The sequence below is a fragment of the Lolium perenne genome, chromosome 2, assembly GCF_019359855.2.
Source record: "Lolium perenne isolate Kyuss_39 chromosome 2, Kyuss_2.0, whole genome shotgun sequence".
Taxonomy (NCBI): Eukaryota; Viridiplantae; Streptophyta; class Magnoliopsida; order Poales; family Poaceae; genus Lolium; species Lolium perenne.
Genome location: NC_067245.2, coordinates 156944564 through 157016652, shown reverse-complemented (window position 1 = coordinate 157016652; position 72089 = coordinate 156944564). Strand labels below are relative to the sequence as shown.

The window sequence follows — 72089 nt, the reverse complement described above, 5'->3', positions numbered from 1 at the left end:
TTAGCCTTGTTATTAAAACCAAGGTCCTCCTTCCCATTGTTTGACCTTTGCTTACTCAAAAGATCATCCAAAGAAAGTTTGCTTTGGGGAGAGGAGGCCTTAGAAAGTTCATCCTTCAACCTAGCATTTTCCTCAATTAAATTTGCATGATCACATGAAGGAGTAGAGGTACTAGGTATGTCATATGAAGCAAGCATAATTTGAAGTTGCTCATTAGACTTGGAGAGGAGAGAGTATTCACTCTTCAAGGCTTTATGAGCCTTGTCTAGTTCATCTAGATCCTTCACAAATTTCTCATGATCATCACCAAATTTGGCCTTTTCTTTTATAAGCACTTTAGTCTTAGCTCTAGCAAGGTCTCTAGCTTTAGTGAGCTTGTTAATTTTATCTTGAGGTTCTTCAAGACTTTCTAGCCTCTCTTCAAGGGAAGCTATGGTTTCTTGACTTTCCTCAAGAGCATTTTAAGAGCATGAATTTCAAGAGAGTCTTATCTCTCTATTTGACATTTTTTCTCAAGAGTATCATTTAGTTGAGCCATACGAACCATGAGATTTTAAACATGCTTTTTAGTGTTACCTTGTAAGTTAAGAATGAACTCATAAAACTCTAGCAATTCTTGTTTCACTTTTAGACTAGCAAGATCAACCCCGAGATCATTTGATATGTTAGGCATAGAGGGGTTAGGAGATGATACCTCGGAAGATTTAGCCATGAGGAAACTTTCTTCCTCCACATGAATGACCTCATTGGGGGATTCACTTGGTGATGAAGAGTTAGTGGAGAGGGAGGCAAGAGCAACCAATCCATTTGAGGTTGCATCTTCTTCATCATCAACATCATCATCTCCGGAGGTATATTCTTCTTGAGTTGATAGCACAATAGATGTGTCCAAGGTGGACCTTGCCATGAAGCAATGTGCATTCTTGATATGAGGATTCTCATTGGGGGATTCAAAGAGAGATGAAGAGGGAATGTTGGTAGTGATAATGGCGGCCACTTCCTTTGAGCTTTCTTCTTCTTCATCATCACTACAACTTTCAACTTCATCGGAAGAATATTCTTCCTTAGTCACTAGCACAATCCTTGAGGGCCTCTTGCCCTTCTTACTCTTGTTGTAGAATTTCTTGTTGGGGGCCTTTGAAAACTTGCCCTTTGAGTCTTTGCTCTTGTCCTTGGGAATGAGCCTTCCACCATGAGTCTTCCTATTCTCATAGGGGCATTCGGCGATGAAATGGCGCTTGTCATCACAGTTGTAGCATGATCTTGTTCTTGGACCCATGCTAGTGAACCCACTTTTGTTGTTTCTCTTGATGTTGTCTTCCTTGGCCTTGGAAGGATCAACCCAAAAAGATTTTGCATGGAAGGCCATGTGATCGTTGTAGTGGAGTTCCAAGTCTTCCGGATAGGACATACTCCAAGATGCCCTATATGATTCTTGAGGGTTCGCTTCTTCCACGGAGTTGACCGCCAAGGCAAGGTTGGACCCTTTTGACATCCCAAGAGCACGATTGCGAGAATCATGAGAGTTTTGCTCAAGCACCTTGAGAGCTTGCATCTCGTGCACGGCTTGTTGAGAAGTGAGAGAGGAAAAGCATTCTCTCCCAACAAGAGTCTTGACATCAATGGCTTCAAACGGCATCATGGAATCAATGTACTTATCCTTGATCCAAGAGTCATTGATGTGGGTGGCACCCACATTCCGGAAAGCATCGGCAACGGTGAGAAGTCTTCCATACATGGCTTCATGATCTTCATCCGGTAGCCTCAAGAAACCTTCGGCTTGATTCCGAAGAGAATTATACTTGTTCCTTATCATGCTATCACTTCCAATGCAACTAGCGGCCAAACCATCCCAAGCTTCCTTGGCGGTGGTGAAATTCCGAACACGAGACAATTCCTTTGTCCCCATGCTAGATTGAATCATGTGCAAGGCAGTGTTATTGAGTTGACTATCAACCGCTTCTCTTCTAGTCAACTTGTCGGGGTTGTAGGGCTTGAAGCCTTCCACGATGATTCTCCAAAGTTCATTGGAGGCACTGCGAACATGAGAGCGAAACTCAAATTGCCAAGTATCGAAATCTTTAACGGAAAACTTAGGTGGGTCGCCCCGAATGTTTATATGAGGATGGAGAACCGGTATATCGGAAGGTAGGAAAGGCGGAGCCACTCGATTGTAGCTCTCACCTCCACTAGTTCCCCTAGGAGATGCAATGGGAGATTTGATAGTGTTTAAGTTATCACCATCCACGGGTTTGGTAGAGGAGGGTAATGCCGCAGAATCTCCCTCTTCTAACCCACCCGAGTCCTTTACCTCTACGGTGGGAGCCATGGGGGGGCACCGGAGTCAAAAGCTCGAAAATCATTTTTCTCATGCTTTCCATTTGAGCTTCCATGGAGGACCTCAACGAATTGAAATCATCCATGGAGACCATCTTAGCGGCCCCTTCCGCAGGCTCCTCGTCCGGCATACTCTTAGACGGTTAAGCCCGAAATAAGAGCCGAGGCTCTGATACCAATTGAAAGGATCGTATGCCGCACCTAGAGGGGGGGTGAATAGGTGCTAATCAATTTTTAGTTCTTTTTCAATTTAGACTTGACACAAAGGTAAATTCTCTAGATATGCAACTAAGTGAATTTACCTATATGACAAGACTAACAACTAAGCACGATATAGCCACGCAATATATAAGAGATAGAATAGGATAGAGGTAACCGAGAGTGGAGCACGCGATGACACGGAGATGATTCCCGTAGTTCCCATCCTTTGCAAGAAGGTACGTCTACGTTTGGAGGAGTGTGGTTGCTACGAAAGCCAAACTGATACGTCGCAAACGTATCTATAATTTTTGATGTTATATGCTTGTTTTACACCAATTACTATATGTTTTAAGGGACTAACCTATTAATAGTTCCAAAAGTAAACAAGTTGTTGGTTTCAACTTTGTTGTGCAGGAAATAGGCAAATATGGAAGGAAATAGCTCATTATGGTGAAATCTGGAATTTCCCGGAATCTGTCCCTGCTGAACACTTTTCAAAGATCGCTTCAAAACTCCATCAAAACGACGTCCAATGGAAAAGTCTTAAACTATAAAGTTGTAGAGAATTTCAAACCGAACAATTTGGACATCTTATTTGTCCAGAACGAACAACTGATGCATCCGGCAGAGCAGAATTACTGCAGAGATTTGTGCAGTCTCGGGACTCCGAAAGTTGGTGACGTATTTGACACAAACTCTTTCCATACCTGGATATTTCGGCCCAGCCACGAGTTGTGAGGCTCATGAAGGATAGAGGGGAGTCCTAGGAAGGTTCTAGAGGTGCCCAAGAGCCCTTGGATCAAAGGGCATCCATCCTATGGCCTAGATTGCATCTGCAACACTATATATTGATGGGAAACCCTATTTTTGGAGGCCCCCAAGCATTGTCACGAAAATCCTCCTCCTTGGCAGCAACCAAGAAGGGGGAAACACTCATCTACACCAGGACCAACTCTAGGAAGAAGAAGGCTAATGGGCGGCGCTCCCCCATGATGCCGGCGGCGGGGAAGGAGTCCCCCGTGCCGGCGCCGGCGCCGCCCACGCCTCTGCCTCCCGGCGCTCCTCGCTGAGCCCCTCTCCGACGTCTTCACCGCCATCTCCATCACCAACTCCTCATTGTATTCAAGGGTCCATCCTCTCACAAACCTCTGTACCGCCCTATGTAAACATGGTGTTTGATGCTATAAGTTATAATCCTATGATCTATGTCATGTTGCCATAGTTTATTTGTTCATTGATTGATTGGTTGTTTCTCTTTGGTTCATTAGAGTTGTATGTTGATATGTTACCGTTCTTGGTGCCCATTATATTTGTGCGCGCATGGATCAAGCACCATAGGGTTGGTAGTACTTGTATACTAGAAGGGGGAAGTTCTGCCGGAGTGACAGAAACCTGAGGACGCGAACCGGATAGTTGCATGTATGGGAGTAAGAGGACCATTTACTTCAGGCTATGGTTGGGGAAACCTTAATGCTTGCTAGTATTTACGGATGTTTGCTAGCAAGCCAATCATATAGTACTTGTAATCCCGGAGGGAGAGCATGTATATTTAGCCTCTCCTACATAGAAAGCTGCATCGAAGACATTGAACCCAAGATCCTCACTAATTGATCTTGGACAAAGCCACCACTATTACCACTGCCTTTCCACACTCATAGTACTGTTAGTTTAGTTTGTTTTATTGCTGCAGCACTAACATTTATTCCGTATATTTTATTGTTCTGCAAAGTCACCTCTCATACCCGTTATCGCTCTAGTTTTATTTCCTAGATATTGCAAACGCTTAGTGTGCGTAGAGTTGTATCAGTGGTTGATACAACTTAAGAGAATGTTTATCCTACCTTTAGCTCCTCGTTGGGTTTGACACTCTTACTTATCGAAAAGGCTACACGCGATCCCCTATACTTGTGGGTTATCAAGACCTTTTCTGGCGCCGTTGCTGGGGAGCCATAGCGTAGGTCAATATTTTCGTGTGCACTTATTTGTTTTATCTCTAAGTAGTTTTACTTCCTGTACCTAGTTGTTCTCTATCTCTTGTATGGATAGGGAATGCGAAGTATAGAAAAAATAGTTGTACTTCTTATATAAAAAAATAAAAAAATGTTTTCAGAAAAGAAAAGTGATTGGAAAGATGAGGAATGGTGAAGTCGGGGTCGACCTTGAACACTTGTGTTCATGCCTGCGAAACCAAAATAATTCTTTCCATGGAAGCTTTTCATTAAAAACTTGTAAATAGTGTATATAGTGTACATATCCCGCTGTAAATAGAATGTATAGATAACCCCTAGTTTGTTATGCAAGTTTGTCACTATGCTGCCTAGAAAACAGATTTCCTGTGCTCCACTGTAGAAAATTTTAAAAATCACCAGAACGTGACCTTGATCTGAAATTTCTTGAGTGCATAGTAGTGCTTGCTATCTAACTTTCGTTATTTCTGACTTTTCTGACTTGAGGTACGTAGACAGATCTAATAATTCAATCTTTACGGACTGATTCTGTTGAGACAGATTTCCTGTGCTGTGCTACAAAAATTCGTGAAAAATCTCAGTACGGCATTTTGATCTGAAATTTTTTGTGCATAGACCTGAGGTTATGATCTGTCTTTCATTAATCATGAGTTTTTTGATTTGAACTACGTAACTATCTCATTGAGTGACATCTTTACAGAGTGTTCAGTTTTGACAGATTTCTATTCTCTTTGTTTAAATATTGTACTTAGGATTCAAAAGTTTCCTTCGTTTTCGACGTACGATTGAAATAATAAGAAACCTCAGTATTACAGTGGCTAAATATTTGATAGATTTTATAGAAATTAGGGATACTTTAACACTTGTGGATTTTATTTAATGAGTACTAACCTACTAATGAGTTTTGTGAAGCTTTATGTGGATGCAGTTTTTAAGTTCCAATCAATATGGTGATATGAGATGAGCAAGAGGATGCAAGAGCTCAAGCTTGGGGATGTGTAGATGGATCCCAAGAATATTCAAGAAGATGCAAATATCTAAGCTTGGGGATGCCCAAGGCATCCCCCTATTCCTCAACCAACATGAGGTTGTCTCCTTCAAACTCAATATTACCCATCCACATGTAAGCATTGTATATAGTTGCTTTTGTTATCTTTGATTTTATCCTATTTAGTTTTATTAGGTTCTTTATTTGGTACTTGTTTCTTTGTCAGTTTCACTTATAATTGGAAAACAACAACAAAAAAAGGGGGTTTGAGAGCTCCATCAAATAATCATGCCCATCTTAAATGGCTATAAAGAAAGAGCTTTATGGGAGACAACCCAATATATTTATATTTCTGTTATTTACTGCTTTGTTGAGTCTTGGAAGTCATTACTACTATAATGACCTCTCCTTATCATGTTTGTTTTGTTTTTGTGCCAAGAATTGCCTCTAATGGTAACATGTGGTATTTGGGGGATTTGCAATCTTGTTTACTGTTTCTGGTTCGTCACGAGAAAAATCGCCAACAATCACCAGAACGTAAGTTTGAGCTGATAATTTACCAGCATCTTCCCCAGGTATTTATCTAACTTTCATTAGTTCAGAGTTTTACAAGTTACGCAGCGTAACTATTTTTCAAAAATCAATTTTTACGAACTGTTCTGTTTTGACAGATTCTTGCACTGTTTTGCATTTGCATCTTTTTGCCCACCTTTTTGAGTTCTCTTGATCAAAGAACCTTATTGAAGTTGTGCTACAGTAGCTAATGCTTATTAAAATGCTTTTCATATGTCATACTGAACTTTATAGATTTTATTAATATTATCATTGCACTAACGTTGCTAATGAGATTTGTGATGAGTTTTGTATGAAGGAAGTTTTCAAGTGTAGGAAAGAAGAATGATGAGATGAGATGAAGAATGAATAAAAGCTCAAGCTTGGGGATGCCCATGTCACCCCAAGATATATTCAAGAAGTACAAGCGTCAAAGCTTGGGGATGCCCAAGGCATCCCCTTCTTCATCAATAAAAATATCAGGTCCTGTTTCTGTTCACTATATTTTTATTGCTTCATATACTATGTGTTATTCTTGGAGCGTCTTTATTTTCTGTTGTGTATTTTATTTTTCAATAAAGTGGGCACCATCATACCATGTTTGTTTGGGAGAGAGACACGCTCCGTTTTAATTGTATGAACGCGCTAGTTTTCACTCTTATTGTTCAACGAGCATTTTATTTTTGCTAGTACTGCGTTTAGCTCTGGTTTTTCACTCCTATTTTGTTCAGAGCTTGTTAGTATGCTTCAGTTATATATGATTAGCTCTCTGATCTTTAATGAATATTATAAATGAGAGTTGTTTCAAATAAGTTGATTGGTGTTGGGTACAAGTAAAAAGGTTTCATATTAATAGTGATGCAAATGGAAGATCTCCTCTGATGTTTCAATTGGGTTGAATTGATCATTTAGTTTAGACTTTTAATATCACCATATGCCTTAATTAATAAGTTTTGTCGCTATGCATGATTATGACCATTATTGCTCTCTTAGTTGGTCGCTATCTTTCTTTTTGCTAGCCTTCATTCTGTACAAAGTATGATCTCTACTCGTGCATCCAACCACCAAAAACCAAAATATGCCAAAAGTGTCCACCATACCTACCTATATGTGGTATTTCACCGCCACTCCAAGTAAATTTACATGTGCTACCTTTGAAATCTTCAAAATAATTCCTTGTTTTTGCAATACATAGCTCATGGGAAAGTAGCCTAAAAAATATTGTTGTGAGGAATATGTCACTTATGTATCTTAGTTCTTATAAGCTGTTTGTTGTGTGGCAACCATGCTGACATGGGGACACCATCATCATATTTTTGATAAATATCATGTGAGTTACTATGCATGTCCGTCTTGTTGGAAGTAAAGTAGATAACCATGATAAAAGGTTAGAGTATGCATATTGTTAGAGAAGAACATTGGGCCGCTAACCAAAGCCATGTTTACATGGTGGAAGTTTCGGCATGGACATTAAAACCTCAAAAATCTCTTATGAGAAATTTATGTTGCCAAAAGCTTTAAGCTTAAAGAGGAGTCCATTTGTGTGTTGTCCATGTTGTCCCGATATGGATGTCTAAGTTGAGAATAATCAAAAGCGAGAAATCCAGTGCAAACTTTCTCCTTAGACCTTTGTACAGGTGGCATGGAGGTACCCCTTTGTGAAACTTGGTTGAAACATATGTAATGCGATGATAATCCATGGAAATCCGAGCTAATTAGGACAAGGTGCGGGCACTATTAGTATTCGATGCATGAGGCTTGCAACTTATAGGAAGTTTTATACATAACCTATATTACTTATTGCTACCGTTGACACAATTGCCTCTCTTAAAATTTTATATCTCTATGTTTTCAAAATAAAAAGCTCTAGCACATGTTTAATCTCTGCTTCCCTTTGCGAAGGACCATTCTTTTACTTTTATGTTGAGTCTTCATCTTCTAAGTTATATGCACCGTCTTATGAGAGCATAGTTGTCATTCTTAGTTCTATGTGCATGGTCCCAAAATTATTATTGATTGAATCATGAATGTGTTATTAATTGTTCTTAAATTATTTGTATCTAGTCATCCTTTAAACTTTGAAGGTGCATGTCACCTCAAAAATTATTCTTTTTATCACTTACCAACTCGAGAACGAACAGGAGTTAAGCTTGGGGATGTTGATACGTCGCAAACGTATCTATAACTTTTGATGTTCTATGCTTGTTTTACACCAATTACTATATGTTTTAAGGGACTAACCTATTAATAGTTTCAAAAGTACACAAGTTGTTGGTTTCAACTTTGTTGTACAGTAAATAGGCAAATATGGAAGGAAATAATTCATTATGGTGAAATCTGGAATTTCCCAGAATCTGTCTCTGCTGAACACTTTTCAAAGATCGCTTCGAAACTCCATCAAAACGACGTCCAATGGAAAAGTCGTAAACTACAAAGTTGTAGAGAATTTCAAACCGAACAATTTGGACTTTTTATTCGTCCAGAACGGACAACTGATGCATCCGGCAGAGCAGAATTACTGCGGAGGTTTGTGCAGTCTCGGGACTCCGAAAGTTGGTGACGTATTTGACACAAACTCTTTCCTTACCATGATATTTCGGCACAGCCACGAGTTGCGAGGCGCATGAAGGACAGAGGGGAGTCCTAGGAAGGTTCTAGAGGTGCCCAAGAGCCCTTGGATCAAAGGGCATCCATCCCATGGCCTAGATTGCATCTCCAACACTATATATTGATGGGAAACCCTATTTTTGGAGGCCCCCAAGCATTGTCACGAAAATCCTAGCCAAGGAGGGGGAAACACTCATCTACACCAGCACCAACTCAAGGAAGAAGAAGGCTAAGGAGCGGTGATACGTCTCCGATGTATCGATAATTTCTTATGTTCCATGCTTGTTTTATGACAATACCTACATGTTTTGTTCACACTTTATGTCATATTTATGCGTTTTCCGGAACAAACCTATTGACAAGATGCCGAAGTGCCAGTTCCTGTTTTCTGCTGTTTTTGGTTTCAGAAATCCAAGTAAGGAAATATTCTCGGAATTGGACGAAATCAACGCCCAGCATCTTAGAATCCCACAAAGCTTCCAGAACACCCGAGAGCCACCAGAGGAGGGCCCTGTGGGCCCCAGATGATAGGCCAGCGCGGCCAGGGGGTGGGCCGCGCCCCCCTACTGTGTCGCCGCCTCGTCGACCTTCCGACTCCGCCTCTTCGCCTATTTAAAGGTCCCTGACCTAAAACATCGATACGGAAAAGCCACGGTACGAGAAACCTTCCAGAGCTGCCGCCATCGCGAAGCCAAGATCTGGGGGACAGGAGTCTCTGTTCCGGCACGCCGCCGGGACGTGGAAGTGCCCCCGGAAGGCTTCTCCATCGACACCGCTGCCATCTCCACCGCCATCTTCATCACCGCTGCTATCTCCCATGAGGAGGGAGTAGTTCTCCATCGAGGCTAAGGGCTATAACGCTAGCTATGTGGTTAATCTCTCTCCTATGTACTTCAATACAATGATCTCATGAGCTGCCTTACATGATTGAGATTCATATGAGTTTTGTATCACTATTCATCTATGTGTTACTCTAGTGATGTTATTAAAGTAGTCTATTCCTCCTGCACGGTGTAAAGGTGACAGTGTGTGCGTCGTGTAGCACTTGGCGTAGGTTATGATTGTAATCTCTTGTAGATTATGAAGTTAACTATTGCTATGATAGTATTGATGTGATCTATTCCTCCTTCATAGTGTGATGGTGACAGTGTGCATGCTATGTTAGTACTTGGTTTAGTCGTGTTGATCTATCGTGCACTCTAAGGTTATTTAAACATGAATATCGAATATTGTGGAGCTTGTTAACTCCGGCATTGAGGGTTCGTGTAATCCTACACAATTAGTGGTGTTCATCATCCAACAAGAGAGTGTAGAGTATAGCATTTATCTATTTATTCTGTTATGTGATCAATGTTGAGAGTGTCCACTAGTGAAAGTATGATCCCTAGGCCTTGTTTCCAAATACTGCTATCACTGCTTGTTTACTGTTCTACTGCATCTGTACTTCCTGCAATATTACCACCATCAACCACACGCCAGTTGTAGCATCAAGTATTTTCTGGCGCTGTTACTGCTGCTCATATATTCATACCACTTGTATTTCACTATCTCTTCGCCGAACTAGTGCACCTATACATCTGACAAGTGTATTAGGTGTGTTGGGGACACAAGAGACTTCTTGCTTTGTGGTTGCAGGGTTGCATGAGAGGGATATCTTTGACCTCTTCCTCCCTGAGTTCGATAAACCTTGGGTGATCCACTTAAGGGAAAACTTGCTGCTGTTCTACAAACCTCTGCTCTTGGAGGCCCAACACTGTCTACAGGAAAATAAGCGTGAGTAGACATCAAGCTATTTTCTGGCGCCATTGCCGGGGAACGAAGGAAAGCTACACCATTTCCTCCCTCGTCAACTACGCGCCAGTCCTGGGCAGTCAAGTATTTTCTGGCGCCATTGTCGGGGAGGAAAGGTAAAAGGTACTCACACTCCGGATCTCGGCTACCAAGCTATTTTCCGGCACCGTTGTAAGTACTCTAAGCTATTTTGTTTAGATCCTGCAATTGCATCTTGTTGTTTCTTGTTTTACACTAGTTTGGCATAATGGAAAGCAACAGTGAGCTTTTAAAACTATTTCCTGAGTTAAGACATGGATGGTTTGATGCGAAAATTAAAAAACCCATGGAACATATTAGTATGAACACTTTGAACACCATTGTTGCTAATGATATGGAAAATTCTAAGCTTGGGGAAGCTAGTTTTGATGAGCATGATCTTTTTAGTCCCCCAAGCATTGAGGAGAAAATTTACTTTGATGATACTTTGCCTCCTATTTATGATGATTATAATGATAGTAGTCTTTTGGTGCCGCCTATTATGGAGGATAAATTTGATTATGATTACAATATGCCTCCTATATTTGATGATAGCTACTTTGTTGAATTCGCTCCCACTACAACTAATAAAATTGATTATGCCCATGTGGAGAGTAATTATTTTATGCATGAGACTCATGATAAGAATGCTTTATGTGATAGTTATATTGTTGAGTTTGCTCATGATATTACTGAAAGTTATTATGAGAGAGGAAAATATGGTTGTAGAAATTTTCATATTACTAAAATGCCTCTCTATATGCTGAAATTTTTGAAGCTACACTTGTTCTATCTTCCTATGCTTGTTACTTTGCTCTTCATGAACTTGTTTATTTACAAGATTCCTTTTCATAGGAAGCATGTTAGGCTTAAATTTGTTTCATACTTGCCTCTTGATGCTCTCTTTTGCTTCAAATACTATTTCTTGCGAGTGCATCATTGAAATTGCTGAGCCCATCTTAATGGCTATAAAGAAAGAACTTCTTGGGAGATAACCCATGTGTTTATTTTACTACAGCAATTTTGTTTTATATTTGTGTCTTGGAAGTTGTTACTACTGTAGCAACCTCTCCTTATCTTATTTTATTGCATTTGTTGTGCCAAGTGAAGTCTTTGACAGCAAGGTTGATATAGATTTGGATTACTGCGCAGAAACAGATTTCTGTCTGTCACGAATTTGGGCAGAGTTCTCTGTAGGTAACTCAGAAAAATCTGCCAATTTTTGTGAGTGATCCTCAGATATGTACGCAACTTTCATTCAATTTGAGCATTTTCATTTGAGAAAGTCTGGTGCCTCTTTAAAATTCGTCTTTACGGACTGTTCTGTTTTGACAGATTCTGCCTTTTCTTTCGCATTGCTTCTTTTGCTATGTTGGACGGATTTCTTTGTTCCATTAACTTCCAGTAGCTTTGGGCAATGTCCAGAAGTGTTAAGAATGATTGTGTCACCTCTGAACATGTGAGTTTTTGATTATGCACTAACCCTCTAATGAGTTTGTTTTGAGTTTGGTGTGGAGGAAGTTTTCAAGGGTCAAGAGAGGAGGATGATACAATATGATCAAGAAGAGTGAAATCTCTAAGCTTGGGGATGCCCCGGTGGTTCATCCCTGCATATTTCAAGAAGACTCAAGCATCTAAGCTTGGGGATGCCCAAGGCATCCCCTTCTTCATCGACAAATTATCAGGTTCCTTCTCTTGAAACTATATTTTTGTTCGGTCACATCTTATGTACTTTACTTGGAGCGTCTGTATGTTTTTGTTTTTGTTTTTGTTTGAATAAATGCTTGTGTGGGAGAGAGACACGCTCCGCTGGTTCGTATGAACACATGTGTTCTTAGCTTTTAATTTTCATGGCAAAGGTTGAAACTGCTTCGTTAATTGTTATATGGTTGGAAACAGAAAATGCTACATGTAGTAATTGGTATGATGTCTTGAATAACTTGATACTTGGCAATTGTTGTGCTCATGATTAAGCTCTTGCATCATATGCTTTGCACCTATTAGTGAAGAAATACATAGAGCTTGCTAAAATTTGGTTTGCATGATTGGTCTCTCTAAGGTCTAGATATTTTCTAGTGAAGTGTTTGAACAACAAGACAATGTATAGTCTTATAATGCTTGCAATATGTTTTTATGTAAGTTTTGCTGTACTAGTTCATACTTGTGTTTGCTTCAAACAACCTTGCTAGCCTAAGCCTTGTATTGAGAGGGATTACTTCTCATGCATCCAAAATCCTTGAGCCAAACACTATGCCATTTGTGTCCACCATACCTACCTACTACATGGTATTTCTCCGCCATTCCAAAGTAAATTGCTTGAGTGCTATCTTTAAACACTACAAAAGCTATTACCTCTTATTTGTGTCAATGTTTTATAGCTCATGAGGAAGTATGTGGTGTTTATCTTTCAATCTTGTTGGGCAACTTTCACCAATGGACTAGTGGCTTCATCCGCTTATCCAATAATTTTGCAAAAAGAGCTGGCAATGGGATTCCCAGTCCCAAATTAATTAACTCTCATAATTTCACAAATAGACACTCCTCCATGGTATGTGATTGTTGGACGACACCCGAGGATTCGGTTAGCCATGGCTTGAGAAAGCAAAGGTGGGGAGGAGTGTCATCTAAATAAAACTAAAATAAAAAGGCACTCCTTCATAGTATGAGATTGTTGGCAGGCACCCGAGGATTCGGTTAGCCATGGTTTGTGAAAGTAAAGGTTGGAAGGAGTGCCACCCAAAAATAAAAATGTTTCATGGGAGCCGCTCTTTGAAGGTTTGTCTAGCAAGGGGGTTAGAGTGCCCATTACCATTCGTTGACAACAACAAACACCTCTCAAAATTTTAATTTTATGCTCTCTTTATGTTTTCAAAATAAAAGCTCTAGCACAAACATAGCAATCAATGCTTCCCTCTGCGAAGGGCCATTCTTTTACTTTCATGTTGAGTCAATTCACCTATTTCCTCCCATCTCAAGAAGCAAACACTTGTGTGAACTGTGCATTGATTCTTACATACTTTCTTATTGCACTTATTATATTACTTTATGTTGACAATATCCATTAGATATACATGTTACAAGTTGAAAGCAACCGCTGAAACTTAATCTTCCTTTGTGTTGCTTCAATGCCTTTACTATGAATTTATTGCTTTATGAGTTAACTCTTATGCAAGACTTATTGATGCTTGTCTTGAAAGTACTATTCATGAAAAGTCTTTGCTATATGATTCAATTGTTTACTCATTATATTTACCATTGCTTCGAATCGCTGCATTCATTACATGTGCTTACAATAGTATGATCAAGATTATGATAGCATGTCATTTCAGAAATTATCTTTGTTATCGTTTACCTACTCGGGACGAGTAGGAACTAAGCTTGGGGATGCTGATACATCTCCAACGTATCGATAATTTCTTATGTTCCATGCTTGTTTTATGATGATACACACATGTTTTATACATACTTTATGTCATATTTATGCATTTTCCGGCACTTATTTCTTATTGCACTTATTATATTACTTTATGTTGACAATATCCATTAGATATACATGTTACAAGTTGAAAGCAACCGCTGAAACTTAATCTTCCTTTGTGTTGCTTCAATGCCTTTATTTAGAATCTATTGCTTATTGCTTCATGAGTTAACTCTTATGCAAGACTTATTGATGCTTGTCTTGAAAGTTCTATTCATGAAAAGTCTTTGCTATATGATTCAGTTGTTTAATCATTGTCTTTATTATTGCTTTGAATCACTTCATTCATCTCATATGCTTTACAATACTATGATTAAGATCATGTTGGTAGCATGTCACTTCAGAAATTATCTTTGTTATCGTTTACCTACTCGAGGACGAGTAGGAACTAAGCTTGGGGATGCTGATACGTCTCCGACGTATCGATAATTTCTTATGTTCCATGTTTGTTTTATGACAATACCTACATGTTTTGTTCACACTTTATGTCATATTTATGCGTTTTCCGGAACTAACCTATTGACAAGATGCCGAAGTGCCAGTTCCTGTTTTCTGCTGTTTTTGGTTTCAGAAATCCTAGTAAGGAAATATTCTCGGAATTGGACGAAATCAACGCCCAGCATCTTAGAATCCCACAAAGCTTCCAGAACACCCGAGAGCCACCAGAGGAGGGCCCTGTGGGCCCCAGATGATAGGCCGGCGCGGCCAGGGGGTGGGCCGCGCCCCCCTACTGTGTCGCCGCCTCGTCGACCTTCCGACTCCTCCTCTTCGCCTATTTAAAGGTCCCTGACCTAAAACATCGATACAGAAAAGCCACGGTACGAGAAACCTTCCAGAGCTGCCGCCATCGCGAAGCCAAGATCTGGGGGACAGGAGTCTCTGTTCCGGCACGCCGCCGGGACGGGGAAGTGCCCCCCGGAAGGCTTCTCCATCGACACCGCTGCCATCTCCACCGCCATCTTCATCACCGCTGCTGTCTCCCATGAGGAGGGAGTAGTTCTCCATCGAGGCTAAGGGCTGTACTGGTAGCTATGTGGTTAATCTCTCTCCTATGTACTTCAATACAATGATCTCAGGAGCTGCCTTACATGATTGAGATTCATATGAGTTTTGTATCACTATTCATCTATGTGTTACTCTAGTGATGTTATTAAAGTAGTCTATTCCTCCTGCAAGGTATAAAGGTGACAGTGTGTGCATCGTGTAGTACTTGGCGTAGGTTATGATTGTAATCTCTTGTAGATTATGAAGTTAACTATTGCTATGATAGTATTGATGTGATCTATTCCTCCTTCATAGTGTGATGGTGACAGTGTGCATGCTATGTTAGTACTTGGTTTAGTCGTGTTGATCTATCATGCACTCTAAGGTTATTTAAACATGAATATCGAATATTGTGGAGCTTGTTAACTCCGGCATTGAGGGTTCGTGTAATCCTACACAATTAGTGGTGTTCATCATCCAACAAGAGAGTGTAGAGTATAGCATTTATCTATTTAGTCTGTTATGTGATCAATGTTGAGAGTGTCCACTAGTGAAAGTATGATCCCTAGGCCTTGTTTCCAAATACTGCTATCACTGCTTGTTTACTGTTCTACTGCATCTGTACTTCCTGCAATATTACCACCATCAACCACACGCCAGTTGTAGCATCAAGTATTTTCTGGCGCTGTTACTGCTGCTCATATATTCATACCACCTGTATTTCACTATCTCTTCGCCGAACTAGTGCACCTATACATCTGACAAGTGTATTAGGTGTGTTGGGGACACAAGAGACTTCTTGCTTTGTGGTTGCAGGGTTGCATGAGAGGGATATCTTTGACCTCTTCCTCCCTGAGTTCGATAAACCTTGGGTGATCCACTTAAGGGAAAACTTGCTGTTGTTCTACAAACCTCTGCTCTTGGAGGCCCAACACTGTCTACAGGAAAAGAAGCGTGAGTAGACATCAAGCGGCGCTCCCCCATGATGCCGGCGGCGGGGAAGGAGTCCCCCGCGCCGCCGCCGGCGCCGCCCACGCCTTTGCCTCCCGGCGCTCCTCGCTGAGCCCCTCTCCGACGTCTTCACCGCCATCTCCATCACCAACTCCTCATTGTATTCAGTGGTCCATCCTCTCACAAACCTCTGTACCGCCCTATGTAAACATGGTGTTTGGTGCTATAAGTTATAATCCTATGATCTATGTCATGTTGCCATAGTTTATTTGTTCATTGATTGATTGGTTGTTTCTCTTTGGTTTATTAGAGTTGTATGTTGATATGTTACCGTCCTTGGTGCCCATTATATTTGTGCGCGCACGGATCAAGCACCATAGGGTTGGTAGTACTTGTATACTAGAAGGGGGAAGTTCTGCCGGAGTGACAGAAACCTGAGGACGCAAACCGGATAGTTGCATGTATGGGAGTAAGAGGACCATTTACTTAAGGCTATGGTTGGGGAAACCTTAATGCTTGCTAGTATTTACGGATGTTTGCTAGCAAGCCAATCATATATTACTTGTAATCCCGGAGGGAGAGCATGTATATTTAGCCTCTCCTACATAGAAAGCTGCATCGAAGACATTGAACCCAAGATCCTCACTAATTGATCTTGGACAAAGCCACCACTATTACCACTGCCTTTCCACACTCATGGTACTGTTAGTTTCGTTTGTTTTATTGTTGCAGCACTAACATTTATTCTGTGTATTTTATTGTTCTGCAAAGTCACCTCTCATACCCGTTATCGCTCTAGTTTTATTTCCTCGATGTTGCAAACGCTTAGTGTGCGTAGAGTTGTATCAGTGGTTGATAGAACTTGAGAGAATGTTTATCCTACCTTTAGCTCCTCGTTGGGTTCGACACTCTTACTTATCGAAAAGGCTACACGCGATCCCCTATACTTGTGGGTTATCACAAACCAACAGCCACGAAGGCTTCACTCAGATCTCCTATGAGCAACACCACGAAGGCCTAGCCCACTTCCACTAAGGGATTTCCTCGAGGCGGAAACTGGGCCTTTACAAGGTTCTTGGGGCACACATCCACAACCGAATTGGAGGCTCCCAAATCTGTAACAACACAACAATCAACAACAATACATCAACACAAATCAACTAGGGATCCAAAGAGGAACACTAGCAAGAGGGCCCTCAAACAACTGAGGGGGAAATGTAAATCGCTTCGGTGAGGATGTAGATCGGTGTCTTCTCCTTCGAATCTCCAAAGATCAAGAGCTTTGGTTGGGGGAGGAAGGAGATCTTGCAAATCTTGAGTTCTTGAGGTGGCTCTAATGGTGGTGAAGCTTGGCAGATTTTTGTGCAATGATTTAGGAGCTTGTCCCATTGGAGAAGAGAGCTATTTATATGATTGGAGCTCTCAGATCTGACCGTTATGGACGTTTTTCAGTAACACCGGAAGTTTTGGCCAGGAGGGCCGGAAGTTCCGGCTGGGACCGAAAGTTCCGGCCAAGAGGACCGGAAGTTCCGGCAGGATGATTCCGAGTCAGACAAGCTGGCAAACTGAGTTTGGGGCGGAACTAGGGCGGAACTTCCGGTGACCGGAAGTTCCGGCCAAGTTCCGACCAAGTTCCGGAATTGCGAAAAAGCCTTACAGAACATACTGAGCCATGATCTTCATGATTCCGGAACTTGCCCGGAAGTTGGGCGGAAGTTCCGCTGACCGGAACTTCCGGCCAGCAGCACCGGAACTTCCGGTCAGCCTTCGAAAACTCCAACTGAGAGGGGCGCTGATGGTCTGCGGAGAGGAGAAACAGGGCGGAAGTTCCGCCGGCAGGGGCCGGAACTTCCGCCTGAAATGAAAAACCTGCAGAATCTTCAGGACAGACATACCATACCACCAGTCAAGTATATATCTTGAAATCTTGTACATGTCTACATCAACACACATAAATATATACCTAGTGTTGACATCAAACACACAAAACCCAAAAGGACGGGAAATGTTCTTTCAACAGGCTTGATGCCCTACCGCCGACACAAAACCCCGATACACCGGCAGTAATAGGTTATCACTGGCGCGCCAATGGTACGTTGTTTACCGACCGCTAGGGTACTAGGGTTGTGCGCCCGCGGTAGCCCGATACCACCGTCATGGTAGCGCGCGCTGGTGCTCTGGTGGTACTCAAATTTTGTCTAACATTAGTAGGGTTTTCCCTGCTAGTGTGTAGTCTACTCGAGAAACAAAAATATTGCGTCTGAAGAACTAGCTCGTTTATTTCGGGATAGAAATATTGTGTCAGAGTAATAAAATCTCATTTACATACGTAACAAGAATATTATGTATAGTAAACAAATATCTATTCACGAGCGAAAATAATGTTTCCCCGTATTAAAGAAAAATGACTTAAATGAACAAAAAAAATGCCTAGGAAACAAAAGAAATGTTGGAGAAGGAAAATAAAAATAAAAAATAGTAAAAAAATACATGAAAGGAAAAAATGAGAAACAAAAAAATACCGAACTAAATCCTATCTAGAAGAAACCCCATACCCACAAATGAGAATGGAACACCTGGGTAAAAAAAATGCAACGCTCAACGTAATAACCACCGAAACCACATCGAACGAAATACGTGAATAGAAACCGACACAACATGGAACAACATCACAGCATCGGTTGGCATGCACCACTCAATCTAGCTCAACTCTTCCTAGGATCGAATCACTAACTCCTCATTTATTCCCTTTTTAGCTTATCTATTTCACAATGGGCCAACGAGCAAACAGATAAGACGGCGAGCTAAACAGTGAGCTCAACGAATACGGCCCAGTAAACAAAAGCCCACGCGATGAAGGATAACCAGGCCGAATACAAAAGAACCCACACAACCACGAATCTAAAAGCAGGCGGAAAATCAGAAGGCTTAGACGTTTACTGAGCTCTAAGCTAAGTCTCAGTTTACTGAAAAATTAGCAAATCCGTTTTCTCAATTAGTTTTTATTTTGGTCCCAGCGATTTTGCTCATGTCTCGCTGGTTATCTTTTTTTTAGGGGAGGCTCGCCCGTTATCTGTTTCGGAGGAAGTAGTAGTATAAATGTGGATAAGTAGTAGATGTTTCTGTTAAAAAAGAGTGCACCAAATTTTTTTGCGAATAAGAGTAGGCCAACTTCTTTGAGATTTTACCGCACAGAAAAAAGTTCGCAAATGTATTGGACCGAATCAGTTTTCAAGTACTAGGAAACAAATTTTAATAAGCGAAAATGGTTGTAAACCTATCAGTGAACAGTGTTTCGGTATAAGCGAAAAGTCGGGATGTTCTTATGGTCATTCACACGTTCCAAAGATCTCTCTTGCAACGAAAACAAATTTTCGATTTAATCAGTGATACTGTATAAAATTAAATGCGATATGACAAATCAAACTGCAACAAAAAGAATTATTTTTGCTGATTCCGCACATGAGCCGTTGTGCCAAATTGACTAGGCAGGGAAAGGAGCAGGTAAATAATGAGGGATCGTTGTCGCCACCATGTCTGAAGTGGAGACACAATTTTTGTTGCACATGTCCACAGACAGGTAGCAAAGATTATTTACAAGACAACAATCGCAATAATGTTTGTCCTTGCACTCGTGAACATAATGTCTGCACAACCCACCTGGGAGATTGATCTTCTCGTCATCCTTGTTACTAGCTATGATGATACGGCCTATAGATAATAAACGAATCATCATCATTGCTGAGTTATTTACAAACGAGACATGAAACAAAAGAAAAATCATTGTCATGTTTCTAGGAGAAAATAAATCACGTGTGAATAACCAGCAAACTATATAACTTCGATGTTGAAGGATGAGTACTGTAGAAATAAAACAGTCAGACAAATAACTAGCCACATGGGCTAGTACTTACCTTGCGCAACAGTAGCAAAGCATACGAGATGCATAGACATCATCATCAGAGCTAGTAGTACAAGGATGCGACTAGTATAATTGTCCATCCTCTATAGGCACTAACTTTGATGCTTTGTCGATGTGATAAATCGGTGAGACAACACAAACAAATGACTGAGCTCCTACATATATATAGAGAGATTGAGAGAGGAAAAGAGATCCCGTGATATAACTTTCCCCACTCCTCTCAATCACGCAATTATTAATTTGGTCCTTGATTGATTTACTACTGCACTCAAGTACGCTGATCGGGGGGAGCGGAGGCGAGATTTAAGTTGAAAAATTGGAGCCCAACAAAAAAAACCAAACGGTGCACTCAATTAACGCGCTAAATAACTCAAAAATCGGGCTTTTCATGCCTTTGGGGAGGCGAAATAACTTACCGCTTCTAATCTCCCGCGAGAAACGGGCTACACTGGAACGTTGTGTGGCCGGATCGTAAACTTTTTTATTTCGAGCGCTGAGCGCCCCCGGACGATAATATCGCCCGATCCTCCACCTCTGCATGCCGACACGTGTCCTTCTCTCTCTAAAAAATAAACCCTAAAAAAGCAACTAAAAACTTTCTGCTCATTCCGCACATCGCGGGGCCACACAACCGCTCTTTCCCCACCCCTTGCGACCGATGGCCGTCGACGGAGAACCCGTCACCCGTGAACACAGTCGAGGGCATCGCCGGAGAACACAGTCGAGGGCGTCGCAGATGCAGATGCAGAATCCCCCCCCCCCCCCCACACACACGCACATCCCCTGCATGCATGCCCGCGTCGTTCCTCCGTCGTTGGAGAATCCCGACACGATGGCTAGTGCAGCAGCACCGCACCGCCTGATCCTGCTTTAGCTCCAAGCTCCACTTTTGTAGCAACACCGACGGCCTTATGTAGCATAACCACATGCCTCCAGTAGTAGTGCCACCCCCTCGTTTGCAGCATCCCGCCGCTAGCACCATTGACGGACGATGGAAGAATCACGGGCGACCAGTTGGAGAAGGTGCGTCCGCCTGTGGGAGTACGACCGACGAACGATTGGAGCAGCGCCGGTGGCCCGTCAGAGCATGTCCAGTGATACGTCTCCGACGTATCGATAATTTCTTATGTTCCATGCCACATTATTGATGATATCTACATGTTTTATGCACACTTTATGTCATATTCGTGCATTTTCTGGAACTAACCTATTAACAAGATGCCGAAGTGCCAGTTGTTGTTTTCTGCTGTTTTTGGTTTCAGAAATCCTAGTAAAGAAATATTCTCGGAATCGGACGAAATCAACGCCCAGGTTCCTATTTTGCCCGGAAGCATCCAGAACACACGAGAACCGCCAGAGAGGGGGCACAGGCCCACCAAACCCTAGGCCGGCGGGGCCAAGGGGGGGCCCGCGCCCCCCTATAGTGTCGTCACCCTGTTGACCTTCTGACGCCGCCTCTTCGCCTACATAAAGCCCCTCGACCTAAAACCTCGACACGGAAAAGCCACGGTACGAGAAACCTTCCAGAGCCGCCGCCATCGCGAAGCCAAGATCTGGGGGACAGGAGTCTCTGTTCCGGCACGCCGCCGGGACGGGGAAGTGCCCCCGGAAGGCTTCTCCATCGACACCACCGCCATCTTCATCAACGCTGCTATCTCCCATGAGGAGGGAGTAGTTCTCCATCGAGGCTCGGGGCTGTACCGGTAGCTATGTGGTTAATCTCTCTCCTATGTACTTCAATACAATAATCTCATGAGCTGCCTTACATGATTGAGATTCATATGATGATGCTTGTAATCTAGATGTCGTTATGCTAGTCAAGTGAGTTTTACTTATGTGATCTCCGGAGACTCCTTGTCCCACGTGTGTAAAGGTGACAGTGTGTGCACCGTGTGGGTCTCTTAGGCTATATTTCACAGAATACTTATTCACTGTTAAATGGCATAGTGAAGTGCTTATTTATATCTCTTTATGATTGCAATGTGTTTTGTATCACAATTTATCTATGTGCTACTCTAGTGATGTTATTAAAGTAGTTTTATTCCTCCTGCACGGTGTAATGGTGACAGTGTGTGCATCCGTGTTAGTACTTGGCGTAGGCTATGATTATGATCTCTTGTAGATTATGAAGTTAACTATTGCTATGATAGTATTGATGTGATCTATTCCTCCTACATAGTGTGAAGGTGACAGTGTGCATGCTATGTTAGTACTTGGTTTAGTCGTGTTGATCTTTCATGCACTCTAAGGTTATTTAAATATGAACATTGAATTGTGGAGCTTGTTAACTCCGGCATTGAGGGTTCGTGTAATCCTACGCAATGGTGTTCATCATCCAACAAGAGTGTAGAGTATGCATTTATTTATTCTGTTATGTGATCAATGTTGAGAGTGTCCACTAGTGAAAGTATGATCCCTAGGCCTTGTTCCTAAATACTGCTATCGCTGCTAGTTTACTATTTTACTGCGTTACTACTGCTGCGTTACTACTGCTTGTTTACTGTCCTGGGCAAAGCACTTTTCTGGTGCCGTTGCTACTACTTATTTATACCACCTGTATTTCACTATCTCTTCGCCGAACTAGTGCACCTATTAGGTGTGTTGGGGACACAAGAGACTTCTTGCTTTGTGGTTGCAGGGTTGCATGAGAGGGATATCTTTGACCTCTTCCTCCCTGAGTTCGATAAACCTTGGGTGATCCACTTAAGGGAAAACTTGCTGCTGTTCTACAAACCTCTGCTCTTGGAGGCCCAACACCGTCTGAGAGAAAAGGAGGGGGCGTAGACATCAAGCTATTTTCTGGCGCCGTTGCCGGGGAGGAAAGGTAAAAGGCACTCATACTCCGGTTCCAGGTAACAGTACTTTTCTGGCGCCATTGTGTTTGTGCTCGAAGCTATTTCCTTTAGATCCTGCAATTGCATCTTTTTGCTATAATTGTATTAACCGAAACATTGATACATGTGTGTTATGTAAACAACAAGGAGTCCCTAGTAAGCCTCTTGTATAACTAGCTTGTTGATTAATAGATGATCATGGTTTCGTGATCATGAACATTGGATGTTATTAATAACAAGGTTATGTCATTAGTTGAATGATATAATGGACACACACCCAGATGAGCGTAGCATAAGATCAAGTCATCAAGTTCATTTGCTATAAGCTTTCAATACATAGTTGTCTTAATCCTTCGACCATGAGATCATGTAAATCACTTACACCGAAAGGGTACTTTGATTACATCAAACGTCATTGCGTAAATGGGTGACAATAAAGATGGGATTAAGTATTTGGAAAGTGTGAGTTGAGGCATATGGATCAACAGTGGGATTTATCCATCCTGATGACGGATAGATATACTCTGGGCCCTCTCGGTGGAATGTCATCTGATTAGCTTGCAAGCATATGAATAGTTCATAAGAGATCACATACCACGGTACGAGTAAAGAGTACTTGTCGGTAACGAGGTTGAACAAGGTATGGAGATACCGATGATCAAACCTCGGACAAGTAAAATATCGCGAGACAAAGGGAATTGACATCGTATGTAAATGGTTCAATCGATCACTAAGTCATCGTTGAATATGTGGGAGCCATTATGGATCTCCAGATCCCGCTATTGGTTATTGCTCGGAGAGGAGTCTCGACCATGTCTGCATAGTTCGCGAACCGTAGGGTGACGCGCTTAAGGTTCGATGTCGCATAAGTAGATTTGAATATGGTATGGAGACGAAGTTTGTTCGGAGTCTCGGATGTGATCCAGGATGTCACGAGGAGGTCCGGAATAGTCCGGAGAATAAGATTCATATAAGGGAAGTTGATTTCTGGGTTTCGGAAATGTTCGGAATTTTTCCGGTGGTTGACTGGAAGGTTCTAGAAGGTTCCGGAGGGGTCCTCCATGGGGCCCATGACCTAGGAGGCCTAGCGTGGGCCGAGGGGATGCTCCCTGGCCTAATGGGCCAGGGGCACTTGGCCCCCAAGGCCCAGGCCGGCCAACCCCCTAGGGTTTCCCTCGGGGGGATCAACTTGGGGGAGGGGAAAGCCCCTCTCCCCCCCTTGGCCGCCGCCCCCCTAACCCTAGATGGGAAAGGGGGCCACCTTGGCCGGCTGCCCCCCTATATAAAGAGGGGAGGGGGTGGCCGGCCACACCCCCCATCCATTGCCTCCTCCTCTGGCCGCCTCTCCCTCCACCATACGCTGCTCCGGCTTAGGCGAAGCCCTGCAGCTTTTCTTCCTCCACTACCACCACCACGCCGTCGTGCTGCTGGAGTTTGGAGGAGATCTACCACACCTCCGCTGCCCGCTGGAACGGGAGAGGAAGGAGCTTCATCGACACCGTACGCGCGACCGAGTACGGAAGTGCTGCCGGATTGCAGCACCGGGGACGATCGTCTACACCAACAACGAGATTAATCTCGTAGGCTTTGGAATCTTCGAGGGTTAGTCTCATCTCCATCTCGTTGCTTAGATCTTGTAGATTAGATCTTGGGTGTTCCATAGATTAGATCTTGGATTTATTCGTTTTGCGGTAGGAAATTTTTTGTTTTCTATGCTACGAACCCCATCAGTGGTATCAGAGCCATGTCTATGCATAGATCTGTTGCACGAGTAGAACACAATGGTTTTGTGGGCGGTGATGCTCTTGTTGCTTTAGTTTGTGTACTTTGCTTCTAGCGGGATGGTGGGATGAAGCGGCCCGGGCTAACTTTACATGACCGCATCTCATAAGACTTGCTCCACGCTTGACATGCAACTTGTATTGCATAAGTGGCTTTGCGGGTGTCTGTCTCTCCCACCATAGTGAAGATTGTAATTTACACTTCTATTGTCAACACTAGTATCACCGTTGTGGTTCATGTTCGTAGGTAGATTGGATCTTACTCGAAAACCCTAAACCACGTAAAATATGCAAACCAAATTAGAGGCGTCTAACTTGTTTTTGCAGGTGCAGTGATGTGATATGGCCATGATGTGATGATGATTATATTTGATGTATGAGATGTTCATTATTGTATTATGGCAACCGGCAGGAGCCTAATGGTTGTCTTTAATTTTGTTAAAGACCTGCGTGTCTATTCATCATGTAATAGCTTTATTTCAAGTAGTTGTTATAGTAGCTATAAGTGATGGACAACCATGAAGCGGCGCCATCGACCTTGACGCCATCTTTGGTGATGATGGAGATCATGTCCGTGCTTTGGAGATGGAGATCAAAAGCACAAAGAAGAAAGGCCATATCATATCACACATTATGAATTGCATGTGATGTTAATCCTTTTATGCATCTTATTTTGCTTAGATCGCGACGGTAGCATTATAAGATGATCCCTCTCACTAAATATCAAGATAATAAAGTGTTCATCCTTAGTATGCACCGTTGCTAAGACTTGTCGTTTCGAAGCATCTCGTGATGATCGGGTGTGATAGACTCTACATGTGCATACAACGGGTGCAAGCCAGATTTGCACACGCGGATACCAAGGTTGCCTTGACGAGCCTAGCATGTACAGACATGGTCTCGGAACACGGGATACCGAAAGGTAGAGCATGAGTCATATGAATGATATGATGAACACTTTGAGTGTTCGCCTTTGAAGCTACATCTTTTCTCGTGAAGATCGGACTTGGTGTAGTGGATTTGGTTCGTGTAATCACTAAGACAATGCGAGGGATGTTGTTTTAAGTGGGAGTTCACCTAGTTAATTTCAGAATTAAATTGAACTCAATTTATCATAAACTTAGTCTAAACTCTTTGCAAATATGTTGTAGATCATGGCGCCCCCCTCCATCAATTTTAACCAGTTCCTAGAGAAAGAAAAGCTTAAGGGCAATGGTAGCAACTTCACTGACTGGTTCCGTCATGTGAGGATTTTCCTCACTGGTGGAAACCTGCAATTTGTGCTCGAAGCACCGCTAGGTCCCCCACCACCTCCTGCAGTGTCCGAGGACATAAAGAATGTTTATGAGACTCGGGCAACTCGGTACTCCGAAGTTCAGTGTGCCATCTTGTGCAGCTTAGAGGCAGAGCTCCAAAAGCGTTTTGAGCACCACGACCCCTGTGAGATGATGCGTGAGCTCAAACTTATCTTTGAGACTCATGCGGCCGTGGAGAGCTATGAGGCCTCGAAGCAGTTCTTTACCTGCATGATGGAAGAAGGCAGCTCCGTTAGTGAGCACATGCTCGTCATGTCCGGGCATGCGAAGAAGCTCAATGACTTGGGGATGATGATCCCTAACCAGCTGGGTATTCATCGTGTCCTTCAATCACTGCCACCAAGTTACAAGAACTTCGTGATGAACTACAACATGCAGAACATGAATAAGGATTTACCTGAAATCTTTTCCATGCTGAAATCTGCTGAAGTAGAGATTAAGAAGGAGAACCAAGTGTTGATGGTCAACAAGACCACCAGTTTCAAAAAGCAAGGCAAGCCTAACAAGGGTAACTTCAAGAAGGGCGGCAAGAAAGTTGCACCGCATCCTGAGAAGCCTAAGGCTGGTCCTAAACCTGAGACTGTGTGCTATTACTGCTAGGGGAAGGGGCACTGGAAGCGCAATTGCCCCAAATACTTGGCCGATCTGAAGAAGCGGCCACGTCAAAAGAAAGGTATATTTGATATACATGTTATTGATGTCTATCTTACTGGTTCTCGTAGTAGTGCCTCGGGTATTTGATACTTGGTTCGGTTGCTCACATTTGTAACTCGAAACAGGAACTGCGGAATAGACGAAGCCTGGCAAGAGACGAGGTGACGATGCGCGTTGGAAATGGATCCAAAGTCGATGTGATCGCTGTCGGCACGCTCCCTCTACATCTACCTTCGGGATTAGTTTTAAACCTTAATAATTGTTATTTGGTACCTGCGTTGAGCATGAACATTATATCTGGATCTTGTTTAATGCAAGACGGTTATTCGTTTAAGTCTGAGAATAATGGTTGTTCGATTTATATGAGTAATGTCTTTTATGGCCATGCACCTGAGATGAATGGTTTATTCTTGTTAAATCTCGATAGCAGTGATACACATGTTCATAACATTAATGCTAAGCGAATGAAATTGAATGATAATTCTACTTATATGTGGCACTGTCGTCTTGGTCATATTGGAGTGAAGCGCATGAAGAAACTCCATTCCGATGGACTTCTTGAGTCACTTGACTTTGAGTCACTTGACAGATGCGAAGCATGTCTAATGGGAAAAATGACTAAGACTCCATTTTCTGGTACAATGGAGCGAGCTACAGACTTATTGGAAATCATACATACCGATGTGTGCGGACCAATGAGTGTAGCATCGCGCGGTGGTTATCGTTATGTTCTAACCTTCACGGATGATCTGAGTAGATATGGATATATTTACTTTATGAAACATAAGTCCGAGACTTTTGAGAAGTTCCAGGAATTCCAAAGTGAAGTAGAAAATCAACGTAACAAGAAGATTAAGTTTCTACGTTCTGATCGCGGAGGCGAATATCTGAGTTATGAGTTTGGCATGCATTTAAAGAAATGCGGAATACTTTCACAGTTGACACCGCCGGGAACACCACAGCGTAATGGTGTGTCCGAACGTCGTAATCGAACTCTGTTAGATATGGTTCGGTTTATGATGTCTCTTACCGATTTGCCGTTGTCGTTTTGGGGTTATGCATTAGAGACAGCCGCATTCACTTTAAATAGGGCACCATCTAAATCCGTTGAAACGACACCGTATGAACTATGGTTTGGAAAGAAACCTAAGCTGTCGTTCCTTAAAGTTTGGGGTTGCGAAGCTTATGTAAAGAAGTTACAACCTGACAAGCTAGAACCCAAAGCGGAGAAATGCGTCTTCATAGGATACCCTAAAGAAACAATTGGGTATACTTTCTATCACAGATCCGAAGGCAAAATCTTTGTTGCCAAGAACGGATCCTTTCTTGAGAAGGAGTTTCTCACTAAAGAAGTGACTGGAAGGAAAGTAGAACTCGACGAGGTTAATGAACCTTCTCTCATAGATCAGAGTAGCGCAGTGCCGGAAGAAATTCCTGCACAGCTGCACCGATAGGAGAGGAAGCGAATGATGATGATCATGAAACTTCGAACGAGGAAGCCATCGAACCTCGCAGATCGACGAGGGAACGTACCACTCCTGATTGGTATGATCCCTGTCTGAATGTCATGATTGTGGACAACAATGATGAGGACCCTGCGACGTATGAAGAAGCCATGATGAGCCCAGATTCCAACAAATGGCAAGAAGCCATGAAATCCGAAATGGGATCCATGTATGATAACAAAGTATGGACTTTGGTAGACTTACCTGATAGCCGCAAGGCTGTCGAGAATAAATGGATCTTTAAGAGAAAAACAGAATCTTGATGGTAATATTACTGTCTATAAAGCTCGACTTGTCGCAAAGGGTTTCCGACAAATTCAAGGAGTTGACTACGATGAGACTTTCTCACCTGTAGCGAAGCTAAAGTCTGTGAGGATTTTGTTAGCAATAGCTGCATTTTTCGATTATGAAATCTGGCAGATGGATGTCAAAACGGCGTTCCTTAATGGTGATATTGAGGAAGAGTTGTATATGATACAACCCAAAGGTTTTGTTGATCCTGAAAATGCTGACAAGGTATGCAAACTTCAGCGTTCCATTTATGGACTGAAGCAAGCATCCCGGAGTTGGAATCTACGCTTTGATAGAGTGATCAAAGACTTCGGTTTTATACGGACTCATGGTGAGGCCTGTATTTACAAGAAAGTGAGTGGGAGCTCTGTGGCGTTCACGATATTATATGTAGATGACATATTATTGATTGGGAATGATATAGAACTATTAAGCAGTGTTAAAGGTTATTTGAATAAATGTTTTTCAATGAAAGACCTTGGTGAAGCAGCATACATTTTAGGCATCAAGATTTATAGAGATAGATCAAGACGCCTAATAGGCCTTTCACAGAGTACATACTTGGACAAGATTCTAAAGAAGTTTAGAATGGATGAAAGCAAGAAGGGGTTCTTGCCTATGTTGCAGGTAAGGTCTTGAGTAAGACTCAAGGTCCAGCTACAGCAGAAGAAAGAGAGAGGATGAGCAAGATCCCCTATGCTTCGGCAGTAGGCTCTCTCATGTATGCCATGCTGTGTACTAGACCGGATATCGCACATGCTGTTAGTTTGACCAGCAGATATCAAAGTGATCCAGGAATGGAACACTGGATAGCGGTCAAGAATATCCTGAAGTACTTGAAAAGGACTAAGGATATGTTTCTTTGTTATGGCGGTGACCAAGAGCTCGTTGTAACTAGTTACACAGATGCAAGTTGGAACACCGATCCTGATGACTCTAAGTCTCGATGCAGGTACGTGTTTATATTGAATGGTGCGACGATGGCTGGAGCAGTTCCAAGCGATGCACGGTGGCGAAATCTTCAACGAGAATCTGAATATATAGCGGCTTCGAGAGGCTTCATCGGAAGCAGTATGGATGAAGAGGTTCATTGTTGAGCTTGGTGTGGTTCCTAGTGCATTGGACCCGTTAGTCATTTATTGTGACAACACGGGTGCCATCGCCAATGCAAAGGAACCAAGGTCACACAAGAAGCTGAAGCATATCAAGCTGCGTTTTCATTCGATTCGCGAGTACATCGAAGATGGTGAAGTAGAGATTTGCAAAGTACACACGGATCTGAATGTTGCAGATCTGTTGACTAAAGCTCTCCCAAGGGCAAAGCATGACCAACACCAGAATGCCATGGGTGTTAGGTACCTTACAATGTAATCTAGATTATTGACTCTAGTGCAAGTGGGAGACTGTTGGAGATATGCCCAAGAGGCAATAATAAAGTGGTTATTATAATATCTTTGTGTTTATGATAAATGTTTATATACCATGCTATAATTGTATTAACCGAAACATTGATACATGTGTGTTATGTAAACAACAAGGAGTCCCTAGTAAGCCTCTTGTATAACTAGCTTGTTGATTAATAGATGATCATGGTTTCGTGATCATGAACATTGGATGTTATTAATAACAAGGTTATGTCATTAGTTGAATGATATAATGGACACACACCCAGATGAGCGTAGCATAAGATCAAGTCATCAAGTTCATTTGCTATAAGCTTTCAATACATAGTTGTCTTAATCCTTCGACCATGAGATCATGTAAATCACTTACACCGAAAGGGTACTTTGATTACATCAAACGTCATTGCGTAAATGGGTGACAATAAAGATGGGATTAGGTATTTGGAAAGTGTGAGTTGAGGCATATGGATCAACAGTGGGATTTGTCCATCCTGATGACGGATAGATATACTCTGGGCCCTCTCGGTGGAATGTCATCTGATTAGCTTGCAAGCATATGAATAGTTCATAAGAGATCACATACCACGGTACGAGTAAAGAGTACTTGTCGGTAACGAGGTTGAACAAGGTATGGAGATACCGATGATCAAACCTCGGACAAGTAAAATATCGTGAGACAAAGGGAATTGACATCGTATGTAAATGGTTCAATCGATCACTAAGTCATCGTTGAATATGTGGGAGCCATTATGGATCTCCAGATCCCGCTATTGGTTATTGCTCGGAGAGGAGTCTCGACCATGTCTGCATAGTTCGCGAACCGTAGGGTGACGCGCTTAAGGTTCGATGTCGCATAAGTAGATTTGAATATGGTATGGAGACGAAGTTTGTTCGGAGTCTCGGATGTGATCCAGGATGTCACGAGGAGGTCCGGAATAGTCCGGAGAATAAGATTCATATAAGGGAAGTTGATTTCTGGGTTTCGGAAATGTTCGGAATTTTTCCGGTGGTTGACTGGAAGGTTCTAGAAGGTTCCGGAGGGGTCCTCCATGGGGCCCACGACCTAGGAGGCCTAGCGTGGGCCGAGGGGATGCTCCCTGGCCTAATGGGCCAGGGGCACTTGGCCCCCAAGGCCCAGGCCGGCCAACCCCCTAGGGTTTCCCTGGGGGGGATCAACTTGGGGGAGGGGAAAGCCCCTCTCCCCCCCTTGGCCGCCGCCCCCCCTAACCCTAGATGGGAAAGGGGGCCACCTTGGCCGGCTGCCCCCCTATATAAAGAGGGGAGGGGGTGGCCGGCCACACCCCCCATCCATTGCCTCCTCCTCTGGCCGCCTCTCCCTCCACCATACGCTGCTCCGGCTTAGGCGAAGCCCTGCAGCTTTTCTTCCTCCACTACCACCACCACGCCGTCGTGCTGCTGGAGTTTGGAGGAGATCTACCACACCTCCGCTGCCCGCTGGAACGGGAGAGGAAGGAGCTTCATCGACACCGTACGCGCGACCGAGTACGGAAGTGCTGCCGGATTGCAGCACCGGGGACGATCGTCTACACCAACAACGAGATTAATCTCGTAGGCTTTGGAATTTTCGAGGGTTAGTCTCATCTCCATCTCGTTGCTTAGATCTTGTAGATTAGATCTTGGGTGTTCCATAGATTAGATCTTGGATTTATTCGTTTTGCGGTAGGAAAATTTTTGTTTTCTATGCTACGAACCCCATCAGTTTACTGTCCTGGAAGCACTTTTCTGGTGCCGTTGCTACTACTTATTTATACCACCTGTATTTCACTATCTCTTCGCCGAACTAGTGCACCTATTAGGTGTGTTGGGGACACAAGAGACTTCTTGCTTTGTGGTTGCAGGGTTGCATGAGAGGGATATCTTTGACCTCTTCCTCCCTGAGTTCGATAAACCTTGGGTGATCCACTTAAGGGAAAACTTGCTGCTGTTCTACAAACCTCTGCTCTTGGCAGCCCAACACTGTCTACAGGAAAAAGAGGGGGGCGTAGACATCATCCAGCCGCATGTGGGAGCAGGGCTCTCTGCCTGTCGGAGCGCGACCGGTGGATGATTGGAGCAGCGTCGGCGGCCCGTCGGAGCAGGTCCGGCCGCCCGTGGTAGCAGTTCCGCCCGCCGTGGGAGCACCCCTGATGGACGATTGGAGCGGTCGGCACCCGTGGGAGCAGGTCCAGCCGCTCGTGGAAGCAAGTTTGTCCGCCTTTGGGAGCAGTACCGTCCGCCCGTGAAAGCAGGTTTGGCCGCACGTGGCAGCAGGTCCGTCTGCCCGCGGGAGCACCGCCGCCATCGCCCCTTGCATAATCTGGTGGCGTGTGTGGCCACTTTGTACACCTTGCACGCTCCCGAACCTAATGGAGCTCGCCCCGTGCAGTAGCAACCAGCGTGGCCCCTTGATGAGTCTCGCCGGAGAGAGCGGAGAGAGATGACAGGGAGAGAGATTGTTGGCTATGGAGATGGTGAGCGACGGGGAAAGAAACGAGAAGCGACGATAAAATTTGTTCATTCGAGTGGTGGATGATTTTGTCATTATAAAAGAAACAAAGAAAGACAAGTGTATTTTTCTTTTGACAAAAGGCACTTAATGCCCGACTTTTAATTAATAAAGCCTTTAGGTTTTGAATACACAAATACCGGTACATGCTGCGGCATACAACTTCGCTAAACATAAAAAAGAGCTAAAACAGAAACAAAGAAAGACAAGTGTATATTCATCTCATCATAATGTTACGTCATACTTGTACGGTTAAGACACGTGTTATCTCCTTTTCTGGAAATAATAAAATAACATAGAATTATTCGTTTAATTGTTTTTTAAAACAATTTTTCATAGATCTGTCGCCTGTGACTATCCTGGGTTCCTCGGGTGAGAGCTGACATAACCACCTAGACTATGACGGATATGTACCTTGTTTTGGGAAACTAGGGCCTCCTATTGGTAGCCCTCTTCAGTGGTACGATTAGACCCTGTCAATCCAACGTTTAACGTTAAGTGGATCGTACCCTTCTATCTCTTTAGCGGATACTCAATGACTGTACGTACCAAGATCAATAAAGAAGCTTATCTCTATTTTCATGTGTACTCTCGGAACCATCTAGCTGGCGATTTACTTTACGTCATCAGTAGCTTGACTCTGTTAGGGTAATAGATAGCTTGTATTTTCAGGGGGCTAAAGGTCATAATATATAATACACAGGTACATGTGTAAATATGTAGGAAGCATCCTAACATATGGGGAAACTACAATATACAAATATATACATCTAACACCTCCTTTCAAGCTCATGGTGGATCCACAACACTGAGTTTGGAGAGTAAGAAGTCATGCCGCGCTCTGATTTGTGTCTTTGTAAAGAAATCCGTCAACTGCAAGTCTGAAGGCACATACAGAAGCGCAACAACCTGAGTCTGCACCTGAGAACGTGTATAAAAAGCAATAACACCAATATGCTTGGTAAGCTCATGCTTGATCGGATCACGTGCAATACTGATAGCACCTGTACTGTCAGACAAATGTGGAGTGAGTGTCGTAATAGAGACCCCAAAATCTGCAAGCAACCACTGTAACCAGGTCACCTCAGCAATCAACAAGGCCATAGCCCGCAGCTCAGCCTCAACACTCATATGAGAAACTGCTACATGTTTCTTCGTCTTCCAAGCAACAAGCGAACCACCAAGAAACACATAGTAAGTAGAAAGTGAACGATGATCCGTAGGATCACTCACCCACATAGCATCCGAGTAGCACTGGAGATGGAGAGAGCTAGAACGAGGAAAGAAAAGGCGACGAGTGATCGTGCCACGAAGATAACGAAGAACACGGAGGAGATGACTGTAGTGAACGGTGGTAGGAGCTGAGACAAACTGACTCAGAATATGAACATGATAAGAGATATCAGGACGAGTGACAACATGATAAACAAGACTCCCAACAAGATGGCGATAACGTGTTGGATCAGGAAGAGGATCACTATCAGTACGACGAAGCTTAACATTAAACTCCATAGGAGTCTCAACAGTGCGCTAATCCCCAAGAGCAACACGAGCAAGAAGATCCTGAATATACTTTTCCTGAGAGATAGAAAAGCCATCAGAAGTGGAGACCTCAATCCCAAGAAAGTAGCGAAGAGGACCAAGATCAGTCATAAGAAACTGATCACGAAGACGAGACTTGACGAAGGCAATATACCCAGGATCATCACCGATAATAATCATATCATCAACATAGAGAAGGAGAAGAGTCCGTCCACGAGGAGAAGTGTGAACAAATAGCGCTGGATCATGAAAGCTAGGAGAGAAACCAGCAGCAGTCACCACATAGGCAAAGCTCTCAAACCAGGCACGAGGGGCCTGTTTCAGGCCATAAAGAGAACGTCGAAGACGACAAACCATCACATCGGGAACAGAATACCCAGGAGGAGGCTGCATGTAAATCTCCTCACTCAACTCGCCATTAAGAAAAGCGTGCTGAACATCAAGCTGGGACACAGACCAGCGTCGAACAGAAGCGACTGCAAGAAGAGTACGCACAGTGGTCATATGAGCCACAGGGGCAAAAGTCTCATCATAGTCACGGCCGTGCTCCTGCTGAAAGCCACGAGCCACAAGACGCGCTTTATAGCGCTCAAGAGATCCATCAGTGCGGGTCTTAGTTTTATAGACCCACTTACACGTGATAGGAAGAATACCCGGAGGGGAGAAACGAGATCCCATGTGCCAGTGCGCTCAAGTGCAACAATCTCCTCAGCCATGGCAAGCTTCCATTGAGGATGATGCTCGGCATCCCAATAAAAAGTCGGCTCGGAGGCAACAGAGAGACCATACTGACTAGGAGAGTAATGTTCTGGAGCACGACGCTGACGAACATGCCGTGAAGAGGGAAGCTCATCGACAGAAGACGAGTCATCATAAGAAGAGGAAGAAGGAACAGCAGAGGAAGGGTCCGAAGCCGGAGAACGAGGAGAACTACGGGAACTAGACGGAGGAGAGGATGACGCCGAGGTCAAAGGGGGCGCATCATAACTAAGAGGTCGAGGAGAAGGGACAGCGGGAGGTGCATCAGGAAATAGAAGAAAAGATATATCATCCACCGGGTAAGTACCAGAGGTGGGGCGAGGATAGAAGGGACGCGTCTCATCAAACGTGACATCACGAGAGATGCGCATCCGACGACCAACGAGGTCCCAACAGCGATAGCCCTTATGCTCATCACTGTATCCGAGAAAAACACACCCAACAGACTGAGCAGTCAGTTTGGTGCATTCACGAGGAGGTAGGAGAACATAGCAAACGCAAGCAAATAAACAAAGAGTTGAGTAGTCTGGAGAACTACCAGAGAGACGCTCGAGAGGAATGCCACTTTGAAGGGCAGCAGAAGACTGAATGTTAATGAGGTAAGTCGACGTAGCTACAGCCTCAGCCCATAAATGCGGCGGAAGAGAGGAAGCAATCATCATAGCACGAGTAGTCTCAAGAATATGACGATGTTTAAGCTCGACGACACCATTTTGAGCATGCGCGCCGGGACACGAGAATTGAGCGAGGGTGCCCTACTCAGCAAGGATACCACGCAGGTGCTGGGAGATATACTCACCTGTAGAATCAGCACGAAACACACGAATAGGCGTGAAATACTGAGTACGAACTATGACCGCAAATCGCTGATAAATAAAGAGCACCTTACTGCGAGAGCGTATAAAAAAACAACCAGGTGTACCGTGAAAAATTATCAATGAATAAAATATAGTATCGATGGCCCCCTTTTGAAGCAAATGGAGCCAGACCCCAATCATCTGAATGAACTAAATCAAAAGGTCGCTGAGATACAGACACACTAGTAGGATAGGGAAGCTGAATCTGTTTGCCTAACCTACAACCCTGACAGTTTAAAGACACATCTCCTGAGACAGACTCCAAAAGACCACGACGGACTAATGACAATAAACGGGAGCCACAAAGGTGACCCAGACGATGATGCCACTGCTGAAAAGCGACAGTGACGGAAGCAGCAACCGCAGGAGAACTGGCAGATGAAGTGTCAGCGGATGGAACGCGAAGCCAGTCTAACTCCCATAGCCCCGGAGACTCAAGGCTGTGAGAGCCAGCTCCAACCAGGGCCTGTGTACGACGGTCCTGAACAACACAAGAATCAGCGTCAAGAATGACGCGACAACCAGAATCAGTAAGCTGACTAGCAGAAAAAAGATTCATCTTAAGACTAGGAACATGAGAAACGTCAGGAACAGAGAAAGAGGGAGTAGAGAGGGTTCCTCGACTGGAAACAGAAAGAGAGGTACCATCAGCCGTGATAACACAGACAGGAGAAATAAGAAAGCGAAGAGCAGAAAGAATAGAAGACGCATAAGTCATATGAAAAGAAGCTCCAGAATCCAGATACCACGGGGATGACATACCTGACTGTGTAGAAGATGGTGGTCACGCGGTGCCAGAAGATGTAGGCACAGAACCAGCAGTACCCGACGAGGAAGAGCCTGTAGCAGCGAGCAGACCACGAAGACCACGGATAATGTCCTGGTCTGAGAGTGCAACTGCAGAAGATCCTGAAGAACCAGCATGCTTACGAGCATGGTACTGCTGACGTAAACTGGGATCCCTCCTCCAGCAGCTAGAGACATCATGGCCAGGCTTGCCACGGTAGGAGCGGAGAGGATGAGGAGGTGCTGTCATACCACGACATTGTTGAGGCTGAGTCTAGCCCTGGACCGGAGGAGTAGAGAGTATCGGCGGTACAGGAGACCGCAACGAAGCCGACGACACATGAGGACCACGAGCAGACGGCACAGGAGGACCACGAGCAGCAAGTACAGAGGGAACCTCAAGATGACCAGCACCACGAAGACGAGTCTGCTCAGCACGAAGCTCAGACAGTACCTCAGAGAGCGGAACACGACCACGAGCAAGCAACTGGGCACGACGAGGCTCAAACTCCTTGCGGAGCCGCGACAAGAACTCAAATACACGCTGAAACTCCAGATCCGCGCGCACAGTTAGACAGCAGGGACAGGTGGCACACACAGCTGTACGAAAAGAATCAAGCTGACGCCAGATAGCAGCACTCTGAGTATATAACTCATCAATAGTGGAATCACCCTGATGAAGAGCATGCTCCTAGCGAACCACAGACAGGTAAAGAGCATCCCCAGAAGGCTGATAGCTCTGACGAAGAAAAGCTCACTGAGCAGCAACAGTCGGAAGACCCATGAACTCAGCAGCATACTGAGGCAGAGCACTAGAAGTGAGAACAACAGCAGCACGAGCATCCTCATCTATCCACTGAGTTTAGTCAGACAGATCCAGCCGGTACGTCGCAACAACGGTAGAATACTGCTGGACCTTCCGGTCATACTCAGCCAGAGCAGTATCATCAGCACTCTTGGCAGCATCCTTGACCTCCTGAGTAGCATCGAGGGCAAGGGCAACGTGCGTCGGTGGAATAGGCGCCGTAGGAGCAGTGGGGCACGGCGGACAGGGGACCTCGCCAGAAAACACACCCCAAAGACGGAAACCGCGCATGTGGACGCGCATAAAGGCAGCGAAATCAGGGTAATTCGCGCCATCAAAAATCACCGGGCAGCGAGGAATCGCAAGATAGCCCGACAAGGAAGACATAGCTCTCTCTCTTTTTTTACTGGACGGGACGGAAGACGCGAATCAGATCACGCGAACGGGAGGCAGCGGCCGGGAGGCGGACGGGCGGGCGAGCGGCGGCCGGGAGGCGGCGGGCGAGCGACGGGCGGGCGGCGGCCGGAAGGCGGACGGGCGGGCAGCGACCGGGAGGCGGACGGGCGGGAGAGAGCGGCCGGGCGGCGGCGGGCGAGCGGTGGCCGGGGAAGGAGCGGCGGCCGGAGAGCCGGGCGGCGGCCGGGAGGAGGAGCTGTCACGGACGCATCAATTTTTGCTCTGATACCATGTTAGGGTAATAGACAACTTCTTATCAGGGGCCAAAGGCAACAATATATAGTACATGTACATGTGCAAATATACAGGAAGCCCCCTAACACTTGGGAAAACTACAATATACAAATATATACATCTAACAGACTCCACCAACTCTTCTTCGAGCCTGCATCGAGCAGGCTTCCAAGCATTGGATAGGGGCATCTACTCCGGAAGCCAGGCCAGTCAAAAAATTGGCCCTACTATGCACTTGACACAATAATTGGTTCGTAAGCTGTAAAAGAAGATTTGTTACTCATGTAAAAAAACGAGCAGCTTTTTTTTTGGGAACGAAGGGAGTATCTTTATTATTTTTGAAAAAGAAAAGAAAACTAGAAGTGCTCATCGGGAATTCGGAATACCATCTTATTATTTAGCTCAACTCAGTCACAACAACAAAAAAATGTATACATACAGATACGATTCAAAACAAACAGAACACCGGTACGTTTACAACTGTGCAACTACACAAGCGTAAAATACATACATAATCAACACGTATTGCAGCAACAGCGAGTGCGTGCTCAGCTCAAACCAGCATGGCTCCAACGACAGCAAAGAGCACAGGCACACCAGAGCCGGCCCTCCAGGCAGAGCTGGGCGCCACCTGCGGTCTTGTCTGCCCTTGGCTCGGGCTGCTCGGCGGCATCGTCACGGTGGGCTCCGGCGTCGGCGCCGGCAGCTCCGGCGTCATTGGCGCTGTAAATTTGTCAGAATCCATAACGTGTCATCAGTGAGAATTAGTGGCGACAGGGACGAGCATGTATAGATGATCAATTAAGCGAGGAGGTTCTTACGCAGCGGCGGCATGGCAGGAGAGACTCCGACGGGACCTGGAGCTGGGAGCTGAGCCGACGTATCTGCGGACCAAATTTCACATTAGTTTCAGAACACCACGAATTTCCCGGCCGTGTTCTGGAACGGGGTTGGACTGGACTGAAGAAGGCAACCTTTGCACTGAAGCGGGACGGACATGGAGTTGCAGGCCTTGGGCAGCGTCACGGCGAGGGTCCGGTTGATGGGCAGACCGAGCGGCACGTTGCCGGTGAGGATGAGGCAGGCGCAGCTCGTGCTCACGTTCACCACCCCCGCTAGGGACCGGCAGCAGTCCGCCGTCGGCGACGAACCCCCGCCGCTGGTGCTGTTGGTGATGTACCCGAGGCACGGAGTGAAGCTGGTGATGAGCGACGCCGTGCACGACGTCGCCACGGCCTGCCCGGACACCGGCGCCGGCGAGAACAGGGACAGCACAACAACTAGCGCGGCCGCGGCTAGGGCGAGCAGCTTGGAGTCCATTGATCTCTGCCTTCACGTTCCCTTGCCTCGTGTTTTTCGGAGGGAAGAATGTGGACTGGTCAGGTTGGAATGCATCGTTTGTTAACTGCGTGTGATTATATACGATGTGTGTCATCCATGCTGGTAGATCAAAATCAGAGGGTAGCTGTACCAGTGTAACAACCATAACTAACAATTATCCCTTCTTTAATTGTTCTTTCCAAAGTGGTGACGTGTTGAGTCTTGAGATCGTCCGGTAGGAAGGGTTCGTCACCAAATGCTTCGCTCTTCGTTGACCATCCATCCATGTCTGTGAGTTTGACATTGCCACATGGCATAGATGGAGCGCATGTTTTTGTTGTTCAGGCAAAATGCAACAACCCAACTATCATGTGGGGGTGGTAATTAGAGCAATTCCAATAGTATAGGCAGTTGCTGGCTATAAGCCAAGTGCCATGTCATCTATAGTCAACTTAGAGCCAACATATACAATAGTGAGCTATAAAAATGTAGTATTTAATCAATATGTGGCCCACCTTTCACTCTCACAAAGTGCCTAGGAGCACGTGCTAGAGCTGGCTCTTGCATAAGAGCCCACTCTTCTTCTCTCTCCTCCCCTCTCTCCTCCAACTAAGCAATAATATATTATTTTAATCCTTATAGCCAGCTGACTAGAACTTATTGTACTTGCTCTTAAGGAAACATATGAAATGGATGGACGTAGATTATTTGGGGACTAATGATGAAAGATGACAAGTAAACACAAGTGAAAGGCTGTGCTATTTGAGTATGTCAGCTTTGAAATCAGGTATTCATTAAATATAAGGGTGGTGTGTGTGTGATGGGGTGTGTGTGCAAATTAATAATCCCTCTAGATTATGGTTTCCGGCTTCTTTGGATCATACATCATGCAATACAAAATGGTGTTAATGCTAAAATATTTTTTTTATGGAAATCCATTTTGAACAAGGAAACCTTAGTGCACTCATCACTTAATTTGGAACGGAGGAAGTATGATAAAACCGGTTGCACCGAACAAGAGCGGGGGCGGCTCTGACTCTCCTTCATCGAAGCGGCGAGCACCAAATCAATATGTTTGTTAGATTTGGTGTACAAAGTAGGTGCCATTGTTAAAAGATATCTTGGAACATAGGTGCAACATTAAAGCACAATTCAAGGAAGCGCCAACATCGATCCGAACCGAAGATAGGGAAGATGGCCTCTGGGACAACATGATGGGGTAGGCTTCGATTGGGGGTTACCATGTTGTTCGCATGCTTGAACAAGCTTGGGGGATTTAGTTAGGGGTGGCCACAATTGATGGTGGAAGCGACCAAGGAGCTCTATCTCGCGACATAAGGCGACAACGAGGTTGTTACTTGGCCAATACATTTCCATGCAACTGTCTTAACTCACTGATTATTTGGTGGCGGGGTGGCCGATGTTTAGTCACAACGCGGTATCACAATGATGACATCCACAAGCTTCAGATTGTGATTGGGTATGTCGAGGCGACACCTAGTGAGATGGCTCGATCCCTTGTGTGCTTGAGCAATATTCATAGCACACTAGCCACAACATTTGATCGGACAACGAATATTTTGCAACTAGTTGGCATGGGTTGGGATCTACTTATAAGTGTGGTTTTAGGAGATGGATGGTTGGCATGTGGGCGCTAGCTGATTGGGAATGTCAGCATAGAAGGCTAGGAAAGTAGGAGCCAAGGCACACCACAACTGATCCAAAAGCTTGTTTCCTTGAACATAAGTGTTTGAGGTAGATAGGATTTTTTTCTCTAGGCATGAACTTGGTACATGGTAGGTTAGTTCTACCAGTCAAAATAGTGGTGCCATAAGTTTTGGGGACTTTCATGTGTTGGCTAGATCTCAAGTTCCCAACCAAGGTCCAAAACTATCTTGAATTTTAATTCGGAAAAGGTTTTTAAATTTTACAACATGGAGCCACGGATAGGGTTTTTTGTTAACTGAGATCTATGTAGTAATCTTGAGCGTACATATATTTTTAGTAGACTATTTAGAGGTCATGGAAAGTAATTGACAACGGAGATAAGAATTTTCTTAGATTATTTCCAATAATTTGATTCCCCTTTATTTGGAAAATGTTTAACAAGGCAATTAATTTACATAGACAAACTTCCAAAACAATAACAAGTCTTTATGAAGCCCTATTTTTTACCAGTTTGTTTTTTGCTAAGTAAGGTCAAACAAAGTAAGCCCTTAAATGCAGTGCTACATTTTCCTAGTATTGTTTTCTTCCAAACAAGGAAGAAATACACGTCAACACTCTGGAAAGAAGATTCTATAAGAAATATTTGTTACGGTAGCTACACTGCCACAAACCAACCTCTGATCATCGGTTGACTACCCTGCAATCTGAACTCCCAACACGTCAACACTGAAAAGAAGATTGTATAAGAAAGATTGGTTATGGTGGTTATGCTGCCACAAACCAACATCTGATCTACCAACATGACGCCAATGCCAACACTATATAAACGCACGCAACCAGCGATGCATTCCAGAATCCAGACTCACTAATCCATCTGCCCCCTCACTTCCCCTCCAAAAAATCGTGCGTGCTTGTGCGAAGTTGCGAGACGTGCCGTGCCAGACAGGTAGCTATAGAGATCACCATGAACCTCAGGATGTTCGCCGTAGCCGCGACCATGCTGCTGGCCCTAGCTGCGTCGGTTCCGGCGCCGGTGTCCGGGCAGGCGGTTGTGACGTCGTGCGCGGCGTCGCTGGTGACCAGCTTCACGCCGTGCCTCGGCTACATCACCGGCAGCACCAACGGTGGAGGATCGTCGCCGACGGCGGACTGCTGCAAGTCCCTGGCGGCGGTTGTCAGCGCCAGCACGAGCTGCGCGTGCCTCATTCTTACCGGCAACGTGCCGTTCGGCCTGCCGATCAACCGGACACTCGCCCTCACGCTGCCCAAGGCCTGCAACTCCATGTCCGTCCCGCTTCAGTGCAAAGGTACCAGAAGAACACTGTAACCGTCCTAATGTGAAATTTGTAGTGCTATCTCTGATAGTCCAAGAACATCAAAGGGCCGGGAATTTTGTGGTGCTTTAAAAGAGTCAAACATTGTAACCGACCTAATGTGAAATTTGGTCTTTGCTGCAGATACGTCGGCTCAACTCCCAGCTCCAGGTCCTGTCGCAGTCTCTCCAGCGATGCCCCCGCTACGTAAGAATCTCCTCGCTTAACTGATTCACCTTATATGTATGTTTGTTTCTGCCGCCACGAATTCTCACTGAAGTGTTATGGATCTTGTGAAACCTACAGCGCCAATGGCACCGGAGTTACCGGCGCCGACAGCAGAGCCCACCGTGACGCCGGCGCCGAGCAGTCAGACCCAGGGGCAGACGAGGCCGCAGGTGGTGCCCAGCTCTGCCTGGAGGTCCAGTGCTGGCGTATCCGTGCTGCTTGCCGTCGTTGGAACCATGCTGGGTTGAACAGATTTGAATAGAGCTCAGCAAAGCACTGTTCGCGTTGATTACAATGTGGTTTTTTGATTGTTTAGTTGGAGAGTTATAGGCAGACACATATTAGTATTTGTCTGACAGTCGTTTGAGCTGTGTACGCTAATTTATATTCTTTGAGTTGTCAATGTAGCTGAATAATATGTGTGATTGCACAGTGGAGAACCCCCGATAAGCATTTGTGGTGCTAGTAAAGTGTGGTTTGCCGCCCTAAAAGTCAAGTAGGACTCGGGATTCATGAGTTTGAGGTTAAGAGTAGAGCTTTTCGACGTAAATGATTTTTCAAGCTTCTTACCAAAGAAGGGATGTGGTGAACTCTTCTAAAGAGAATGTACATAGGCTCACCTTCTTTGTCTCAAGATTCTTGGAATTCGGTCGAGTCGTACTTCTAGGATGGTCTTATGGCGACGAAGAATTATTCTTCCCATATGGTTCGTCCTTAATTAGAGATGGCTCGGAGATAAGGTTCTCGGAAGATAAATGGCTAGATAATGCCACACTTTGTGAATAATATTCAGCTCTATATAATATTGTGCGTCATAAAAGTGATACGGTCGCTATGATGTTGGAATTTCACGACGAAATATAATGTTCAGATGAGATCTCGTTGGTCCTATGCATCATGGAGTGCTTTACTACAACATAAGGCTTTGGTCCATTTGACGCGGAGAATAGACGAGTTTATATGAATCTTCTTGTTGATAAACAAAAAGATATGGAAGATGAAGATTCTACCGATGAGTGGTAAATTCTATGTAGATTTTTTTTAAAAAAAAACTTTAATCCGGCCAGACTTTTCTGTTGATAAACAAAAAGATTTGGAAGATGAAGATTCTCCTAAAATCTAAGGTTTCTGTATGGTATCTTCATCGAGGTGTAATCCTCACCAAAGACAACCTTGTGAAGCACAATTGGGATGGAAGCAAAAAAGGTGTGTATTTTGTCAATATGATGAGACTATTAAACACCTTTTTTCTTCCGGTTCAAATTTACTAGATCTATATGGTTAGTCATCTAGATAGGTCAACTTTGTGCGGCCAATGAGATATAACTTACTTGATACCATGATACTTTGAGTCTATGATTAAGAAGGTCGTGTGCATCTTTTTGATGCAGAGGCTGGGCTATGCCCCCCAATTAAAAAAAAGCCATCTAGATAGGTTCTCCCTTATATTCACCATGTATTGGTGCGAATATATTTGAAAATTGACCCAATGGTGTGGATAAGAAGTTTAAGCTACTAATTAGAGTGGGAGTAAGTGTCGTTATCTAGTCGTTATGGCTATGTCAATTGGATCAATGGTGTAGAAATGACAAGGTTTTCAATGACATTTTGTTTCTTCTCTCATGCAGGTTATATACCGGTAGACATCTATGCTCCATTCATGGTCGTCTTCACAACTTGTGGAGGATTGCGGCCTCTTTATGGAGGTGTCTACATAGTTGAAGAACATGGCGAGGAAGCTTTCTTACTCAACATGGATGACAAAGTAATCTACATATTGGTCCTCCATCACCATAAGCACCTTAGCTGTTTCTGTGATTAATGATTGTATTGTGTATCCTTATTTTTATTGAGTTTATTGACACCTTTCAATTTGTGTGGTTGTATGCATCATTGTTATGCAGAGGGTGGCTGTAATGTTTAAAACTTTTAAATAATAAAATGCTTATTATCAGGAAAAAAACTAATAGTCCGAGAGCATCAACGTGCAGTTACTCATCTAAGTTCATACTACGTTTGATACTATATGTAATTTCATAGTAGAAATCAAAAGGGTTTTCTAATTCTCAGTCGACCTATACTTAAGTTGGATCTTAGTCAAATATGGGACCTTTGGATTACATCGTGATTCATATTGTGTATGGAGTAATGCATAGTCGCAACCGAGGTTATTCAGAGTTGCACATTGTTTTTTATAAAAGGATTTTTAAATGTACAATTGATACCAAATAAACCCAGCCCCTACAATAGTACGATGACAAGAGCAAGTCGACACATCGAGGATGCACACAACCAAAAGAGCAAAAAGAACAAAAAAAATTTAACAAATCGGTGACATGCAACACAACCATAGAAAAACCATCACTCATGGGAACACACAACCTACGAAGAACAATTCCAAGCTATCTCCGAACAATGCCTTCCACAAGGGAACGACGCGAAAATGCTGACATTGCCAGGTACAACAAACAAACTCAGACCTAGAGGTTTCACCGTAAATGATTTAGGTTTGAACAAAGGCCTCATGTTTCTTTGGATCAAAAATTTTGGACCGGTGAAAAAAGTGAAATAGTTACAAGTGAGGAAAATGATTTTCTCAGAAAGAATTTCTAAAAAAACATCAAGAAGGTAATCCTTGAATCTTATGTTGTTGTAGCTATCGTCCTGACCTATCTTTCCTTTTGTACGCAATTTTTTGGTACTTAATCAAGAAAGAGGCATTAGTGAAAGATTGTCAAGATGAAACTTTAGATGTCAAACATTTTTTTATTATTTGTACTATCACCCCTAAAGAACAATATGCAAGGGTAATGAAGGAATACATGCCCAAAGTCTTGGCAACCATAGTCTAAAGATTAAGGATGTCAATTTTACCCACGGTACGGGTACCATACCCGCATGGGCAGGATATGCATACAGTTTTATGCTCATGGATAGTACCCATACCCTACCCGCTAAGTCATGGGCAGGGCACGGGTAAAGCCTTGTACCATCGAGTATACCCATACCCTGCCTGTTTATTGTCAATTATTACGTTACACGTCTACTTTTGTTTTCTTATGAATTAGAATATAAGAATGTGATTTTTATGTTATGTTAATTGTTATGTACTCAACTACCTTTTATTTAGTTGAGATAATTAATCTTTTAATTAAGTTGTTATCGATATATGTAAAATTGTGAGTGACATGTGTACAATTTAACATACCCACAAGGTACCCAATGAGTACGGGTACCCACCGGGTATGGATATATTTTTATGCCCATGGGTAGTACACATACCCTACCCGCTAAGTCATGAACAGTGCACGGGTAAAGCCTCGTACCCGTGGGTATACCCATACCCTGCCCGTTTATTGTCAACTTTTTTTTTGGCGTTAACTCTTGCCTCTATTATCCCAATAAACCAGGATTACAATCAGCCATCAGGCTGGTAGACAAGAACTCGGGACTATCTTTCAGCCAAACAGCTGAGGCACCATGGGCACAAGCATAACGCGCACATTCATGGGCCACAACATTTGCTGATCGACGAGCAAACAAAATCTCAAAAGAACTAAACTCTAAGGAAATATTGCTAATTTCACTAATGATAGGAGCAATCACTGCTCGGTGGTTCCCTCTCTCCATCCACAAACGCACAAGCTCTGAACTATCGGTCTCAACAATGATCTTGACAAAACCCTGGGACCTTGCCGCTGCAACTGCATCTCGTAATGCAAGAGCTTCAATGATCAGCGGGTCAGTGATGCCCTGATACAATCTGCACCATGCACTTTTAAACCCATCTGTATCCCGTGCCACTCCACCAGTTGAAGCAATACCCGCATCAGACCTAATCACTCCGTCTGAATTCACTTTGATGACGCCCGGAGGAGGTCCATGCCAGGTGAAGTTTGGTCTAGTGGTAACATATTTCTTCTTCTTCAGGCCATCCAACAAGGCCAAAGTCTCTGCAATATTATCAATTGCTTTAACTGGACTATACCCTGAAACATCATGACTCCATTTGTTTCGAGAATCCTAAATGGCAGCCATTATCGATATAGTCAGAGTCCGGTCCAATCTCTCAAACGAGGGCTCACATAGAATATCTTCTGCCCACGTAACAGGGTGCAACCGTGGTAATTTCAGGTTGAATGCATCCCTCGCAGCTGTCCAAAATAGCTGCGCGTGCGAGCACTCTACCAACGCATGCATTAAGGTTTCTGATGTTGCTTTACAAACCGGACAGGTACTATTAACTCTAACATGCCGCCTGGTGAGAGTCGCATAATCTGGCACAATGCCATTGACAACTCTCCACCAAAAAACTCGTACCCGTGGTAGAACATCAAGTTTCCAAAGCTTTTTCCATTTTTCATCATCACTCGAGGGAGAGGCAGTAGGAACCTGTATCTCCACATCTTGCTCCTTCGCCTCAACTAGAGCACGATAAGCCGAACGTACTGAATAGATGCCCGACTTATCATGGGACCATGCCAGCCAATCCTCTCCAGCTGCAAATCTTAACGGAATTTGCAAAATCCGATCAGCATCCGGGGCCAAGAAAATTTCCCGAACTGATTGCACATTCCACTGATGTGTATCTGGTTCGATCAACTCACTAACCAGTTCCTTGTCTGTGTCCTGACACCGTCCCATAGGACGCATCGTTTATTGTCAACTTATTACGTTACACGTGTACTTTTGTTTTCTTATTTATTAGAATATGAGAATGTGATTTTTATGTTATCTTAATTGTTATGTACTCAACTACCTATTATTGAGTTGATATAATTAATATTTTAATTAAGTTTGTTATCAATATATGTAAAATTGTAAATGACTTGTGTACAATTTATCCTACGCATCGGGCATCCAATGGGTACGGCTACCCGTCAGGTATGGGTATGGGTAAAGTTTTATATCCATGGGAATGGGTATAGGTAGAAGTTTGTATCCATTGACTATACGGGTATGGGTATGGTATTGCTCTACAATGCCCATACCCTACCCATTTCCATCCTTACTAAAGATCAAAACTAAATCTATTGCAAACATGATTTTTCATGTTAATGATTGATTATTTTTCCTAAACGGAATTCCCTCATGAAAGGTAGATTTATATTGGAAAGTATTTTTTGTGCCCATGAGGTTTTATTCATAGACTAGCACAAAACCCGTGCGTTGCTACGGTGTCACACTAATTTGAATTGCTATTGTTTATAAATTTTTTTTTTTTGAGAATTGACTACTCTTTATTCTATTTTTTTTGAAACACAGTACAAACGCAGACGCTCACGTACACGTGTGTACACTCAGCAATATGAACGCACACACGCACACCCTACCTCTATGAGCACCTCCAGAAAACGAACCTCTCTCCTGTAACCCATACCTAGATCCCTAACCGTTGAGTTTTTTTCAAAAATCCCATGATGCCCCTAGTAATCTTCCACCGACTCATCGCCTCTTTTACACAAACGCGATCAAATCCGAGCCCCCATCCCCCTTTTCATCGACCCTCCTCCTTTTGCATCGCGCAATGGCGCCGCCCGCTTCAAACCCTTTTTTAACTTTTGAGTGTCATAGTTTTATTGAATTTTTTCATATCTAACGGAAATTATGTTGTTCACTTGAATGTGGCTGATTGCTATGTGCAGTCATCTTTATATTCGTTTACACGTGAACTTAAAATACATACCTATTTATTTGTTGAACTAATTAACTACTCCTATAAGGTATTGTAGTTCCGAAGAGAAGCACGGATTCTAATCATACTTGCCACCATAGTACAAAACACGATTCTCATGTAAACATTATGTCTGTGATCCGCGCAACAGCTTTCAAGTATATTATCATCCATTTAGGGGGATATAGTTCTAGGCTATCTATAATTTGGCCCTCCTGAACTGAACTCCGTTTGGACACAAAAGAAAAACACATGAACGCCTGAACTGTTAGAGCATCTCCACTCGTCTCCCCGACGAAGGCCCCCGAACGACGTTTTTTCCATCCGGACGGCGAAATTCGGCCCAGTCGCGTCCCCGGTTCCTCGATTTCGTCCGGATTTGGGCCTAAATTCATCCGGCGATCCCACGCCATCCCCGGCCCCCGGGGAGCGCTCGGGGACTCCGGATGAAACGAAAACGCGGGAAACGGCGAGGAAACTCCTGCGCGTCTGGTGGCCCCAACTTGTCGGCGAGAGACACCGATCGTCGTCCTCATCGCATCGTCTTCCGTGCGCTGTAAAAGCCTGCCGCCGTTCAGCATTCGCCGGCCGCGTAGCTTCCACGCGGCGAGTTAATGTCGTCGCATCGTCTTCCGCGCACGCATCGTCTTCCGCGCACGCATCGTCTTTCACGCGGCATTAATCGCCGGCGCCCGCCGCGCCCACCGCGTCTATATAAAGCCGCTCCGCTCGCCGCGACGCCCCTGCTCCACTCTTCCTCCATTCTCCCTTCACTCACCCTCCACCTCCACCTCCAACGATGGCGTTCTACGACGACGACGGCGCATCCAACAACGGGTTCCCCCGCTGATCTCTCCACACGTGGGAGGGGCACCTCCTCCACCAGGCGGGGTACCCCTGCCCGCCGGACATGAGGCCCCCCGGCGGCGGGTGGCGGCTAAGCGCTGGTGGCGTGCCAATCCCGCCGCCGCCCCAGGGCCACGCCCTCGACGTCGCCATCGAGGAGGCGCGGATGGCGATGACGGAGGAAGAACGCGCCGACCCGCGCCACCACCCCGAGAACTACACTTGGTAGAATTCGTTCTTTCTCCGGCGGTGGGAGCACGAACTAGCGTCCTACGACGGCCCGCCACCTCCGCCTCCGCGCAACAACGCCGCGGGTCGCCGGCGTTGGTGGAGCGCGCCGGATAGGACGCTCCACAACGTCCTTGAGCACATCGAGGTCGGCAACTCGCCGAGGCTCATGATGCCCCCTCAATCGAGGGCATCGAACAGCCGCCAACGGGGAAACAGCTGGCAGCCATGGCGTATGGCTGCCAGTTCCTCGTCGTCCGGTTCGGCGGCGAGGTCGATCTCCAGGTCGGCGCCATCCTTGGCGCCGGTGAAAAAGGAGCCACATTCCCCGCCGAGCCACCGCACGTGCGGCGGCGGCGGCATCGTCATCCGCGAACCATCGACGGCACAAGGACGGCGCCACCCCAAGCGCAACCACGACACCTCCGGCGAGCGGAAGCGCAAACCGGCGAAGGTGAAGGTCGAGGAGGAAGAAAGCGCCGAGGACGCCGCCATCCTCGAAGCCGTCATCGCGAGGTCCCTCCAGGACCTCGTACCCGCCGAGAACGCCATGCCGGAGGCGAGGCTCCTCCAGGATGCCGCTCGCTTCCGGCGGCCCGCGACTCCTCCATCCGGCGCCGTCGTCCCCGTCGTCGACCTCGAAGCCTCCGACGACGAGCTGTACAAGCCATCGCCGTCCCCGCCTCGCACCAGCGGCCGGTGGGGAGACGCCGGCCAAGGCAGCAGCCAGGCGGCAAGCCGCCGCCACAGTTCGACAACGACAGCTCCGACGACGATGGCGGCGACTACACGGTGTTCTACCGCCATTTCGGCATGTAGAGCGCCGTGTTTTCATATTTACAGTTGTATTCCCCTAGCCGAATTCGAAATATAGTCGAATTCGGTCTCTATGTACGAACTTCGCCCTCTATATAGTAAATATCATTAAATTTAGTCTAAATTCGACCGTTTTATGCCGTAGTTTGTCAAATTTCCGTTTTTCAAATTTAGATCGCGGTCTTCGCCTGAGATCGCGGCTGGGAAACTACTCCTCTCCACGCCCAAATTTACGTCCAATCCGAACGTAAATTTCCCCGGATTTCAGCGTGGGGAGGGCAAACGAGTGGAGATGCTCTTACAGTTATATTCAGATCGTTGGCCTGATTGCAAAGCAGGAAACAAATGGAATGGAAATTCCTCTTCTATCGATTGACGAACGGCAGGCCTCTGTCCCATCGCGTGGCCATCGCAAACAGAGCTGGAGGTAGCAGCGGCCGACCTTGCCGTGCCCCTGCCCTGCCCTCTGCCCGAGCTCGCCGCGCCCGTCCCCTGCCGTAGCTCCCGCGGCCATCCTTTGCTCCAGATCGCCCGCGGCCGTCTCCGCCTGATCTCGCCAGCGGCCGTCACTGCCCGAGCTCGCCGTGACCGCCACTGCCATGGCCCGCGCACGGGCGTCCTGCCGGAGCTCGCAGCGGCCATCCCCTGCACGAGCTTGCCCGCGGCCGCTGCCTGCGCCTGTTCGCTCGCGCGCTTCGCTCGTCCTTTGCCGGAGCTCGCCGCGCTTGCTCGCTCGCGGAGCTCGCCCATGCTGCACCTCGCCCGTGGCCGCTGGAGCTTGCTGCGCCCATCCCTGCCCGAGCTCGCCCGCTTCCGCCACCCGGGGCTGCTCGCTCGCGTGCGCCGCTCGTCCCCTGTAGGACACAATCGTTGTTGCTGGTTGTCACTTGGTAAGAAATTGAGAGTCAGGCAATGGACGACGCGTTGCTGATGATCCATATCCCCCGCATGCCTGAATGCGTTTAGTCGTTACGAATTTCAGCGCGCATGCGAGAGAAACTCGGGCTGAACCGCTGAACCCCAATCTTTGCCCAGCCCAATCTGGCGGCTCCAATTTCCATCTTGATCTTGATCCCTGTTCCTGGGGATTAGCTGGGGGAATTGTTCGGCGAGAGGAGGCCGGAAAGAATAAAAGAAGACAACTGTGAAACGGCGGGAATCTCGCACGAGGGGCGCTGGCGGAGGCTGCCTGGCCGGAGGGGCGCTGGCGGTCGGCGAGCGCCCGGCCGGCGGCGGGAGGGCGCGCAGAATGGTCTCTGGCGGAGGGGGCCTGGACGAAGTGTCCCTGGCGGCGGGATGCATTACGACGGCGGGAGCCGCGCAGGAGGAGCGCCGGCGGCGCGGGCCTGGGTCGTCTCCTTTCGCGCAGAGCAGTTCTATGCCTGCTCTCGGCTAGCGGAGAAAAAAGAAAAACGAAACGAACCAACCGGTATACAATGGCTTTAGCAGTATTATGTGTTTTGGTGGGAGGGTAAATTCGTCCAACGAAAAGTTGGACGAAAATTTTGGCAGAAATCTTAGCTCCTTTATTATTAGGTATTATAGGAAATGTGCCCGTGCGTTGCACCGGTAGATAAAAATCAACAAACACGAGAAAACTAAAAAAATCACTTTCCTTTAAATTTGCTTTCTTCTTGATTGTCCCTTGGCTTCTTGGCCATGTTACCACTTACAGTTTTAGGCATATATCATATGTGTTTTAGTGAACATGATTGTTGTGAACTTCCCCTTGCACCATAAAGTTACGATAATTAATTCTGCACCAAGATGAATAAGATAATTTGTATGTTAAATAATATTTTCTTAGGAAATCCTTAATAACTTTCTCATGAGACGAAAAGTCTCGCTCTAACTATTGGAGAAAACATAAAGCAGATAAGGCTTTCCAGTGAGTGTTCCACATGGTTCATTGTAGCTTTGCTCCAGGTAGAAGTGGGCCATGATTCAGAAATAACTCATTCTAGAAGCAGCAATAAGCAAAGTGTTAAAAGCAAGCTAGTGAGACCTTGTTGGAAGCAGCAAGAGAACCCTCTGCAAGCAGGAGAGCCTATAATCCATTGAACCATTCGTGGTTGAAGGAATGCATTTGGACCACAGAACAGAAAAATGGCACTCCAATACTCATGGCCTTGTTTGGTTATCTTGCCCGGCAAGACCATGTTCTACAAGGTTGTTTGAGCCATTGCGGAAATACCTCCTCCTGAATTTTATCATCAGTGTGCTGCAATTGAAAATACTCAATAGTACCACGGGCAGAAAAAAAGTATATATACTTGTTTGTGGCACCGATGCAACACAGACTGAGAACACTATCCCATGCAAGAGCACCTCTCCATGTCATTGTACATCGAAAACTGATGTCTACATATGAGCATTATTGTTGGATCACGCACATATACGTTCCTGCCAAACCTCTCACCGGCTTCGGCTGACAGGGTAAAATCAAAATTGCATCACCTCTAAAGCAAACACTCACCCAGACTATGCGAGCCACCAATCACCATGTAAGCTGTAGACGCTACCTCCTCTCCTCCTGATCCGATCACGTGGGTAGACATATATACACATCCTTCTAGCTCTCTTGCGCCCCAAATCGTTCTGTGAGATGCAGAGGCAATAGAAGTGTGTGTTGCTTGACATGCTTCTGCCCGCACGCTGATCTGAAGTTGTTGTTGAGAGGCGCGGCCGCTGTCCTGCTAGATGGGCACACACTGCTGCGCGCGGCCTATCTTCGACCTTGGTGGCTTCACCTCCGTCAACCGTCGGTGCCGTCGACAGCAACCTTAACTGGCATATGCTAAGTGGGCATGATGTGACGACCTATCTTCGACATGATGGTGGCTCCACCATCAACCGCCGCTGCCGTCGTCCGCAATCCACGTGTGTCAGGATCACGGTGGAGTAGAAGAAGCGGCCGCGCCCCACAAGGAGGACATGATCCCTGGCGCATGTAGTGTTGCTTGCTTGCCCGCCATCGCTCCAGCCTCCAGCCAAGGACTGTTCTAGCAATCCGGTGAGAGGTTTGCAGGCCGACGATGGTGGAGACGATCTAGCGCTTGGACACGGTGTGAGATTCGCTTAGCGATTCGGCGGCTCCGGACGGCGTGCAGGGTGGTTTTCGTGGTCTCACCTCATGGTCTCTGTATATACAGGGAATCGAACCGATCGGTTTCCTTTGCAGCATCGATGAGTTTCCTCTACGATTAGCAAACGAACGTTTCCTATAGGAACACGAAGTTGCGAGAGAACGTTAGATGTGGGAGGGGTCACATACGAAAGCGCCTTACACAACGGACGAAAGCGTATTACAACGGACCATACCACGGAAACGTTAGCCCCTTTATTATTAGGTATAGATTAGGTATAGATATGGTAATGATGGTTTAGTATTTAGTTGGACTATGACAAAGCTTGTTTTTGGATTTTCTAGATGAAATTTCATCTCAAGCAAAGGGTTTGGAATTGTGTGGAGAAGTTGGATAAGAAACATTCTTGTGGATGTCTCCTTTTCTATAGGGTTAAGAACCTAGACAACATATATATAGTTCCTAAAAAAGTGCTTACACAAGGTGATCCTTTATCACCATTTATTTTTAAACTAGCAGGTGATGCATTTTCCAAAATGCTTGCCCAATATGCTATGATACCATCCTCTGTCTTGAGGAAAATATTTTTTTTGATAAAAAACAATGGTGTAAGCTTAATTACAATTAGAGTGACATGGTAACTATTAATACCATTGAGGAACAAATCAGAGTTTATGCTCGATTATGTGCTCTCAATTAGGACTACTTCCTTTTAAGTACCTTGGTGCCACTCTGCGTATTTCTAAACTAAAATAACATCCTTGACCAATTGTTGTTAAACTAATCAACAAGGTCTATGGCTAGAGAAGTGTGTTGCTTCCTCGAGGGATCAAACCAGTTCTTCTTAGGGTATACCTCTCTAGGATTTCCACCTACTTGTTTTGTATCCTTAGATTCCCAAATAGGCAGTTCAAGGAACTAAAAGACAAATAATCCACTTCCTTTTTGACAGTTTAGTTGATAGACATATGTACCACTTGGCTAATGAGGATGCGGTCTGTCATAAAAAGGTATGGCGATTTTGGTCTTCGTAACTTGAGAGAGTTTATTTTTTTTTGCATTTTAGGTTCCTCAATCATGGTAGGCAATAAAATAATAGCAATGGGAGTGATGTTTTGGCACATGGGAGCGTATGCTCCCTTTATTTTGAAATACATGTTAGACACATTTTAAAATGTCAAAAAAATCAAAACAAAAATTTCGCACGTACATCTTTATGTGCTACGCGCTCACAAAGTCGTTTCATGGAAAATCGACATGACATGTGGCGTGTGTAAAAAAGACAAAATTCGGTGCTGAAACAAAGACTTGTCACAAGATAAATTTTCTCTTTTTCGCTTAGACTACAAAAAATATCATTTTTTCGTGAAACTTGACGAATACACATATATTATGGAGATGTACATGTAAATTTTTTTGTCAAAATTTTTTAACACTTGAAAATATGGGTTTATGGTAGAGGGATTATACGCACCCGGGAGCCGAATTGAGTTTCTGCAAATTTTAAATGTTTAGTATGACACTTGTCAACATAATATTCTTTTATTCTATGATAATAATGCATCCCTTGTTTGGAAAGGCATGCCTTGGGGTGCTATGTATGCTAGGCTATTCGTGGAAGTTTGGTATTGGCAAGAGTGTCAATTTGTGGAATATAATTCATTTGGACACAATTCTTTTGCAACTAAGTTGTTTTTTCTTTGGGATTTCTATTTTCATGCCCTCGGTTCCTTAGTTGTGCCCAGTTTTCCCCAGCTCCTTAGTTTTTCCTCAGTTTTCCCCAAGTCCTTGTTTGAAACCCGCAGAAGCAGCTCAGACGGCAGGATTCCCGTTTAGTTGACCGTTCTGTGCTGACGTGTGGGGCCGCATCGTGTGGGCCCGCGTCGCGTGGGGCTGGTAGAAATGGACCGCGTGGGACAGGACGAGATAGCGTTTGGTTGCACGTGAGCATGAGCTGGGTTTTGTCTCTCTCGGCCCAAATTGGAATTTTCCCTTTTAAGAGCACCTTTTCCCCTCTTTCTCTCTCTGTCTTTTTCACCAAATTTGATACGGGGTGGCCTTCGGACACCGCCTCCTCAAGACCGACAAGCCCTCCTCGTGGTCCAATGACACGAGCTCGAGCCCAAGCCCTACACCAAGAGGTGAATTCGCTCCTTTCCACGTATGCATTTGATACCCCTTTGGATGGCGTGCTACTTCATGCAAATACCCTATGTTCAATCAGGTACATTGACCAAGACGCGAGCCATGGAGACCAAGCCAATGGAGAGGGAGCTGGAAATGATGAAGATGGAGCTACAGCGCCCAGGCCGGAACTTTCGCCCCCTAGGACCGGAACTTCTGGCCAGATGCCTTCCAGATGCCTTCCAGCGCCCTGATGTCTACGGGAGCTTCTATTCTTGTAGACAGTGTTGGGCCTCCAAGAGCAGAGGGTTGTAGAACAGCAGCAAGTTTCCCTTAAGTGGATCACCCAATGTTTATCGATCTCAGGGAGGAAGAGGTCAAAGATATCCCTCTCAAGCAACCCTGCAACCACAAAGCAAGAAGTTTCTTATGTCCCCAACACACCTAATACACTTGTCAAATGTATAGGTGCACTAGTTCGGCGAAGAGATAGTGAGATGCAAGTAATATGGATGAGTATGAGTGGTAATAGCAATCTGAATAAAATATAGCAGCGAGTAAACATGCAACAAAACAGTAAACAAACGGAGATTCGATGCTTGGAAGCAAGGCCCAGGGATCCTGCTTTCAACAATGATCACATAATAGGACTACTCTACACCCTCTTGTTGGATGATGAACACCACTAATTGTGTAGGATTACACGAACCCTCAATGCCGGAGTTAACAAGCTCCACAATATTCAATGTTCATATTTAAATAACCTTAGAGTGCAAGATAGATCACACAACCAAACCAAGTACTAACACAGCATGCACACTGTTACCATCACACTATGAAAGGAGGAATAAATTGCATCAATACCATCATAGTAATAGTTAACTTCATAATCTACAAGAGATCACAATCATAGCCTACGCCAAGTACTACACGATGCACACACTTTCACCATTACACCGTGCAGGAGGAATAGAGTACTTTAATAACATCACTAGAGTAGCACATAGATGATATTCAACTAGATCACATAAAGAGAGAGATGAACCACATAGCTACAGCGGAGCCCTCAGCCCCGGGGGTGAATTACTCCCTCCTCATCATGGAGACAACGATGGCGGTAAAGATGGCGGTGGAGACGGCGGTGGAGATGACTCCGGGGGCAATTCCCCGTCCCGGCAGCGTGCCGGAACAGAGACTTCTGTCCCCCGAATTGGAGTTTCGCGATGGCGGCGGCTCTGGATGGTTTTCTCCGGTTTCGTCGAACTGGGTCGAGGATTTAGGTCAGGGACGACTAAATAGGCGAAGAGGCGGAGTCGAAGGGTCGACGAGGCGGTGACACACTAGGGGGGCGCGGGGCCCCCCTTGGCCGCGCTAGGGTCATGTGTGGTGGGCCTGTGGCCCCCCTCTGGCCTCTCTCGGGTGTTCTGGATGCTTCCGGGGATTCTAAGATCTTCGGTGTTGATTTCGTCTGATTCCGAGAATATTTCCTTACTAGGATTTCTGAAACCAAAAACAGCAGAAAACAGCAACTGGCCCTTCGGCATCTCGTCAATAGGTTAGTTCCGGAAAACGCATAAATATGACATAAAGTATGCATAAAACATGTAGATATCATCAATAATGTGGCATGGAACATAAGAAATTATCGATACGTCGGAGACGTATCAGCATCCCCAAGCTTAGTTCCTGCTCGTCCCGAGCAGGTAAATGATAACAAAGATAATTTCTGGAGTGACATGCCATCATAACCTTGATCATACTATTGTAAGCATATGTAATGAATGCAGCGATCAAAACAATGGTAAATGACATGAGTAAACAAATGAATCATATAGCAAAGACTTTTCATGAATAGTACTTCAAGACAAGCATCAATAAGTCTTGCATAAGAGTTAACTCATAAAGCAATAATTCAAAGTAAAGGCATTGAAGCAACACAAAGGAAGATTAAGTTTCAGCGGTTGCTTTCAACTTATAACATGTATATCTCATGGATATTGTCAATGTAAAGTAATATAACAAGTGCAATATGCAAGTATGTAGGAATCAATGCACAGTTCACTCAAGTGTTTGCTTCTTGAGGTGGAGAGAGATAGGTGAACTGACTCAACAATAAAAGTAAAAGAAAGGTCCTTCAAAGAGGAAAGCATCGATTGCTATATTTGTGCTAGAGCTTTGGTTTTGAAAACAAGAAACAATTTTGTCAACGGTAGTAATAAAGCATATGTGTTATGTAAATTATATCTTACAAGTTGCAAGCCTCATGCATATTATACTAATAGTGCCCGCACCTTGTCCTAATTAGCTCGGATTACCTGGATTATCATCGCAATGCATATGTTTTAACCAAGTGTCACAAAGGGGTACCTCTATGCCGCCTGTACAAAGGTCTAAGGAGAAAGCTCGCATTGGATTTCTCGCTATTGATTATTCTCAACTTAGACATCCATATCGGGACAACATAGACAACAGATAGTGGACTCCTCTTTTATGCATAAGCATTCAACAATTATTAATTTTCTCATATGAGATTGAGGATATTTGTCCAAAACTGAAACTTCCACCATGGATCATGGCTTTAGTTAGCGGCCCAATATTCTTCTCTAACATTATGCATGCTCTAACCATTCTAGCGGTAAATCTCCCTTACTTCAGACAAGACGGACATGCATAGCAACTCACATGATATTCAACAAAGAGTAGTTGATGGCGTCCCCAGGAACATGGTTATCGCACAACAAGCAACTTAATAAGAGATAAAGTGCATAAGTACATATTCAATACCACAATAGTTTTTAGGCTATTTGTCCCATGAGCTATATATTGCAAAGGTAGAGGATTAGAAATTTAAAGGTAGCACTCAAGCAATTTACTTTGGAATGGCGGAGAAATACCATGTAGTAGGTAGGTATGGTGGACACAAATGGCATAGTGGTTGGCTCAAGGATTTTGGATGCATGAGAAGTATTCCCTCTCGATACAAGGCTTAGGCTAGCAAGGCTATTTGAAACAAACACAAGGATGAAGCGGTGCAGCAAAACTCACATAAAAGACATATTGTAAACATTATAAGACTCTACACCGTCTTCCCTATTGTTCAAACTCTTTACTAGAAATTATCTAGACCTTAGAGAGACCAATTATGCAAACCAAATTTTAGCAAGATCTATGTATTTCTTCATTAATAGGTGCAAAGTATATGATGCAAGAGCTTAAACATGAGCACAACAATTGCCAAGTATCACATTATCCAAGACATTCTACCAATTACTACATGTAGCATTTTCCGTTTCCAACCATATAACAATTTAACGAAGCAGTTTCAACCTTCGCCATAAAAATTAAAAGCTAAGAACACATGTGTTCATATGAACCAGCGGAGAGTGTCTCTCTCCCACACAAGCATTTATTCAAACAAAAACAAAAACAAAAAAAAATAAACGCTCCAAGTAAAGTACATATGATGTGACCGAATAAAAATATAGTTTCAAGAGAAGGAACCTGATAATTTGTCGATGAAGAAGGAGATGCCTTGTGCATCCCCAAGCTTAGACGCTTGAGTCTTCTTGATATATGCAGGGGTGAACCACCGGGGCATCCCCAAGCTTAGAGCTTTCGCTCTTCTTGATCATATTGTATCATCTCCCTCTCTTGATCCTTGAAAACTTCCTCCACACCAAACTCAAAACAACTCATTAGAGGGTTAGTGCACAATTAAAATTTACATGTTCAGAGGTGACACAATCATTCTTAACACTTCTGGACATTGCCCAAAGCTACTGGAAGTCAATGGAACAAAGAAATCCATCAAACATAGCAAAAGAAGCAATGCGAAATAAAAGGCAGAATCTGTCAAAACAGAACAGTCCGTAAAGACGAATTTTAAAGAGGCACCAGACTTGCTCAAATGAAAATGCTCAAATTGAATGAAAGTTGCGTACATATCTGAGGGTCACTCACGTAAATTGGCATAATTTTATGAGTTACCTACAGAGAATTTGGCCCAGATTCGTGACAGCAAAGAAATCTGTTTCTGCGCAGTAATCCAAATCTAGTATGAACCTTACTATCAAAGACTTTACTTGGCACAACAATGCAACAAAACTAAGATAAGGAGAGGTTGCTACAGTTGTAACAACTTCCAAGACTCAAATATAAAATAAAGGTACTGTAGCAAAATAAACACATGGGTTATGTCCCAAGAAGTTCTTTCTTTATAGCCATTAAGATGGGCTCAGCAGTTTTAATGATGCACTCGCAAGAAATAGTATTTGAAGCAAAAGAGAGCATCAAGAAGCAAATTCAAAACACATTTAAGTCTAACCCACTTCCTATGCAAAGGAATCTTGTACACAAATGAATTCATGAAGAACAAAGTGACAAACATAAGAGGATAAAACACGAGTAACTTCAAGATTCTCAACATAAAGAGGGGAAACTTAATATTATTAAGATGCCTATAACCATGTTTCCCTCTCTCATAATAACTTTCAGTAGCATCATTGATGAAATCCACAATATACCCATCACTTAAAACATTCTTATCATGGTTCATATGCATAGAAGTATGCATAGAATCTTCTGAGCAGCAGGAGGGATTTCTGGACCGGATCCCGAGAAGCAGGTGTGGCTAGCTAAGTATGCCACTCCAACGAATCATCAAAGCTCAACTCCTGCAGCTAGCACCGTGGATCAGATCAGTGCAATCTTGAGGGACCAGTTTGGCATGGTGCCGAAGAGGAGGGCAATCAGCTACTCCAAGCCGTACCCCAACGAGTATGATTTGATCCCACTACCACCCAAATATCGGCTCCCTGAATTCTCCAAGTTTAGTGGATCGGAAGGCTCAAGTTCAGTTGAGCATGTGAGCCGATATTTGGCGTATTTGGGCATGATCTCAGCATCAGACCCATTACGTGTGAGGTTTTTCGCGCAATCTCTCACGGGATCGGCTTTCGGGTGGTACACCTCGTTGCCACCAGATTCAATCCGGACTTGGAAGCAAATGGAAGAACAGTTCCACATGCAATATCACTCAGAAGATTCTGAGGCTGGCATTGCCGATCTAGCACAAGTACGACAGAAGCGCGGAGAAACGGTATCAGAATACATTCAGCGCTTCAGGGCCGTCAGGAACCGATGCTATTCGGCTCGCATGAATGAAAAGGAAGCAGTCGATCTGGCAGTGGTAGGTCTCGCATCGCCGATCAAGGATATGGCTTCCCAAGCAGAGTACACTTCACTGGCGCATATGGTTCATAAACTATCATTATATGAACAGCGCCACCCAGAGTTGTATCAGGACAAGTTCAAGCGCGCGGTAGTCCTGGTTGAGACAGAGGGAGATGAAGACTCTGCGGGAGATCAGGAGGTAGCCGTGGCTGAATGGACTCGGGGGGCAAGCCCCGTGTCCTGCAAATGGGTTAAACCACAAGGTCCTGCAAAGGGGTTTGACTTCGACGTAAGCAAAGCTGAGCAGATTTTTGACCTCTTACTCAAGGAGAAGCAGCTGAAGTTACCCGAAGGCCATAAAATCCCTACGGTGCAAGAGATGAACGGAAGGCCATATTGCAAGTGGCATAACTCGTTCACCCATACTACCAGCGACTGCAGGGTGTGGCGTCAGCAGATCCAAATGGCAATAGAACAAGGCCGTCTAATTTTCAACCAGTACGCCATGAAAGTTGACACGCACCCCTTCCCTGCCGTTAACATGGTGGAGTGCACTTACCCTGGGAGGTGCCAGCCAGGTTTCTCGTTCAGCATCAACATGGTAGGACCTGTGTACCACCCTGGTAAGGACAAAGGCGAGAGCAGCCGCTCTCGTGGCAAAGAAAAAGAGGAGGTCGTTCCACGCGACCGGCCCCAACGTAATGACAAGCGCTACATCACAGAGGAGCAAGTGAGGAATGTGCGATACCAGCGACCTCTCTCCGAGCACCTCCTCAACAAATATGAGCGTCAATACGATCAGCGCCGACGATACGACGAAGACGACGACGAAAGAGATCGTCGGTCTAGTGTGGATAAAAGGAAATACCGTCGGTATGATTGAGATGACGAAAGATATGAGCGCCGTGCCAAGGAAAAGTCAAGAGAGCAAGACGACGTTGATAGGCACTTGGATTGTCCTTTCTTCAAGCATTGCTGGGATTCAGGGATGAGCCGATTGCCTATAATCGGCAACTGCCCAGAGTGTAGACAGAAAAAGAGGGACGCAGGAGACGTGTCAGTGTTCAAGCGTCTAGGGCCTCTCCCATCTCGGAGCAAGCAAGCTGAGTCCTCTCGGGTGGAAGATCTCGAGGAGTTAGAAGATGAAGATGAAGAAGAAGAAGATAGATACCACCGGCCAAGGTGGTGCCCTGATGGACTCAGCCATTCTCAAAAACGTAGGGTTCAGTGACTACGTAGCGTAGAGGAAGCCGAGAGACGATACCTACACGCGTTAAGGAAAGCGCGGCCTGATCTGGCCGCGAAAATTCAGCAAACTCTGGACGAGGAGGGTCGTCCACAGAAGAAAGAGTGGCACCCCAAACAAAAGAAAGCCGATGATAAGACATCGGCTGGCACGAACATGGTGTTCATTCTTCCGTCGGAGTTCTGTGCTCCAGGAACAGAAGAGGCACCTATAGCACAGCTCGACTGCGGCCCACGGCCAGTTATCTTTGAGAAGCCACGAGAAAGGAGCTACAGACATCTGAAGGCCCTGTACTTGAGAGGTTATATCAACGGGCAGCCTGTCAACAAAATGCTGGTTGACACGGGAGCAGCAGTCAATATAATGCCATACTCCATGCTACATCGTTTGGGACGTTCTAGCGCAGACCTGATCAAGACCAACGTCACATTGAACGACTTCAACGGCCAAGCATCAGAAGCACAAGGCGTTCTGAACGTGGATTTAACTGTAGGCCGAAAGACCATCCCTACGTCATTCTTCATCGTCGACAGCAAAAGCACCTACGCTGTCCTGCTAGGGAGAGATTGGATCCACGCTAACTGCTGCATTCCATCCACGATGCACCAATGCTTGATACAGTGGGATGGAGATGAAGTGGAGGTCGTCCATGCAGATGATTCAGCCAAAATTTCAACGGCTGGCATGAACATTTGGGAAGTTGGAGGCCAAGAGCCACTCTCCGGAATAAGTTTGGACGGCTGCGAGTTCATCGACGTGACAAAAAACGGGGTGAGGCTGGTCTTATCCACCGGCCTGACAGTATAGCAAGAGCAAAGGCAACAGATATACGTGGCAAGGCCGATCCCTGTGATCGGCCCCCAAAAATAAAAAGTGATGATCTCGTCTCGAGCATGCCACGTAGTTGTAATAAAGCACGAGCAAGATGTAAACCTTCATTGAGCAATGCAATAAAAATGGGGGCCGATTCCAGCAATCGGCCCATACTATCCTCGCCATACGTTTTCCCTGTGTTTAATTTCGATCTAGCAGGCGACGGAAAGCTAGGGTATGGGTTTACATCGGCTGATGAGCTAGAAGAGGTTGACATTGGTCCTGTGGATAAGCCACGACAAACTTTTATCAGCAAAAAGCTAGATCCACATCTCAGGAGCCAGATGATAGCTCTGTTAAAAGAATACCCAGATTGCTTTGCATGGGATTACGCAGAGATGCCTGGGTTAGACAGGAGCATCATTGAGCATCGGCTCCCTCTCAAGAAAGGATTTCGGCCGTTCCAACAACGTGCACGTCAGATGAAGGCCGATATCCTAGAAGAAGTCAAGAAAAAGGTCGGGAAAATGTTGACCGCCGGGTTCATCAAGCCATACAGACAGGATGACTGGAGAGCCGATATCTTCAATTACTTGAAAGATTCGGCTCGGGGGGCACATAACCCATAAGCAATGAAATATGGGGAATATGGGGGCCGATGCACAAAAAATCGGCCAGTAAAAAAAATGTACACACAAATCACAGCCGATGCACAGATATCGACTTGAGAAAATATGCGAGACAACGGTATACAAGTACAGCCGATGCACAGACATCGACTTCAGAATAAAAAAGCTGATGCATAGCCATCGACTCTAGAGGTACAAGTTCAATGAAGCATTTATCAGTTTACACAGAAAGGCTCTACTGAAGGAATATGTTGAGGGCATGAAGGGCGTCAGCACGGATACGATCCACCTCGGCGATCTCAGCCTTGTCATCCTCGTCTTTCCCCATCACCAGCTGACTGTTTAGGGCACGTATTTCAGCCAAATCAGTCTTCAGTTCAGCTGTGAGGCCTTTTGCTTCCTCTTGAGAGCGGGCAATAAGAGCTTCCTTGTCTTGGATAAGCTGCTTGGTCACTCTGACCCTCTCTTCAAGGTTCTCCAGTTCTTTACGCAGGGTCTCGAGTTCGGCACTGCTGGCAGAGGTGTCAGTTTTGGCGTCCAAGGCAGCCTTTTTCTCATTGAGCCGTTGACACTTATCTGCAATATCGGCTTTCAATGGTAGCTGAGCGTGGCGAAGGTCAATTCTCTGACGAGCCAACTGCACTCTTGACCTGAAGGCTGACAGGGTCACAACTGGCCAAAGTTTCACCTGCAGTGTCACCGGGAGATGGGGCTGAAGGTCTTCGAGGATGCCCTTTACTTCCTCGGGGTTTTCAACCAGTGTCTCAACTGAGGAGGAGAGCAAAGCCTTGAGACGCTGGAGTTGGCCATGTGTTGTGCTAGGTCTTGGCTCTTCACCTGCCCTGGAAGTAGCTGGTTCGATGGATTCAGGGTCGAACGTCAGCAAGCTTGAGAGGTCATAACTCTGACAGACAAACAAGAACAGCGTCAGTATGCAGCAAAAGAAAAGGGTAGAGCCAAGGGAATGGAGTGTACCTCTCCTAAGACGGGGGGACAACCGATGTTGTGGTGATCGGTTTTTCTATGGGCTGGGCTAGGTTGGCCACCTTGTCAGCCGCGCTCTTTGAAGTTGCTAGATCCAGTGTGGCGGATGGCATCAGTATCTCTTCGATGTCCCCGCTAGAGGTGTCATCAGTCTACAAAGGAAATGGTTAGCCGATCCGAGTAGCGATGGGATAGTATGAAATATGAACAGGGGAGTAAGTACCTTTGGAAACCTCCTGGCTTGGTGAGGAAGCTCGCGGTTCTTTGCGAGCCCGCTTGACGCATCGACTCTTCGTGCGTAGCCCTGCTCTGATCGGAGCTTGGAAAGCAGCAGGTTCGGGAGCTGACATTTTCTTGGAAGCCGACGCTGGCAAGTCTGTCTGGCTCCGTGTGGCGGTTGTCCCAGAGTTACCTGAGCTCGAGTCCCTTTGGCTGGACTGTGTCTCCTCGCTGGAGTTCTCCTCGGTGGAGGTCTGTAAAAGAAATACAAGCATGTTGCAGAAGCCTAGAAGGACAGATGAAATTAGCCAAGGCATGGATCAGCTTACGTGCAAGCTTTCTTCAGCGGGAGCAGGGGTTTGGCGCTTCAAGGTCTTCCTGGCAGCTACTTTCCTCACTGTTTTCCTCGCCTGGATTGAGGCTCGGGGGGCAGTTGGCCCCGAGGATTCTTTGCTCTTGGGAGCCGATTTCAGTGAAATCGGCTGGCTCTGCATCATAACCTTCTTCAAGGGCGGTGAGCTCTTGCAGAAGAGAACCACTGGAGCTGGTGGAAGGAATTTGAAGGAGGAGCCGTTAGCCTGCACAGGTTCTGGACCATCTTGTTGCTGCAAGGAAATAGAGCCAGGTTACAGACAATCATTGTGAGCCACTGCAAGAAAATTGTAAGTGGTGGTACCTGTTCTGCAGGAATGTCGTATTCACCATCAAGTTGCTTCAGCAACGGCCCTAGAGCTCTCCTGAAGGCGTGGGTCTTCCACATTGACCACCAAGTCTCAAAACCATCGGTAGTGGTGGTGAAACGAAGGTTGTGAGGGATTGGAATGGCTAGAGCATCAAAGAAGGAATAGCACCTCTGGCCAGTAAGGATATCAGGCAGCTCAGCTCTGCTTTCTGTCAAGTGGTGTAGGAAGAAGTATGGAGCCACTTGCCCGAGACCAAACTGCCGGGCTACTACCACCGGCTGATAAGATTCATAACCGGGTTTGATGATCCTGTTGGAGGTACTCATGCCAACTGGGAGGAAGCAAGGACGGACCATGATGGTGTACAAGTGCCGAGCGTTGGGGTCATCGGCAAAACTGTCCAACCTAAAGGAAACTAGATTCTCAAAGTTTTCAGATTCAGTATAAGGAAAGAACAGGGGACTGTCCAGAGCTTGGAAGAAAATTATGAACCACTCTGATGCTTCCTTAGGGATCAGCCTGCTACCTGGAAGGCTATAGAGGGCTTGGCCGTAGCTAGTGCATCGGATCTGCTTCCCATTAGCATCTGGGAAGGTGCAAGTGGCCAGAGGTGGGGAGTTTGGGATCTGGTTTCGGAAGTACAGTTGAGCCCATAGCTGAATAAACCACCAGGGACCTCCTGTTTTAACTGTCTTTTGGGAAAACAGTTTGACAGACATAAGTTGGAGAGATCGATAGACCTCTCCAAGGAATAGTTTGCCGATGCCAAGCTGAGTGCCTTTGGCGAGTTCATAGGCCAGAGACAGGTAATTCTTGGTTGGGGCGAGTGAAGGACCACAGAATATGAAGTGTTCCAACCAGAAGTTCAGGAAGGCTGTGTGCTCTTTCTCTGTCACAGGCCCTTTGGTTTTAAGGTAGGCACCCCAGCTGGTACACTCTGTTTTGGAGGAGAGGGTGAAAGGAACCTTTGGCAGCATAAAAGCAGAGGGGCTTGGTGATGCAATGTCCAGACCTGTGATCATGGCCACATCCAGCAGAGTTGGTGTCATGGGACCATGGCCAAACATGAAGCAATTCAGTGCATCCGACCAGAAGTAGCCGATGGTTTTCAGAAGGTTTTCGTGCTTCTCAAGGGGAGACAGTGATAATGACAAAGCATCGGCTATCCCTATAGTTTCTCATGTGGCATGTTGAGTTTTGGATACTCTACTGTACCATGCCACCCAACCCTCAGGAGGATTAGGCCAGGCTCGTAGGCAGTCGGCCCAAGAAGTCAAATCTAAATTCTGGTTTACAAAGGGAATTCTATTGGCCTCGCATGAAATTAAATGAGCAGGACTCTCGGAAGAACGGGGGCCAAGACAAAGGGAATTTGGGAGAGAAGGATGCGGCAGCAGGATGTCTGAAACCTAAGATTAATAATGAAATAGGCCATTAATTCAGGTGTTTGCCATTAATCCTAACATTTACTCGGAGGCGAGGAGCGGTTTAGGATTACCTTCAGACCGGAGACCATGGCGTTGGCGTTGGATGATTCCGCCATTGGATTTGCTGCGGAGTTGATTTGACACGGTTGAGATCTGAGATTCGTGTGGCCACGAGTTGGATCTGTTCGAGCGGCGATTTGGGGATCTGAGTTCGCTCTCTCAGACGAAGGTTGCAGTTTACCGTTTGAAGAGACAACTGATTTGGCCTTATTTGCGTTTTATGGTAAAGGCCGATGCGATGCCATCGGCTCTTTTGGAGTTGACCGACTTTGACTATCGGCAAGATTAATTGGAAACACTTCTTCATTAATAAAAGGGGGTTTTTTACAATGAAGAGCCGATTGCTCAAGGAAGGAAGAACAAAAGAAGAGCCGATTGCTCAAGAACTAATACTAATCCTATACTAGTAGTTCCTATTCTAAGGGCCGTCACTAGCTTCGTCGTCGGCGTCGTAACTGCCGTCGGCGCTGCTCCCGGAGAACTCCTCGTCGCTGCTGCCCCAGCCCTCGGCCGGGGCTTCTTCCTCTTCGTCATCATCGTCGTCGTCGTCCTCCGACCAAGCGCGGAAGCGCTTTGCCGGCGGGTACCCGGCGGAGGAGGAGTCATCCTCCTCCTCTTCCTCTTCTTCCTCCTCTTCCTCCTCTTCCTCCTCTTCGTCGTAGGAGGTAAAGCTCGCCCAGGAGTAGAGGTCATCTTCACTCTCTCCCTCCAGTTCCCCGTCAACAAGGAACCGGAGGTCCGCCTCCCCGTCGGTCATGGACAGGTCGTCGTCCGACCCAACAGCGGTCAGGGGTAGGTTGTCGTTCACCCTGACAGTGAAGTTCCACTCTTCATCCTGTTCTGGTATTGGCTCGCCGGGGGAGGAGGACTGAAAAGAAAGACCCGACGAGACGGAGGAGGAGGAAGAGGAAGACATTGCTACAGGAGATGGGGGTTTTTTGGTGCCGATGGCTAGAACAGAGCAAGGGGATGGAGAGGCGAACTGTTCGGCGCGGTTAAATAAAAGGGGATATAGTGGAGATTTAATGCCACAGCAGTTTCCGAGGAAGTGGTGCCAAAGAAAAAAAACTGTCAAATCACGCGGAGAAGTTGAGAAGGCAAGGCATCATGATGAAGGATACTGCGACGGTTCTGCTCTGCCACGACATGACCCGACGAAGAAAAAGCAGAGTGGTTTTGGAATTATCATTACCAAAACCAGGGGGGCATGTGTTATCACCAGATTTTAACCAAATCAGAAGTGGGCCATGATTGAGATGGGCTTAGCAAATATACGTAGGTTTTATGCATGAATCGACCTTGTATAAAGAGTTTGGGCTAAATTGCCCGTGTATCTGTAAATATAGTAGGATACGTGTCGGTTAGGATTAGAAGGCAGAGTTTAGCTCGTGCACAGTTGGGATTATTCCCACGTTAGAAAGTCTACGGACTATAAATATGTATCTAGGGTTATTGAGAAGGAGGACGATCACGTTCACAACAAACCAATCTAGGCGCATCGCCACCCCTTGTTTCGAGGGTTTCTTCCGGGTAAGCGCTATGCTGCCTAGATCGCATCTTGCGATCTAGGCAGAATCTTGTTTATTCGTTGTTCATGTGTTGCTCGTACTGAAGCCTTTTTGATGGCGAGCAACACCGTTATCATGGATATGTTAGGGTTAGCATCGGTACTTTCTCGATGTATTTGATTAGTCATGCTATTCCTGGATATCTAGCCACCCTTGTACCGATCTTAGGTGCAAGGGTGGCACCTTGCTTAGTCATTGTTTAGTAGATTCGATCCGTTACGATTGCTCCTTGTTCTTCAAGGATTAGTTTGATATCTACATAGTTAGGCCTTGCAAACGGGTTGAAGGATCTAGTAGCACGTAAGGTATAGTTTGCTAGTCCTAGAGGAGATGTTCCGGGAATCAACTTCACGTTGGTTTTTAGGCCTTGTCTAGGGCTGGTTTATTATCATCTTTCGTGTCTACCAGGCTCAATTACGTGTAGGACGTTCCGGTTATGTGGTGAAAACCCTAGATCGTCGTAGATCGCTTTAACTTAATATTGATCAAGCAGGACCACCATGTTATCGTAGATCTCATACGAATCATGGGTGAATCGGCTCCTTGAGCCGATTCACAGGACAACCTGAGAGCCGATCGAGGCTCGCATTTAATGTTTACGTGTATGCCATGCAGGAAACTAGTCGAAGCAATCCATCACCTTCCTGACCAGGTATAGGTCAGGTGGCACGCCCTTGCACCAGCATCGGACGTGCGTGCCGGAGCTTTGCGGGCCGTCGCCCGAGGGACCAGGGCCCACCAGCAGTCCTGGGAGCCTCCCGGCTCTTCGTGTTGCCCGTCGCTACTCGTCGGTGGGTTTTGGTGGTCAACAGTATGTAAGTATTTGTATGGCTATTATCAATGCAATAAGAAAAACACCCATGCAGGACATCATCAATATCAAGATCACTCATATGTAACAAAGAGATTTTTCTCGATAGCTCTTCACACCACAAAAATAAAGTAAGTTCATCATGCTGATTAGGAGTAATTTCATCATCACAATACCAATTTGTAGCACTCATGGGGTTCAAATTATCATTGGAGGAGCATTGAAAATTAAAATGACCCACTCCATGGCAAAGTTCACAAATAAAAGGATAGAGGGCACACACTTTTTTACCAAGATCATCTAGAGCCCTAAACCACTTTCTAGTTTTTTCATTAATATGATGGATACAATATTCATCTTTGATTTGATTGATTCCACAAGGTCTATGCATTCCACAAAAATTAACATGCTTATAGGAAATAGCATTCTTAGGAGTTTGAGCATGCTTATTGCAATCATTAACAATAATTTCATTCTTCATGCAAGCCTCTTTAAAAGGTTCATGATACTTATCAAAATTCTTCTTAGGCAATTCAAAATGAGAAGCAAAGGCTTTATAAAGATTTGCAGCAACTTGAGAGTCAAGACCATAAGTAGCACTCATATCTCGAAATTTATCAGTATCCATAAAAGCTTCAATGCATTCATAATCATAATTTATACCTGACTCTTCACCTTTGTTGTTCTCCCATCCTTCAGCGTTCTCCTCAATCCGATCAAGAAGATCCCACTTAGCTTTAACCTCCTTGCTTGTGAAAGATCCCTCCGAACATGCATCCAAATAGTCCTTGTGTTGTCCTGAAAGCCTCGCATAAAAATTGTTAACAATAACATTACGGGGGAGCTCATGGATGGGACATTTGAGCATTAGTGACTTCAATCTCCCCCACGCTTGAGAAATACTCTCTCCATCGCGAGGATAAAAGTTATAAATATTATTCCTATCAATATGAACTTCATGAGGAGGATAAAATTTAGAATAAAAGAGAGATACAATTTCCTCCCAACCAAGAGAATGACTATTCTTCAACAATTTATACCAATGCGCCGCTTTACCAGACAACGAAACAGAGAATAGCTTCTTCCTCACTTCATCCATAGAGATACCTGCACACTTGAATAACCCGCATAATTCATGCAAAAATAGTAAATGATCTCCAGGATGGACAGTTCCATCCCCTTCATAGCGGTTATCCATAACACGTTCAATAATTTTCATAGGTATTTTGTACGGAATACTTTCAGCAGGTGGATTTAAAATATCAGAAGCATCATTAGAGTTATCGCATATGGGAGATAAAGCATTATCAGAGCAAAATATTTCTTCCAAAGCTGAGGAGCAAAAAAGATTATTTTTATATAAACTAGCTTTCCCAAGCTTAGACTTATCCATAGCATTAGCAGTGATTGCGTTCATACCAATAACATTGCTACTAGCGTGCAAATGAGGTTCCATAGGTTCTTTAATTTTCGCATCACACAATTCATGTCTTAACTTAGGAAATAAATTAAAAAGCTCATAGTTGTATTCCATTATGCCTAACTAGTGTAAAACAAGAAACAAAAAGATGCAATTGCAGGATCTAAAGGAAATAGCTTCGAGCACACACACAATGGCGCCAGAAAAGTACTTAGTTACCTGGAACCGGAGTATGAGTGCCTTTTACCTTTCCTCCCCGGCAACGGCGCCAGAAAAGTGCTTGATGTCTATGGGAGCTTCTATTCTTGTAGACAGTGTTGGGCCTCCAAGAGCAGAGGGTTCTAGAACAGCAGCAAGTTTCCCTTAAGTGGATCACCCAAGGTTTATCGATCTCAGGGAGGAAGAGGTCAAAGATATCCTTCTCAAGCAACCCTGCAACCACAAAGCAAGAAGTCTCTTGTGTCCCCAACACACCTAATACACTTGTCAAATGTATAGGTGCACTAGTTCGGCGAAGAGATAGTGAGATGCAAGTAATATGGATGAGTATGAGTGGTAATAGCAATCTGAATAAAATATGGCAGCGAGTAAACATGCAACAAAACAGTAAACAAACGGAGATTCGATGCTTGGAAGCAAGGCCCAGGGATCCTGCTTTCACTAGTGGACACTCTCAACAATGATCACATAATAGGACTACTCTACACCCTCTTGTTGGATGATGAACACCACTAATTGTGTAGGATTACACGAACCCTCAATGCCGGAGTTAACAAGCTCCACAATATTCAATGTTCATATTTAAATAACCTTAGAGTGCAAGATAGATCAACACAACCAAACCAAGTACTAACACAGCATACACACTGTTACCGTCACACTATGAAAGGAGGAATAAATTGCATCAATACCATCATAGTAATAGTTAACTTCATAATCTACAAGAGATCACAATCATAGCCTACGCTAAGTACTACACGATGCACACACTTTCACCATTACACCGTGCAGGAGGAAAAGAGTACTTTAATAACATCACTAGAGTAGCACATAGATGATATTCAACTAGATCACATAAAGAGAGAGATGAACCACATAGCTACAGCGGAGCCCTCAGCCCCGGGGGTGAATTACTCCCTCCTCATCATGGAGACAGCGATGGCGGTAAAGATGGCGGTGGAGACGGCGGTGGAGATGACTCCGGGGGCAATTCCCCATCCCGGCAGCGTGCCGGAACAGAGACATCTGTCCCCCGAATTGGAGTTTCGCGATGGCTGCGGCTCTGGATGGTTTTCTCTGGTTTCGTCGAACTGGGTCGAGGATTTAGGTGAGGGACGACTAAATAGGCGAAGAGGCGGAGTCGGAGGGTCGACGAGGCGGTGACACACTAGGGGGCGCGGGCCCCCCCTTGGCCGCGCCAGGGTCATGTGTGGTGGGCCTGTGGCCCCCCCTCTGGCCTCTCTCGGGTGTTCTGGATGCTTCCGGGGATTCTAAGATCTTCGGTGTTGATTTCGTCCGATTCCGAGAATATTTCCTTACTAGGATTTCTGAAACCAAAAACAGCAGAAAACAGCAACTGGCCCTTCGGCATCTCGTCAATTGGTTAGTTCTGGAAAACGCATAAATATGACATAAAGTATGCATAAAACATGTAGATATCATCAATAATGTGGCATGGAACATAAGAAATTATCGATACGTCGGAGACGTATCACGCCCAGGGAAAAGGATCCAGCCGGAACTTCCGCCCCGAGGGACCGGTACTTCTGGCCACCGGAATTTCCGCCCAAGTTCCGCCCTAGTTCCGAAATTGCGCCAAAACGCCCCTGGATGTTACTGCAAGGAAATTGGCCATTTCCGGAACTACGCCGGAAGTTGGCCGGAACTTCCGCCCCGACCGGAACTTCCGGCCTAAAGGACCGGAACTTTCGCCCAGATGCTTTGAAGATGCTGTCTAAAAGGAATCCAGCCGGAACTTCCGCCCAGGACGACCGGAACTTCCGCCCGACCAGAACTTCCGCTCCCTGAGGCCGGAACTTCCGCCCATACGCGTTTCAGCACCAAAACTGGCAGATTCAGCTTGTAACTTACCCCTTCGCCCCACCTACTATAAATAGCCTAGTTGGCTCAGATCTGAGATTAGACTTGATGTGAAATTAAACCTGAGCTTTGCTCACCCTTGTGGGAACCCTACCTAGATCTTGGATCTTGTACCCACCCGGGCTCCTT

General features: G+C 45.2%; 2 protein-coding genes across 2 annotated transcripts; one reads left to right on the top strand and one right to left on the bottom strand.

Annotated features, from left to right (window-relative positions):
* Nucleotides 1-37888: 37888 nt before the first annotated feature.
* On the bottom strand, nt 37889-38910 carry LOC127321902 (non-specific lipid transfer protein GPI-anchored 21). The gene is made up of 3 exons (XM_051350859.2): nt 38500-38910; nt 38347-38409; nt 37889-38248 (listed from the first exon to the last, which is right to left on the bottom strand). The coding sequence occupies exons 1-3, from the start codon at nt 38843-38845 to the stop codon at nt 38079-38081; spliced, it is 579 nt and encodes a 192-aa protein (XP_051206819.1). The 5' UTR covers nt 38846-38910; the 3' UTR covers nt 37889-38078.
* Nucleotides 38911-41386: 2476 nt separating this feature from the next.
* Nucleotides 41387-42550, top strand: LOC127321903 (non-specific lipid transfer protein GPI-anchored 21). The gene is made up of 3 exons (XM_051350860.2): nt 41387-41820; nt 41971-42033; nt 42133-42550. The coding sequence occupies exons 1-3, from the start codon at nt 41478-41480 to the stop codon at nt 42300-42302; spliced, it is 576 nt and encodes a 191-aa protein (XP_051206820.1). The 5' UTR covers nt 41387-41477; the 3' UTR covers nt 42303-42550.
* Nucleotides 42551-72089: the final 29539 nt, after the last annotated feature.

What these genes read in the sequence shown, in the direction of transcription:
- LOC127321902 (XM_051350859.2), bottom strand. Translation starts at nt 38,845, where the DNA reads ATGGACTCCAAGCTGCTCGCCCTAGCCGCGGCCGCGCTAGTTGTTGTG. An exon ending in CGTCCCGCTTCAGTGCAAAG is followed by an intron (nt 38,410 to 38,499) that starts GTTGCCTTCTTC and finishes TTTGGTCCGCAG; the next exon opens with ATACGTCGGCTCAGCTCCCA. An exon ending in TCCTGCCATGCCGCCGCTGC is followed by an intron (nt 38,249 to 38,346) that starts GTAAGAACCTCC and finishes ACAAATTTACAG; the next exon opens with CGCCAATGACGCCGGAGCTG.
- LOC127321903 (XM_051350860.2), top strand. Translation starts at nt 41,478, where the DNA reads ATGAACCTCAGGATGTTCGCCGTAGCCGCGACCATGCTGCTGGCCCTA. An exon ending in CGTCCCGCTTCAGTGCAAAG is followed by an intron (nt 41,821 to 41,970) that starts GTACCAGAAGAA and finishes TCTTTGCTGCAG; the next exon opens with ATACGTCGGCTCAACTCCCA. An exon ending in TCCAGCGATGCCCCCGCTAC is followed by an intron (nt 42,034 to 42,132) that starts GTAAGAATCTCC and finishes TGAAACCTACAG; the next exon opens with CGCCAATGGCACCGGAGTTA.